Source organism: Triticum urartu, chromosome 7, assembly GCF_003073215.2.
Source record: "Triticum urartu cultivar G1812 chromosome 7, Tu2.1, whole genome shotgun sequence".
Lineage (NCBI taxonomy): Eukaryota > Viridiplantae > Streptophyta > Magnoliopsida > Poales > Poaceae > Triticum > Triticum urartu.
Window position 1 is genome coordinate 425,794,352 of NC_053028.1, and position 72,089 is coordinate 425,866,440.

At 45.9% G+C, this 72,089-nt stretch overlaps 1 protein-coding gene across 6 annotated transcripts; it reads right to left on the reverse strand.

Moving 5' to 3' along the window:
- Positions 1-9,690: 9,690 nt before the first annotated feature.
- Positions 9,691-39,796, reverse strand: LOC125521866 (ribonuclease E/G-like protein, chloroplastic). 6 transcript variants are annotated; one of them, XM_048686927.1, is made up of 16 exons: positions 39,503-39,796; positions 39,012-39,115; positions 37,882-38,066; positions 33,713-33,928; positions 28,935-29,244; positions 27,834-28,842; positions 27,638-27,749; positions 26,616-26,933; positions 26,458-26,499; positions 19,540-19,664; positions 16,808-16,955; positions 15,263-15,335; positions 14,151-14,263; positions 10,823-10,942; positions 10,343-10,498; positions 9,691-10,243 (listed from the first exon to the last, which is right to left on the reverse strand). In XM_048686927.1, the coding sequence occupies exons 1-16, from the start codon at positions 39,619-39,621 to the stop codon at positions 10,067-10,069; spliced, it is 3,327 nt and encodes a 1,108-aa protein (XP_048542884.1). In that variant the 5' UTR covers positions 39,622-39,796; the 3' UTR covers positions 9,691-10,066. The 6 variants fall into 6 exon arrangements, with proteins under 6 accessions (XP_048542884.1, XP_048542883.1, XP_048542886.1 ...); XM_048686926.1 differs by having other exon boundaries at positions 27,638-28,842; XM_048686929.1 differs by lacking the exon at positions 39,503-39,796 and adding an exon at positions 32,633-32,769 and having other exon boundaries at positions 27,638-28,842; positions 39,012-39,116.
- Between the last annotated feature and the right edge of the window lie 32,293 nt (positions 39,797-72,089).

The following is a 72,089-nucleotide window of genomic DNA, read 5'->3' on the forward strand; positions in this document are numbered from 1 at the left end:
TCTCTGACTCGCTTCTTGGAAGCATCACACCTCAACTGAGCGGCCTCTTGCTTCAGTGCCATGTTGTAGAACTCATCGTATCTCAAGGGCTCAAAGAGAACAAGAGCTAGCTGAATTTCTTCTCTGAGACCACCCCTGAACCGATATATCATGCTCTTCTCATCAGGGACGTCCTGCTTGGCAAAGCGGGCGAGCTTCTGAAACAACTTGTTGTATTCATAGACAGACAAAGAGCCTTGCTTCAGGTTGCGGAATTCCTCACGCTTGCTTTCAACCACGCTCTGGGGGATATGATGAGCTCGGAAATCTTGACGAAATTCATTCCAAGTAATAACACGTCCACCTCTGGAATCCTTGTACTGCTGGAACCATTCTGCAGCTTGATCTTTGAGTTGGAAGGAAGCGAACTTGACAAAGTCCTCAGGCCTGACGTTACTGCACTCGAAATGCTTGCACAGATCCACTAGCCAATCGTCAGCATCGGTTGCCTCAGCACAATTGCTGAAAGTCTTTGGCCCGTTAGCAAGGAACTGGTTGAGTGTAGCAAAGTGATTCTGATTGTTGCCTTGGTTCCCTTGGTTGCCTTGATTGCGCTCTTGAAGAATTTGCATGATCAACTGTGTGTTTGCATTGGTTGCGGCCATCATAGCTTGCCATGCCTCCGGAGGAGGTGGAGGTGGTGGCGGATTAGGATTCGGAGTCGTGCGCGTTGGAGGAGCCATCCTGAAGAGGTTGACATCCATTAGCGCGTTGATAGACAAATATTGAAGCTGAATCCAACGAAATGAAAATTGCAACATATAGTCTTCACATCCGAACAGAATGAACGAATGCATTCCTCTTGAAATGGTCACATATCCATAAATTGAGAAGCCACTTAGAATTTAGGTAGAGAAATAAATCAACAAGGTACGGCTCAAGAACGAATACTCGGTAAGAAATCCCAATCTCAAACCAAATATCCGTGGAAGAAGAACTAGAGCTACAAGAATTCCCACCTATGAAACTCCCGAACCTTTCCGGTTATGCAATCAGGTGTTGGGGATACAGGGGAAGCATAATATCTCACCCAAACTAGCAAATACTACATCCAGTTGTATCCATCCTTCAACACATAACAAAGAAATCTTCGGAAACCATCTACCTCAACCTTCGAAAAGCATCCGTTATACAAGTTATGGCGATACTCCCGAACTCCCACCCCAGTACTGGGTGGCGTCGAGGTTATCTCACCAACGAACTGCATAAAAGATATTTTCGATGTCAGCGTACTAAACTCAGGTATTCCAGAACTGCAACGATAAAATTATGACGACAACACCTCAGAGCTCAACTCCCCGGGACACTTCCACAAAACCCCTGACAGGAGGCACCAAGACAATAACATCATAAAACCATCGGAACGATTCCAAGATACCCGCGTGATCCTAAAAAAAATTTAGTGAAATTTGAGAAGAGAAAAGTCAAAACTCTACGTCAGGATGCCTTACCAGAGCGATGAGGAGACTGGGAAGTAAAAAGAATTCCTAACTCTCCGATATATAATTCCTAAATGACTCAAAACATTTTTTCTAGACACAACTCGGCCGCTAATAACGATCAAGCAATGGGGCTCCTAAGGTCGGGGAAGGCTCTGATACCAACTTGTAACACCCTCGATGCGACTATATCTCCCACGTGTCGAGGCACGACTTAGAGGCATAATCGCATTGAAGGCATATGTTGCAAGTTAGGCAATCTTCACAACATCCCATGTAATATAGATAATAAAAGGGGAGATAACATAGTTGGCTTACACACGCCACGTCAATCAAGTACATAAATAACATTACATCATCCAAACACTCAAGGCCCGACTACGGCGCCAAAATAAAAGATAACCCAACATGCGACACGGTCCCGATCACCCCCAACTGGGCACCACTACTGATCATCAGGAAAGGAAACATAGTAACGTTGAGAGTCTTCGTCGAACTCCCACTTGAGCTCGAGCGCGTCACCTGGAGCGGAATCATCAGGCCCTGCATCTGGTGTAATAGTAATCTGTGAGCCACAGGGACTCAGCAATCTCGCACCCTCGCGATCAAGACTATTTAAGCTTATAGCTATGGCAAGGTAAATATATGTGGAGCTGCAGCAAGCAACTAGCAATTATGGTGGCTAACTTATTCGCAAAAGAGAGTGAGAAGAGGAGGCAAAGCGCGATCAAGAAACTAGAGAACAACCTGCGCAAGCATTACTCCAACATCGTGTCCACTTCCCGGACTCCGCCGAGAAGAGGCCATCACGGTAACACACTCAGTTGATTCATTTTAATTAAGTTAAGGTTCAAGTTATCTACAACCGGACATTAACAAATTCCCATCTGCCCATAACCGCGGGCACGGCTTTCGAAAGTTCAAATCCCTGCAGGGGAGTCCCAACTTAGCCCATGACAAGCTCTCACGGTCAACGAAGGAATAGACCTCCTCCCGAGACGTTCCGATCAGACTCGGTATCTCGGTTCTTCAAGACACTTCGACAGGTTAAAACAGATCCAGCAACACCGCCCGAACGTGCCGACAAATCCCGATAGGAGCTGCACATATCTCTTTCTCAGGGCACACTCAGATTGTCTAAACTTCCGGTAGGCCAGCCCAGAGTTGCCCCTGGTAGCCACCGGCGGCTGACGAGTTGGACCAACACTCAGAGGAGCACTGGCCCAGGGGGGTTTAAAATAAGATGACCCTCGGGCTCCGGAAACCCAAGGGAAAAAGAGGCTAGGTGGAAAATGGTAAAACCAAGGTTGGGCATTGCTGGAAAAGCTTTAATCAAGGCGAACTATCAAGGGGTTCCCATTATAACCCAACCGCGTAAGGAACGCAAAATCCGGGAACATAACACCGATATGACGGAAAACTAGGGCGGCAAGAGTGGAACAAAACACTAGGCGAGAGGCCGAGCCTTCCACCCTTTACCAAGTATATAGATGCATTAAGAAAACAAGATAATATAATGATATCCCAACAAGTAAAATAATGTTCCAACAAAGGAACGACCTCCAGTCTTCACCTGCAACTAGCAACGCTATAAGAGGGGCTGGGCAAAGCGGTAACATAGCCAAACAACGGTTTGCTAGGACATGGTGGGTTAGAGGTTTGACATGGCAATTTGGGAAGCTTGAAAGCAAGTGGTAGGCATCGTAGCATTGGCATAGCAAAAGAGCGAGCAATCTAGCATAGCAAAGATAGTAGTGATTTCGAGGGTATGATCATCTTGCCTGCACAGTTGTTAGAGTTGACTGGATCTCCGAAAGAAACTCAATGGGCTCCTCGTTAGCAAACTCTTCTCCCGACTCTACCCAAACAAGACAAACAAGCAACAAGGACACAATCAACCACGTGCAAGGATCAACCAATATGGTGCAAGGATGGTATGCTATGCGAGATGCGATGCGGGAAGTATATGCAAGATGTGCCAGGGAATGCATGAACCTAGCCTCAACTTGGAAATCCAAGTGTGCCACTGGAAAGATGAAATGAAATCGCTTGAAAACGATATAAAGAACGCCGGAATCGGAGTTACGGTTTGGAAATGGCAAACGATACAAATATGACACCGGTCTGCGATTTACAGCAAGTAGCCTTCTAAATGCAATGAGAAGAACATGCTACAGCAACCAAATATGGCAACAAAATACATGGCAGGGATGCATTCAAGATGCTTAACAAAATTCTAGCACTGAGCTACGGCCAAATCATTCATTAACAGGTTCAAACAAGCATGGCAAAAATGCATATGGCAAATAGATCTCAGACTTAGTGAAATTAACACTTGTCTGGAATTTCATGGCAAAAATGGCAAAAAATCTGACAATAATCATGGATCAACAGATCTGACAATAATCTGACAATAATCATGGATCAACAGATCTGACAATAATCTGACAATAATCATGGCAAAAATGGCAAATATCATGCACACAATAATCATGGCAAAAATGACAAATAGCTAAATGGAGCAACAGATCTGACAATTATCCCAAGTAGCCCTCTTCTAACAGCATTTCGGGCATCAAGATGCACTCAAATGAAAATGATGCAATGGAATGAAATGATGTACTCTCTGAGGTGAACATTTTGATATGCTATATGCTAAAAACGGAGTTACGGATGCGGAGATACGACACGATGAACAGGAGCATATGGATCTGGGATTTTTGGGACTTAGCCGAAAATACTACCTCCAGATCTAGGGTTTGCCCGACGCGGAAAACGAGGCGGCCGGATCTTCGCCGGAATCACTTTAGACGACCGGATCCGGCGACGTGGGACTTGCCGGTGACCGGACTTGGCGAGGACGGCGATGGCGGCGGCACCGCCGGGCGGTGAGGGCGCGGTGGCCTCGGGGCGGCGCGGAAGCCGAGGCGAGGCGGGGCGGAGAGGCGGCGGCGGCGGCTCGTCGGCGTCCGGTGGTGCGGGCGCCAGCAAAAGGGGAGGCGGCGGCGTGAGGTAGGAGAAGGCGGCGGGGCGACGGTGCGGGCGGCGCGCGCGGATGGGCCCGCGGGGGCCCTGCCTGGGCTCGGCGGGCCGGCGGCGGAGAGGGGCGGCCGGGCGTATAGGGAGGCGCCACATGGCGGCGGTGGGGAGCAGCGGACACGTCCGGCCGGACGGAAATTTGTCCGCCGGCGCGGAGATGATTTTTAGGGTTTCAGACGAGGGGGATCCGGATTTTCGGGGAGAGGCCTTTATATAGGCATAGAGGGAGCTAGGAGTGTCCAAATGAGGTGCGGTTTTCGGCCACGCGATCGTGATCGAACGCTCTAGATGATGGAGAAGGTTTTGGTGGGTTTTGGGCCAAATTGGAAGGGTGTTGGGCTGCAACACACACGAGGCCTTTTCGGTCCCTCGGTTAACCGTTGGAGTATCAAACGAAGTCCAAATGGCACGAAACTTGACAGGCGGTCTACCGGTAGTAAACCAAGGCCGCTTGGCAAGTCTCGGTCCAATCCGGAAATGTTTAATCCCCACACACGAAAGAAAGGTAGAAATGACCACCGGAGGAGAACGAAGCGCCGGAATGCAAAACGGACAACGGGGAAAAAGCTCGAATGCATGAGATGAACACGTATGCAAATGTAATGCACATGATGACATGATATGAGATGCATGACAATGATAACAACACACGGAGACAAAGACCCGAACCCGAGAAAATAATATAACTTAACGCCGGAAACGGCAAGAGTTGGAGTACAAATTGGGAAAGTCACATCCGGGGTGTTAGAACATATTTCCCTTGAATTGGATTTGTAAACCGGAATTCTTTCTGATGACCCGGAATTTCTTCATTGAGCCGGGATTTTGTAACTGTCATATACATTCTAAGCCGGAAATTTTCTGACGGCCTTTAAATTTTCATCAATATAACAGTAGCCTCCGGAACCGGGTTATCTTTCCCTCCATCGTCCTGGGGTTTTTTAATTTGCTGAAACTGGCAAGATTTGCTGAGTCATGTCATCGTAGCCCCCGAGTCTCAAGGTGACTCGAGGAGTTTGGCTTAAGACTCTCCATATTTAACCGTGATATAAACCGGTATGAGTCAATCAACAGCTCAGTGATATAGCTTGTCCTGCATTGGAGAACTTCACAAGACAAAGTAATCGCTCTTTTTAAAGAAAGTAATATATAATATAAAAATATACTGGATGGATTTCACCTGATATGTTAGGCCAGTAATTTATCCATCGTGGAGTTGCCGATCACCACAGTGAAGCTGAAATCAATTATAGGCGAGCCGGCCGCAAGAACAGACAAATGAGTCGGCTGCGGCATTGTAAGCCGGCGTGGACGAGCAAGTTGTCCTCCTCGTTGTGAGCCGGCGTGGACGCGTGAACCGGCCACGAGAGTGGACGGGCGAATCGTCCGTGGCGTTGTAAACCTATGCGGACGAGCAAGTTGTCCTCCGCGTTGTAAACCGGTGCGGACGCATGAACCGCCACGAGGGCAAATGAGCGAGTCGTTTGTGGTGTTATAAGGCGGCGCGGACGGGTGAGTCGGCCACGGATTGTAAGCCGGTGCGGGAGTCTGTTGAGTAAGGACGAGCACCTGTGCCGAATAATGTTGGCATGCCTTCATCTCCGTGGTATAATTCCACTTTGCAATGAATAATTCTCCTGCATATAAGACACAACAGGGCAAACTAGTTTTGCTCGGACGAATTAATATGTGCTTAAAAATAAATAGGGTAAATAGCACCTGGTATTTTTGTCAAATAAACAAGGATGTTGGTGTTGGATGAATTTTCTGGAAGCCTGACATGGTACAGATGTTGCACGGCCCCCAGCGTCAACGTATGTTGTATTCTCTCCATTTCAAAATATAGTGCGTCCGCGCTTTCCGAGATCCGATTTTAACCATAAATTTAACCGACGAGAGCAACTACAGTGGGAGAAAAAAATTATATAATTGAAAACTTCTTTCGAATACGAATTTACTAATATAATTTTTGCTCCCGCCACAATCGGTCTTGGTAGTTAAATTTACGGTCAAAATTAAAGCATGAGGATAGAGAAAGCACTACATTATGGAATAAAGGGAGTATTGCAAACTGTCGAGCCCTTCACGCGTTCATCGGACACTGTCGTGTAGACGGATGCAGGAACGGCGTCTAACCACAAACAAGTTTAGCGTCGTCGTCGCTGTGGAGCAGTAATGGAGAAATTGATTCATCACTTTGACTAGTCTTTGTCTTTCACGTAATGGATGATGGTCCTCTTTGGAAATTGTGCCATTGTGCTTTTCAATTAGCACTAGTAATAAGTCCTTGGAGCCATGCAGTAAGTCTTTGGAGTCCTGAACGGCGTCCGGCCAGGCAGTTTCAACACTCCCCACTTCCCCTCTCCTTCAGGCAGCGTCAGGCGCTCGAGAGCAGAGGGCAGGATGGCTCAGCGGCAAAAGGCGAAGGGGAGTCAAGGCAAGCTGGCAGGATGGCCGGGCCACACGCGGGCCGAGCTGGAGACGACCAGAACGAGGCAGCGCTGGCGCGGCGGCACAGGCCAGAGCAGGACACAGCCGCAGCAGTAGGAGGGCAGTGCGACCGGCGGGCGAAAGTGGCGACTCGCGGGGGCGCCACAGTAGCTGTGGACGCGACGACGGTAACCCGGTGTCTTGAGAAGGAGCAACGGGGCGACCGCCGGCGGGGCACAGCGACAGGCGAGCTGGAGGTAGGAGCCGTGGTAGAGGAAGCGCCGGCGACTTGGCGAGGCGGTCCACGGCGACGGCTTGCTCGGCGTAGCTGCAGTTTAAGAGGCGGCCGGGCGGCTTCAACGGGCCGGAGGCGCGGTGAGTCAGCGACGAGGCGACTCAACCAGATCGGCCTCGTGGCAACGGCGGATCGCTTGGGCGGCGCCGTGACGCGATAGCAGCAGGAAGTTTTCGTCGGCGCGAGGGACGGCGGCGGCGCAGGTGAACTGGGCGGATGAGGAGGAGTCACGCCGGCGACTCGTGACAGGGGCAAGGCCGTGAGAACGGCGGCTTTTTGTGAGGTCGAGGTGACCCACAGACTTGAAGTAGGAGCAGCTCTCCTGTACGGTACTTGTGAAGGGTCACGATGGAGGAGGTGGCGGCTCCTAGGTGCATCCATGGCGGTGAGAGCCGACTGCTCGACAGGGGAGCACGGCGAGGCACCGGCGACTCTGACAGAAGATGCGGTGTCTTGCCAGAAGTGGAGCGCGCCGTGGCAGCAGAGACAGGGTAATGGGCGACTCGGACGGGCGCCCGGCGATGCACGGCCGCGGCCGCGGCAGAAGAACATCCGTAAGGCGGCAACGGCTGCTCAGGTGATTCGGCGCAAGGGCAAGAGGCGAACAGCGGATCGCTCGGGCGGCGCCGCGGTCCGTTTTCGGGTCGTGTTCAAGTCCACCTTCGCCTCACCCTCCGGGTTGTGGCCCTTCTTTCCATCTTTTTTTCTTAATGAATGTGGCAGCCTTTCAGGCGCGTGCTGTGCAAGTTGATGCCCTTGTGCGTTGGCGTGAAGCAAGGACTCACCGCTCGCTTCTCCCCGTCGCCTCCCTCTTCTCGCCCACCTCGCCGGCACCACCTTGCCCGCCTCGCCCACCTCGCCGTCCACCATCTCTCCCTGTCGCCGTCATATTTCTCCCGCCTCCACTCGCACCCCACTCCACTCACACCCCACTCCACCCACGCCCCACATCCGAGGTCAAAGCTGGGAATTTTGCTCCGGTGGCGAGCTTCTGGGCGACGGAGGAGCCGGATCTGCGTGCGCCATCGCTTGATCTGCGTGCACCTGCTCTGGATCTGGTGAGGGAGGTGGTGGATGCCGTGCGGAGGTGAGCTACTGGGCGACAGACGCTGTTGGTTGGTGAAGAAGAAGGGCAAAGGGGATGGCCGCCGACGCCACCTACGCGAAACGGGTGCTGCTCGCCTGCAACGGCGCTGGCGACGCCGTCTCGCGGGGGGTCGCCGTCGGCCTCGTCAGGCACGGCTGCAGGTACTCCCTCTCACCTCGCCGTCGCTTCCCTTCTCTTCCTATTGTCAGCATTGTCTGCTTTTTTTTCGCGTGGATGTCTGCTTTGTTTTCTAACGAAACGTGTTGCTGATCTTACTGGCTGCCATGGCAGATGAGCGTCTTGAGCAAGGAGGAGCTGATGCAGGTGCCAGGTGCTCCAGGAACTGAATAATTTGAAAATATTCAGCTCATGATACCTTTGATAACAAAGGTAAGACTATGTAGTTCATGAAAAACAACATAAAATTTTCTCGCTACTGTCAGCATTGATGCTTTCTTCGAATTTATGAGAAATTAAGATGCATCATTAAATTAACTGAAACATTTCTGTTAATTAAGATGCATCATTAAGCAGAGGAGTACTTATTTGTAATCTTGCATTTTCTTGATTTTTTTTGAGTAAAATCATCTTGATCTGTTTTTGCTTCATGTTCCAGCTGTAGATGGATTTTTTTTTACTGCGTGAGTAGATGGATTAGCTGTAGATGGATGCTCATTTGGAGTAGATGGAGTAGATGAATGTTCTCTTTCAGCTGCAAAGACCCTGCTGAACAAATCGCAGATCATTGCCATTGCCCTGAAGATGTAATTTCGCCTTTCTCATGCCTTTTGTGTTTTGCCAACTTCTACTCCTGTACTCAAAATTATTCAGCACATGGCAGTCAATGATAGAGCACTTGTAGCTTGTGTTTATACTGAACTCTGTTTATGTTTATATTGAACTCTGTTTCTGTTTATACTGGCAAATTAGATGCAGAGCATTAGAGTGTTGATTTGTGCTGATTTCCACACAAATTTCCAGGTCTTCAGCGGCAAAGGGAGAGGGGCATCAACAGAGGATTGTGAGGAGCGGAGCAGCAACAGAGGATCAATTCGAGATGGATGCACGGGCGGGGACGGACATGGGGCTCTCGATCGGAGCGGAGGAAGGCGGCCGGCGAGAGAGCTGTGGCCGACGGGACGGGACCTGGGGCTCTCGATTGGAGCGGAGGAAGGCGGGCGGCGAGGGAGCTGTGACCGGCAGGGACGGACGCCGGAGCTGCGGTGGAGGATGTGGGAGCTGGGGACGGCAGAGGGCGGAGCCTGGCGGAGGAGAGGAGCGGAGGAAGAGGACGATCCCAGCGACAATTTTTTTTTTCAAATTGAGGGTAGTTTGGTACTTTCCTCCCTTTTCACCTGGTCGGAAAGAATGCCCCAGCGACAAATATTACGGAACAGAGGGAGTATCATTTAATGTTTTAACAATGATTGAATAAATAAACAAAAAATCTGACTAGGGCGATACAACAACTACGTAACTATGCTCTGCCCCCACAGCTTTCACACAATCTAATTTCATTGCGTCCTACGATCTTCCCACATTTCACGTTAAACTTCACTGAGTGGCAACTACAAAATCAAGGACAGTAGTTGTCCAAACTTTAGCCAAGCAAACATGAATATCCGCTGTTGGGATCACCGTTGGAACACAGCAAAGCCCTCGGAAAATCACCCCTTGTCAATCTGGGATTCAGTTCAGCTCTTTGAAAAAAAAGTTCGTCTCATCTTTGCAAGATATTCACTTGGCTCGCTTTGCACGGCTCATCCATTTCTTTATAGGAAAAACAGACAGTCTCGGTCTTCCTGCTTCCCTTGGAGGTGGTGACTCTGGTGATAATTCCTTCTGCTCATCCGTGTCCTTCTGATCAGAATATGGTAGCAATTCAAATGCACCCCGTGTAAAACCTCGAGCAATCTGGATTGTTTTCATTAGCAAATGAGTTCGCTTACGTTTATCATTATTGAAGATTCATGGAGGGTGTAAATGGATAAAGAAACGCATGACATGTTATACCTTCAACAAAACCCAAACTTTGAGGGAGCTACTAAGGATCCCTAATTTAGTCCTTTTGCCTGACGTCAAGTACGTGCACATCTCATGGTCCACCCTAAGCAAAAATCTTGGCCACAATTTTGGTTTTTCTGGATCTGGATTATGACCAGAGACGGCCTGTTCATTGGAAAAGATTTAAGACAAACATTCCTTGTCAATAACTGTGACTAAAACACTGAGTACATCATGACCTGAAGTTCTATGTCTGGAATTTTGGCTATATAAGGAGATCATATGTGCATCCAGAAGAAAAAGGTTTATCATAATGCCAAATTATCTAAACAAACATGCGATTTCAATTCCATGGGTCATCAGTATTGTATCAAATTATCTCTAGAAAATTAGCTACATCCAGTGTGAGCATTCATTTCGATAGCGTAACACAAACTAAAGCCATAAACTGAGGACGGACAACAAACAAGCATTGTCTGTAGGACTTACCAGGCGTCGACAGATTTCACGTTCTATCTTAGAAAAGGACGTATCAAGAGCTTCAACACGACCAATACCATGGCAACATGGACAAGGCTCGCTGATCATGAAAGTAACACTTGGTCGAACCTGCATACCAACCAGGCATATCAACATTACTGGCAACATGATAATTTAAAGGAGGGGTGTCGGGATGACTCAAAAGTAATAAACAAATAACAGTAGTAAGTACTCCCTCCGTCCCAAAATTCTTGTCTTAGATTTGTCTAAATACAGATATTTAGACAAATCTAAGACAAGAATTTTGGGACGGAGGGAGTATGTTGCTACACGAACATAATTTCACCATTAAAATAAAAAACAAGAACATTCAGAAACTACTGATGACTAAGCAGTTACAACCTTATTTTCAAAGAGAAAAGACAGTTGATGTTAGCTGTAATCTTTATGTTGTATTTACTTGGCTATTATTAGTGTAGGTCCGCTCGAGCTTTCTTAGTATGTACTCCCTCTGTCCCAAAAAATATGCACGCAGGCAGCTAGTAGTCAATTTGCTTTCTGCATGTACTAGCAGCTGCTAGAGTTGCATGGTCGATTTAGCATTAGCAATCGACTTGCCCATTATCTATAGACCCCAGGGCAGCAATACAAGCAACAGCTTCAGAAAAACACTATCCTGTGTTCAGCCCCAGCTTCCCTCTGCCTCTCTATCTCAGCCTGAGTTCTAACATTCAATATGAAAGCAAGGTGCTGATCCAAGACCATGTTAGCTTCAGTGGGTGGCCGCATCGGTCGCAGCACACAGCAGCATGTCTATAGTCGTCGTTCGCCTTCCACGCAGCCAAGCCGCAGGGGGCGCCATGACAGACCAGAGGTTGCCATCCAGCGCGGGGTGAAGGAAGTCAACGGCGCGGTGTTCCTGCAGCTGACTCAGGAGGAACTATGAGGATTGGAGCCTCCTCATGAGGGTGAAGCTGGAGGGCCATGATCTGTGGGAAGCCATCGAATTCGGCGACACGACCACCAGGAAAATCGCATGGCGCTTGAGGCCATGGGTGTCTTCCGCACCGAGAACGGTGGCGAATTCACCTTGCTGGAGTTTGCACGCCATTGTTAGCTTCCGCGGGGACCGGACTATCCTGGTCAAGCTGGTAGTTGGTGACTTAGTTCTCAATGTTATCAGCGTGTATGCCCCGCAAGTAGGCCACAATGAGAACACCAAGAGGGAGTTCTTGGAAGGCCTGGAGGACATGGTGAGGAGTGTACCGATTGGCGAGAAGCTCTTCATAAGAGGAGACCTCAATGGCCTCGTGGGTACATCTAACACAGGTTTTGAAGGGGTGCATGGGGGCTTTGGCTATGGCATCAGGAATCAAGAAGGAGAAGATGTCTTAAGCTTTGCTCTAGCCTACGACATGATCGTAGCTAACACCCTCTTTAAAATGAGATAATCACATCTGGTGACTTTTAGTAGTGGCCAACACTCTAGCCAGATTAATTTCGTCCTCTCGAGAAGAGAAGATAGGCGTGCGTGCCTAGATTGTAAGGTGATACCTGGAGAGAGTGTTGTCCCTCAGCATAAGCTGGTGGCTGCTGACTTCCGCTTTCAGATTCGTGTCCAGTGGGATAAGTGTGCCAAAGTTGCTAGAACGAAGTGGTGGAAGCTCAAGGGGGAGGTAGCTCAGGCGTTCAAGGATAGGGTCATTAAGGAGGGCCCTGGGAGGAAGGAGGGGATGCAGACAATGTGTGGATGAAGATGGCGACTTGCATCCGTAAGGTGGCCTCGAAGGAGTTTGGAGTGTCCAGGGGAAGGAGAAGCGAAGCTAAGGATACCTGGTGGTGGAATGATGATGTCCAGAAGGCGATTAAAGAGAAGAAAGATTGTTTCAGACGCCTATACCTGGATAGCAGTGCAGACAACATAGAGAAGTACAAGATGATGAAGAAGGCTGCAAAGCGAGCTGTCAGTGAAGCAAGGGGTCGGGCGTATGAGGACCTCTACCAATGGTTAGGCACAAAGGAAGGCGAAAGGGACATCTATAAGATGGCCAAGATCCGAGAGAGGAAGACGAGGGATGTTGGCCAAGTCAAATGCATCAAAGACGGAGCAGACCAACTCCTGGTGAAGGACGAGGGGATTAAGCATAGATGGTGGGAGTACTTCGACAAGCTGTTCAATGGGGAGAATGAGAGTTCTACCATTGAACTGGACGACTCTTTTGATGAGACCAGCATGCGTTTTGTGCGGCGAATCCAAGAGTCTGAGGTCAAGGAGGCTTTAAAAAGGATGAAATGAGGCAAGGCGACGGGCCCTGATTGTATCCCCATTGAGGTGTGGGAAGGCCTCGGGGACACAGCGATAGTATGGCTAACCAAGCTTTTCAACCACATTTTTCGAGCAAACAAGATGCCAGAAGGATGGAGACGGAGTATATTAGTACCAATCTTCAAGAACAAGGGGATGTTCAGAGTTGTACTAATTACCATGGAATTAAGCTGATGAGCCATACAATGAAGCTATGGGAGAGTCATTGAGCACTGCTTAAGAATGACAAGCGTGACCAAAAATCAGTTTGGTTTCATGCCTGGGAGGTCGACCATGGAAGCCATTTTCTTGGTACGACAACTTATGGAGAGATACAGGGAGCAAAATAAGGCCTGAGTTCTAACAGTTGATGCAGTCAAACTTCTGATTTTGACAGTATTCAGATGCTGACATACAGTGTTTTCTGCCAGAATCCCCATATACTGGAAATTCAGTATAAACCATGACCGTGGGAGAGAACAGAGAAACCTTGAGATGAGAAGAAAACGTTTGTACGTACACTGACAACATGAACTTCTGAATCACACTTCCATCTTCACAAATTTCAATATAGAGAGTATTCTCATTAAAACGATGTCATTTTTAGTCAGAGTTTGCACCCTAGCAAGCATAGGTCAGGCAAATCGTGGATCAGAACGATGGGTGATTAATCAGTTCAGGATACCTCACCTAATTATGTCTTAAATTTTATAAGGAAAATGGACAATAAATGTGGCAATAGTGATTTCTCAATATTTTTGTTTATTTAGCCTTCTTTGGATACCCTTGGGTTTCATCAACTTACTATTGCTCAATACGTACTATATAATCAGATAAATATGTGTTCATGTTATTGTGAACCTCTTGGATAACTGTCAGCATGCTGGCAAAGTGATTCAAGCAATTACGAGTTTGCCACTGATAACTCCAAGTAACAACCAACAAGATTTATTGCGCTCTTATGAAAATTGAAGTTTCCAGTATACAAGAACATAGTGTCAGCATGCTGGCAAAGTGTCAGTAGCACATTACCCTTTTTCTAGTTATTTCCATCAAACCTAGCTTTGACAATTCTGAAACACCAACGGTTGAGCGGTCCTTTTCTACTGCTTTCTTCATTTCATCATAGATTAATCTTTTGTTTGCTGAGGGAAAATGCTAGATTAGATCAAGGATAAAAAAAAGGAGCAGCAAAATACGCATAATCTTATGGACATCATTAAGTGCAAGAAACATTGATTAAATAACCAGGAAGGAATTTGTCTCAACCATCAGAAGAAAAATGGGAATGCCATAACAGATTGGTCACGATGTCAACTAACAATTTAACCAACTCTGCAGGATGCCCAAATGGTAGTACAAGTAAAAGCGGTGTTCTCTATTACCTGTAGTGGCCTTAATTCAGAGCATAAGCAAAGCTCTTAAAATTCCATGAAGATTCAGTTTTGAACAGAATGCACTTTTTAAATTACAAATCGTGAATTTCCTGTCAGAAGAGAAATGATGGCACACACAAAAATCTAGCCAAACAATTCCTAACTTTTGCAAAGTATCCAGATCAGATGCCAAATATTCTTATAGAGATACTGAGCAAAATTTAATCATTTTTTTGTTGAAAATCCAACCAAATTTACCAGCATCCAGATACATATAACAACTTAACAGGTAAAGAAGAAGAATTTGTAGGACAAACACCACACTGAATCTTACTGGCAGGAGTAATGATATGCAAGTGTTTGACTACAAAATGTAATATACTGTTCACTAATAAAAGAATGCCATTAAATGAAATCTTATACTTGATTTTTTACAAAACAATCTAGCAGTTTAACATCAATAAGCAGCATCATTTGCTAGGTAATTTTACCCTAGCATGTGAAAACATGAGAAGGTACAGGTCACAGAATGATATTCAATGAGACTGCATTCTAGTAAATTCTAAAACATCAGGCTGCACAAATGATACTAGTATACGATATAAAATTGTACAAGATAGTCAAGTATCAACGGGTTGGCAGAAAAAATAAATAAATAAAGCAAAACATAAATGCAAGTTTAGTGAGAATATGTAAAACAAATGCACAATCCTGGATATGCATTTACATGACATTATTACTTCTACGAGAGTCGAAACTATATCTTACAATCGTCCGTCATGTCGATAAAATCAACAACAATGATGCCACCAATATCCCTCAAGCGCAGCTCACGAGCAATCTGTGTTGAAGAAATTTCAAGATTAGCAATCAAGTCCAGTACTTTAATAATCTTCCATACTTCAAATATACAATCAACCTATGCAAGCCAGATTTATTATCTTGCTCCATAGCGTGTGTATGGTTGCTGGTTACACAAAACACAAGTACCAGTTGCAGGTATGGTATCATTGTGCAAAGCAATTTTCTAATAGGGATATCAATGCATCAAGTATAATTTGAGTAATAAATGGTACTCCCGTTCCAAAATAGTGTTTACTAGATTTTTCAAAGGCATACTTTTAAACTTTGACCAAGTTTATAGGAAAAAATTATCAGCGTCTAGAATTCCAAATCAATACCATTATTTTAATCATGGTTATATTTCATATGGTATATATCCAGTATAGTAGATATAGATAATTTTCTCGGTGAACTTGGTCTAAGTTTCTGAAATTTAACTTCTGAGAAAACCAATGTGCACTATATTATGAACGCAGGAGTACAGAATATCCTGATGAAGGCTGATTGTCCCAGCTAAAAAAAAGAGAAATATGCACTATTTAATCTTAAAAAGCAGAAGGTTATGAAGTAAAATGTGTGCCATCAGACAGTGAATTTTTTATTTAGTACTTGAAATGAAATAAGTAACAATTCCTTTGTGAACCATACACAGATATCACTTCTCAAAATACAATCACCTAAATGACAGTAAGTCAACAACACTCATAAAATGATAAAATCCAAATATTATGCTATTATTTGATGTTACATTCTACCAGAAGGGATGCATTTATTTTTGAATGTGCAATAGCTACGTGTGTGTGAGCAGCCCACTCATTAGGTCATCCTGCCTTGGGATTAGATAACCAACATATAAAAGAACTAATGAAAATTTGTGATATGAGCATGTGATACACTGATGCTAATATATAGCTAACAATATGAAATTAATAGAATAGCCAAACAGAACCAACAGCCCGGACAAACTGACATACTACCGCTATTCAAAACATAAGGCACATAAGTATACATGTGATCAACTTTTTAAAACTTTGACCACTAATGTTGTTGTATTTGTCTTGCAAAATATTTGCATGTCATATATCATTTTACTAAAAAAATTAAGCATATTATAAAGTAAAAATCGTACTCAAGATCATGCATTGGAGACTGAAAAGTCAAACACCCCTTATATATAAACAGGGGAGTAGCAGCTCTAGCACATACACCAACTGCATCCCTTAAGTGCTACTGCAAAGTCGATAGTTTCATCATAAATATGTTCACTCATAACAAGAAGCAAGAGCAATATTTTCATAGCAAACCTGTGCCATGCAAGACAAAGTGCAATGAATTGCATCTGTAGCAATTAATAAAGCAATGAAAGTGAATCACGACAGAAGGATAAGTTCATGACACAGATAGATTCTGAGAGACAATTTGGAAGCAAATATACTGTTTTCCTGCAAAGCAAAAGCATAAAGCACATACTTGCTTTGCAGCTTCAAGATTGACATCTAAAATAGCCTTCTCCTGCGACGTCCCTTGACCAAACATACTGTGGCCACCATTCACATCAATGGAAACTAGAGCTTCAGTCTGTTCTATAATTAATGAACCCCCATTCTGTAGCACAACCCTGCAACAAAGGAAACACTATCATATAATAAGGCAGAAATTTATAAGCATCTCTAATATCAATCGGCGTGGCTCCTTCACCAGCTCAAGTTGCCGCGGGAGCTGCTAAAGCTTGACCTAACCAAAGCGTTTGACTCGATCTCCTGAACATTCGTCCTCAAGGTTCTTTGTCGCTATGGTTTTGGCAAGAAATTCTGCGGTTGGCTGTGCATATTGTGCTCCTACGCCAATACTAGGGTCCTGATCAACGGCATGCCCAGCGCACCGATTTGGCACCGGAAGGGCATGTGCAAGGGGACCCGCTTTCCCCGCAAATCTTCATACTGTCCGTCGACACCCTCTGCCGCTTGGTTCAGCCTACCCTGGACTTTGGCTTCTTTACCCTCATAGGCAAATCCTGGCTAAATCCCTGCACGCTGACGACGTCATTGTCCTCTGCCATCCTTTCAGGCAAGAGTTGTGGTACAGACATGCGAAAAGCTGGTGACTCAATAAGTGGTGGCTGTTGCAGGCGAACTGAATACTCGCTGGTCTCCAATCGCTTGGCGTCCAGCTGTGTACTAGTATGCGATTGTGGATGGCGTCGTGACGAGCGGTGGAGGCAACGGTAGGCCTCCTAAACTCCCTGCAGCGAGACGTGGTACACCAATCGATCAGATCTATCACATTGACCATTGGCACAGCCCGGGGCAAAACAAACACATGGGCAGGCCACAATGTTACATGGGCTGGGCTTCTTTACTTTGGTGCATTAGCTTGATGTGTTTATTACCTAACATCCCGTCATTATCAGAAGGACACTAGTGTTTGAACCCCTGAAAACCAGCCGCTGAATGAAGACATGGACGAAATATACAAGATGACACCTCATAATTCCGTCGATAATCATCCATAGATGTTGTGCCACCTAACTTCTGGGCAGTTTTTAGTCTGTATAAGTGGAGGAAGCCGACTTATGGTGGATTTCGTCGCCTCTGGCTCCCAAGGATGGCCGAATTTCCCCTTCGTCCCTCCATAAATACCGCCCTAGGACATTGCTGCAACTTCGTGTAAACTGATGTGTCCAACGACCGCCGGTGAACCGCTTTTCAGAACCCCAACTCATATTCGCAATACTCACATTGCTGTTCATAGCTTGGTCAATAACAACTCTGGAGTTGGTTTAGCGATTGCATGGCACAGCGTCAACACACATTGTAGTCGGATCGTCAAAGTCAACTCCTATAAAATCAAAGGAGTACCTCTAATCGGAAGATCAGGACACCCAAGTGCCTATCATTGGCAATGGGCAGTCTTCTTGCCAGTTTTGGTCTGACCGCAGGCTTGGCAGTAGCGCGGTGGCAAAATTATCAACTGACATCCTCGCCAAGATCCCTAACCGTCGAGGTGAAATTCGCACCGTGGCCCAGGGGCTTCTCAATGGTGCCTGGATTGACAACATCCTGATTGAGCTTTCCTTGTTGGGGCTCTGAGAGTTTGTGACGCTCTGGCGAGCCTACCAACCCTTCGATGAGCCTGAATGCCTCGTCTGGAGGTGGACTAAGTCTGGTGTCTACTCTGCCAGACCAGGCTATAGGGCAACCTTCCATGGGTCTGTCGCTGTTGTGCCTGGAAACATACTTTGAAGACATGGGCTCCTCGTAAAGTCAATTTTTGGCTGGCCGGTCTGATCGTTGTTGGAATGTGCAGCGCCCTTGCCCACAAAGCGCTGCCACATAATCCTGCTTGCCTGCTCTGCGTCCAAACTTTGGAGACCATGCAGCATCTCCTGGTCCACTACCTGTTCGCCAGGGATATTTGGCATGAGGTCATGCCTTGGTTCCGTACCTCCTCCAGGGGGCCTGATCCTGGCGAGACCCTCATCGACTAGTGGCTGGAAACCAAGCAGAGAACCTCCAAGGAGCGGCGAAAAGGCCTCGCTAGTACTGTACTCCTAACATCTTGGATGATCTGGAAGCACAGGGATGCCTGCACCTTCGGCAACGCACAACCGAACGATCGCACCCTTCTCAGTGATATCCTTCTTGAAGGTTGTGCCTGGGTCAGAGCCAGAGCCGCCGGGCTGGCTGCTTGCTGGCCAGAGGGTTGGGACAGTTCACTCATTCCCGAGGGAACCTCCTTTTTCTGCCATTTTTCCTTCTTTTTTTTCCTTGGCTCCCTTGGGTGCCAATGTCAATTCGGTCATGGGCCAATTGACTTGTTTGGCCCATGATGGATCAGCTATTACAAAACCAACTTCTAAGTTAACTTAACTCTTTGAGCTAGTTCTACGCAGAAATACCTACGACACCAAGCCACTGTAGTTGTTGCACTCTGCTCTTTGGATTGGCTTTTATTAAATTAATTTATTCTTAGTTAGGAAGTGATAAAAGCTATGGTAGCAGCAATGCAGAGATAACATCCACACTACTCCACAAAAGCAGCTCCTTGGTCCAGACGTACTGAAGCTACTTATCAAACTCAAATACACAATTACAGATGCAATTTTGCTCTCCAGTAGAATGGCTCGCAGATACTACACACAGGAAGCAAAAACATTAGCAGCTGTAAAACGAACATCAGTAATGCAGGAAGAGATATCATACCTTTTGCAGAGAATATTGTCGATCTCCTTTTCGATCTTATATTCATCGAATATGGGAGTTCTTTTCTCGTAGAGGTCGACTCGATTGCAGAGCTCAGGTGCAACCTCTTGGAGATAGCCCGTAACCTAGAAACGAAAGAAGAAAAGCTTTTTTTTACATCAAGAGGTCTGGAAAATGTGATTTTCTACTAAGAATGGACAATATCCCTCAATGTAAGGTAGGGCACACAATACATGTTTTGCTTTTATATCCATAAGAAACACTAATATGCTGACAGTAAAATGTAAATTGTACATTTTCACTTTAAGGTTGTTTTAAGGTACACTAATATGCTAACAGTACAACTATCCATATTTAATTATTATGCTTTGTAGGACAGTGGAGGCACACCTGTGGTCGAACCCATAGATTGTTCTGGCGACCCACTCCTTTGCTGCCTGGAGCTCTACCTCAACTAGGTCAGCCATAACTTGTATTCCCATGAGGCCATAGGCCAGTATATATACATGTACAGGTGTAGGATATGCAGAAAACCCCTTATACAATGGGGTAAATGCAAAAGGCTACATGGCTATATAAATAGTACTCTAACACCCACCCTCAAACTCATGGTGGATAAACAACACCGAGTTTGAAGAGATAGAAACCATGCTGCACCCTAGTCTGGGCCTTCGTAAAGAAATCCGCCAACTGTAACTCGGAAGGCACATACTAAAGAGCAATAACCTGATCCTGCACACCAACGCACACATAGAAAGCATCAACACCAATATGCTTGGTGAGCTCATGCTTCATAGGATCGTGCACGATGCTAATAGCGCATGTACTGTCAAACAATAGCAGGGTAGGTGTAGTGACAGAAACACCAAACTCCTAAAGTAACCACTGTAACCAAGTCACCTCTGCCTTCAAAAGAGCCATAGCTCGCAACTCAGCCTCTGCACTTGAATGGGAAACTGCAGTCTGTTTCTTCGTCTTCCAGGCAAATGAGAGAACCACCAAGAAAAACAAAGTAAGCAGAAAGTGAACCGCGGTCTGAGGGATCACTAGCCCACGTAGCATCCGAATAAGCCTGAAGCTGCAAGGAACTAGAGCAAGGAAAGAACAGACGGTGAGAGATCGTGCCCCGAAGATACCGGAGAACACGACGGAGATGACTATAGTGAACCGAAGTGGGAGCAGAGACAAACTGACTCAGAATATGGACTGGATAAGAGATATCTGGACAAGTGACAGCTAGATAGACAAGACTACCAACAAGATGATGATAACGTGTTGGATCAAACAAGGGGACACCGTCAATATCACGGAGGTGGACATTGAGCTCCATGGGAGTCAACAATGCGCTCATTTGTAAGAGCAACACAAGCAAGATCCTGGATATACTTTTCCTGGGAAATAAAAAGGCCATCGGTGGTAGAAGAGACTTCGATTCCAAGAAAGTAGCAAGGAGGGCCAAGATCAGACATAAGAAACTGCTCACTAAGACGGGCCTTCACAAAGGCAATATACTCGGGGTCGTCGCCAGTGATGATCATGTCATCAACATAGAGAAGAAGAAGAGTTCGACCATGAGCAGAAAGGTGGACAAACAGCGCTGGATCATGAGCACTCGCTGAAAAACCAGGGGCTGTCACCACAGAGGCAAAACACTCAAACCAGGCGTGAGGAGCTTGCTTAAGGCCAGAAAGAGAGAGCGATGAAGACGGCAGACCATGCCATCAGGAATAGAATACCCAGGTGGTGGCTGCATGTAAACCTCCTCACGCAGCTCACCATTAAGAAAGGCATTCTTAACATCAAGCTGAGACACAGACCAGTGCCGAACAAAGGCCACGGCAAGAAGTGTACAAATAGTGGTCATCTAGGCCACAGGAGCAAAAGTCTCATCATAATCACGACCGTGTTCCTGTTGAAAACCACGAGCCACAAGACTAGCTTTGTAGTGCTCAAGAGAACCATCGGAACGAGTCTCAACCTTGTAGACCCACTTACAAATGATGTGACAGACACGAGGAGGAAGAGAAACAAGATCCCACGTGTCGGTGCACTCAAGAGCAACAAGCTCCTCAGCCATCGTAAACTGCCATCCAGGATGAACAACAGCTTCACGATATGAAGTCGGCTCAAGAACAGCAGCGCTTGCGCTTGGAAAACCAAGTCGATCAACAGGCGGAAGCGAACAAGGACGCAAGCCATAAGTAGGTTGATGAGATGGGGAAGATGGCACATCAATAGACACATCCACATTACGCGGACGACGAGTATAATACCGAGGAAAAGATAGAAGAATACGAGGAAGAATCACTGAGATAGGTGAGGGTGACGAAGAAGACACCGGGGATGAAGGAGCAGAATCATGTGACGAGCGAGGTGAGGAAACCATGGGAGATGGCGTTGGATATGCATCAGTCGGAGAAGCAGGGGCAGTAGGACGGACGGACAAGGGCTGAACAAGAGTGATAGGTGTGTCAGGAAAAGTGAGGAAAAATATATCCTCCACTGAAAAGGTCGAGGAAGATGGACGCGGGTAGAAGGGACGAGACTCGTCAAAAGTCACATCCCGAGAAATACACATCTGGCGACTAATTGGATCCCAACAACGATAGCCCTTATGCTCATCATTATAACCTAAGAAGACACACTCAACTGAACGGACAATTTGGTGTGTTCATGAGGGGCAAGAACATAGCAAGCACAACCAAACAAATGAAGCACCGAATAATCAGGAGAACTATCAAAGAGATGCTCGGAAGGAACGCCACCCTGCAGAGCAGTGGATGGCCAAAGGTTGATGAGATAGGTGGAAGTGGAGACAGCCTCAGCCTAGAAGTGAGGTGAAAGAAGAGGCGGCAATCATCAATGCAAAGCCGTCTCAAGAAGGTGACGATGCTTGCGCTTAGCCACGCCATTCTGAGCATGAGCACCAGGACATGGCAACTGGGCAAGAGTACCCTGCTCAGCAAGGACTCCATGCAACATCTTGGAGATATACTCTCCAGCAGAGTCAGCACAGAACACACGAATAGGCATAGTGAACCGAGTGTGAACCATGGCAGCAAAATGCTTATAGATGGATAACACCTCACTACGAGAAGACACAAAATATATCCAGGTGTATCGAGAGAAATCATCTACAAAGATAATATAGTAGCGATGACCTCCTTTCAAGGCAAAGGGAGTTGGACCCCGGACATCAGAGTGAACAAGGTCAAAAGGACGCTGAGACAGTGTCGCTATGAGGATAAGGTAATTGGACCTGTTTACCAAGCCGACAACCCTGACAATCTAAAGACACACCGCCGGAAACGGATCCAAGAAGACCACGTCGAACTAAGGATGAAAGACGAGAGCCACACAAGTGACCAAGGCGAAGATGCCACTATTGAAAAGAGCTGGTAGACAAGGCAGCAGAGGGGGGAGACTTGCAACGGACGGCAGATGAAGCCAGTCAAACTCCCAGAGGCCCTGAGAGTCATGATGTCGAGGGCCAGCACCAAGGAGAGCGTCAGAATGACGGTCCAGAACGGAACAATAGTGAAAGTCGAGAATGACACGACAACCAAAATCAATAATCTGGCCACCAGAAATGAGCTGCATGGTAAGTCGGGGAACATGAGCAACATCAGGAACATGAAAAGATGAAGTACCAAGAATGCCTCGACCAATAACCGGGAGAGAGGTACCATCACCAGTAAGAACATGAGCAAAAGAATCAAGAGGTCGAGTAGAGGACAAAGTGGATGAATCATGAGTCATATGAAAAGATGCTTCGGTATCAAGAATCCACGAAGATGTACCTACTTGTATAGAAGGTGGTCTCACAATGCCAAAGAGTCAGTAGCAGAACCAGCAGAACCTGTCGATGGAGAACCGGAAGATGGAGCTAGCAGGCATCGAAGTAGCACCAATCTCCTGCTCGGTCAAGGACTCAACTGAAGAGGTCGACGTAGATGCACCCGACAATAGAAAGTCAGAGGCAATCAGCAGGGCATGAAGTTGCGCAATCTCCTCAATGAAGTACACAACTGAAGTAGTCGACATAGTAGCACCGGGAAAGGAGCGGCCACCACCACTTGTGGAACCCGCTAAATGTGACGGTGTAGCATGACCAGTAGCACCGGCAAAGGCCGATGGTGGAGGAGACGAGGCCGTATGCAGACAAGCACCAAGGGCCAAGGGAAGACATGTGTGTGAGGCACAGTCGATGGAGTCATACGCACTAGTACAGCCGGTGAAAGTCGCAGAGGTGTCGGGGAAGAGCAACATTCACAGGTGAAAGTCGCGAGAGGAGTCAGTGTAGAGCAACAATCACCATATGAGGTCACAGGAGGAGCCGCAGAAGAGCGACCAGCACAACCTGCGGAAGACGCCTAAGGGGACGACGTTACAGGTGAACAAGCATCAAGCCCCGAGAAACGGCCCATGTGCAAGACAGGGTAGTGAAGAAAACAACGTCAAGATTCATCGGGCGGCGAGGGACATACAACCCCGATGAAAACATCTCTCTCTTTTTTCTCCTTTTTTCACAACCGACCGACAGGCAGTAGCAGCCCTCACGGGCTACCACCAGAGGGTCCCGACGGGACCAAGGGGCAACAGATGAGCCGGAGATCAATTCCAGCCGGAGGTGGCCGGGTCCGGCGGCCAGCATAAGGAATCAGCGGCCGGTGGTGACAAGAATCGATGGCCAGCGGCAGAGATCGGCGAGGAACGACAGCTGGGGTCAGAATCGCGATCGAGAGCCCACATGACGAACCGGCGGGGCCATGAACTAACAAGGTGACGACCTGGGCGGCTCGACAGAATCAGGAGGCAATCCAGAGGAGGGAACCAGGGCAGGCGACGCGATCCAGAAAGCTGGACCTGGATGACTCAATCTAGAGGAGTCTCGCGGAAGTCTGTGGCTCGATCCAGAGGAGTCCCGCGGCGTCTCGATCTAGAGATCAGGACACGGGCGGCTTGATTCAAGACGAAGCAGGTGGCTCGGGGCAATGGCGTTGACCGGAGTATTGGGAGGGTGGGCAAGCAGTTGCCAGAGTAGAGAAACGAGGCGGCGACGAAACAGCGACATCTTGTCACAGCGGTAGTACACACCACCGTGTGACTGCCAGTTGGCATGGCCAAGTGTAGGCGTGTGTGGGTTCCACCTGTAAGCGTGTAAGAGGCAAGGGCCAATGGCGTAGCGTGTGTACTTAAACCCTGGAGAAGGGATGTATCGGCATGTTGGTTGAAAGTAATCTGAATTCCCCTCACCTACTCCCCCTTCGCTCATCCCCTTTCCAAGTCTTCGCACCTTTTCCCTCCCGATCCAATCCGTAGCCTACTCTGGTCGCCCCTCAACCAGATCGGGGCGTTACACATCCAACAAGGAGAACACGACGACGCCAGGAAAGGATCAAGCACGAGTTGTGCGTGCTAAAAAAACCTGAGATCTAATACCATGTTAGGAATATGCAACTTGTATTCCCATGACGTCGTAGGCCAATATATATATACATGTACAGGTGTAAGATATGCAGAAAACCCCTTATACAATGGGGTAAATACAAAAGGCTACATGGTTATATAAATAGTACTCTAAGAAGCCACTCTCTGGTATGGGCCTGGGCCTCCTAGGCCAGCAATACATGGGTCACTCATACAACACTCGCCCTCAAGTAGGGTGATAGATATCATTCATTCCCATCTTGATGCGGAGCATCCCACGGACATCACCATGTCAAGTGCCCCACCATCAGGAGACACACGCATCTCCCACATCATACATATGAAGGTGAATTTCTCTTCTTTACGTAGTGTTTACTTGCCCCTTCGAGGATGGTATACTACTTGACCCTCCTTCCTAATGCATGTATAGGTTTAAGCTGAGCTTCGCGCATGTTGAGGGAATGCAAGCACAAGAGTACGACTATGCCATCCAAGAGGGAAGCGTGGAAGCAATGACGGAAGAAGAGGTGCATCCGGACGGCTAGCCGGACAGTCCGTGTGGGTCTGCACAGCTTCAAAACCTTCTGTTGCCACCAGACTGTCCAAAAGACTCGCCACCGGACTGGCCGGTCCGACCGACCAGACTATCCAGTCCTGCGCCGAAGCCTCCGAAGATTTGCACTACCGGACTGTCCAGTCCTCCGCGACCAGACTGATCGGTAAGACTGACTGCGCAAAGTTTTGGGCCCACGAGCCATGTATCCCCTCCTCACTTACCCATTCGTGGGTGGACCTATATATACCTCCCCCCCCTTACCCAAAAAGGTCAACACCGCAAACACACACAAACACAGGTAGCACAACCAAACCTCTCCCCCACCTTAGATCCAGGGTTAGCTAAGATTAGAACTCATTCCTAGTGGGATTCCTCCATTGTGGAGATGACTCCTCATGGAGAACACGACCTCCCGAGGGAGAAGACTCACGCAATATCAAGGCCACGTGAAGATTCCTCTACGAATTCAAGCCCTCCTTGTGTTAGGACTTGGGGAAGAACCCTATCTTGTTTCATCTCTCTCTTGTGGATGATTTGGATCAAGGATCTATCTGTGTGTATCTTTATTGCAACTTGTGTGTTGATTTGTACTAGTTCCCATTGTGTTTCCCCTCGTGTTCTTCGTGTTCTTCCTCACATCCACCTCCACTTCGTGAAGATTGGACCACTCTAGTATGGGCCTAGCCATCCTGGGCCAGCAGTACGTGGGCCACATGGGCCACTCATTTAACAGGCTTATGTGACAACAAAAAATGTGCAGCAAATTTTCAGAGAATATATTTTCAAGTGTTGACTTCTTGGATTACAGAAAAAACAGGCATATAGAAGTCAACTTCTGTCTAGAGGTACACACCATAAAGCATGCATCGGTGTGAAGGAAAAATATTTTACAAAAAATATTTCTTCAAGAGTTTAAATGACTATAAACGTACCTCATGGTAGGTGCGAGGAGAATCCACAACCAACCTCTTGACCTATATTTAGAATACCAGTTAATCGGGATTCGAGTAAAGCGTTTGAAAAGAAATGTACTCGTGACATAATTTTATTGGTTCTGCTGTGTTTTGAACAGTATGCAAACTTAACTCACCTTCTCATTAAAATCATCTTGAACAATAGATAGAGCCTGGCCCTTTGATCTATACAACATAACAGGAATAGCACCTTCCACACCCTCCTCGGCAGCTAGGGCAGCAGATTGAGCATGTTCAGTTATTCCTTTCCAGGTAGATAACAACCGATCAAGGTCCTTGTTTAACTCCTCCCAAGAATGGCCAGCGGCAACTGTACGAGCTGTCAGAGTAAATCCAGGAGGTCGTAATAACTTTGTAATGCCCTTCAACCGGGTGCGTTCTATCCCAGTAATCTTTTTTGAAACTCCAACTTTGTTGCCACGAGAGACCAATATCTGCAATTCAAAATGGAAGGCTCATTCCAAAGTTAAAAAAGTTTCTACCTGAGCACCTATGCACCATACAATGCGGGGTCTGTCAGAACAAGGGCATTCTTTCAAAAGTTTTGGTACTTAGATCAGAATGTGCCTCGAATAGTTAGTCGTCGGTGATATCATTAACATGTTATCATGGCAAATGTCCGTAAGCGACATATTCCAGGTAAGTTAAGATCATTGCTTTGTTCAAGATCAGAACTCAAAAAGGTTTCTTACATAGTGAAGCATGAAACAGCTTGTTATGGCATATTTTGCAAATGCACGTGTTAAGGATGTTGTACATCCCAGATTTTTCTTCACATTTTTTTCATGTGCGTAACATGCGTTTTTGCAACAGGGTGCAGACACAAATAGTGGTGGTTCCGTGAACTAACCAAGCCGCATTTAGCGGTCAGAGATATTCCTTTTGTGCGACTGTTGTACCAATGGCAAACAAGACCAAACAAGTTGGGGTAGGCTAGAGTTGAAACCCATAAGATCTCGAAACCAACTCATGGTTCTGGCACGTGAATAGCTAACACGCATCCCTGTCCATTCCTAGTTCTTTGGTGATAAACAAGAGATTATGAAGCATTAATTTTTTTAAACAAGAGATTATAAAGCTCTAAAAATGTAATGCTCGAAGAGCATGAGAGCTAATGAACTATGTTAATCTTACGCACCCAAAATCGGCTTCTTAAGCATGGAAAGGGACTCAGTGTTGGACCTTTCGTGCCCAATCCCTCCTTGACAACTTGAACCATGATTTTTGTGCCCTTGCGAACTTGAGACCACCTACATCCATTTGTATCATCGTTAGATTCCCTCAAAGCATGCTGAATGGAAGATAATGTCTTAATATCATTGCAGATCTCTGACCGATCTCCTGGTGAGTGATCATCATTGTATTCATCTTCCACGTGATCATCAATTTCATCATCCCAACCAGAGACATTTTCAAATTCAGCACCATCAATCTTCTTCATATTAGAATGGGACACAATGTCCAAGCCTTCTTCATTTTCCTTAACATTCTGAGCCAGAAATGTTGATGAATCATCGTCATTTTCTTCATCTGCAAACTCATTGTCAGCCATATCATCATCAACATCATCATCATCATCATCGTATGTCAGAAGGCTCTCATGGTTATAACCAGAATCATTAGCAGAACCTCCTTTAATATCCTTGACAATTTGAGGATACACAAATGGATCACGGTTTTGCTTTATGCTCATAAGTGAAGGTCTCAAAATTCCAATGTCGACAAAAGCACCTCCCATGTGAGGCACAAGTTTTGTTATTATACCTAAATAAATACTGTCACAATGTACATTGTTCTTTATGGGCTCCAGCAAGAGTTCAACTAATTTCCCATCTTCCAATACTGCAATTCTCTGTGTACTGCAGATAGAGGAGTTAATTAATATGACTCTTGGTGGTTCACCACTGGCAGGCATATCCTTCTCAGAAGCTGCTGAGGGTTTATCAAATTCTTTTAACCTTTTCATAATGCCCTTTGCTTCTACTTTCCGTTTTGATATAACACCAGCTCTGTTTGCTGTCACCCAAGACTGAAATAACCATGGCTCCTCCACAGGCTGATCCTGTTCAGGCATGTTTTCAGTTATTTCACCTGAATCCTTTTCCGTATTCAAAAACTTCCTTCTGTCTTTCTTGCGTTTCACTTGTGCAACGGAGTTCTTTGCTGAGACGATAGGTCCAAGAACCCATGGCTCCTCAACAGGCTGATTTATCTCATGTTGGTTTACACTTACTTTAATTGCATTTGGTTTATCAGCTGCAGCAAAATCATCATGCACACTGATGGATGGACTGACTGAATCTAAAGGTGTGCCATTCCAAAGTCTCATTATAATATGCTCACCTGCCAATCAACTGAAAACATTTAAGTGTTCAGAAACTCTAAGGGCCTCAGTCAATACTAATTAAATGAAAATTGTGGTAGAGCAACATTACCTACAGATGAAGCTCCGTCCACCATATCTATAACAGAGTGGGCTTTCACAATGCTCTCACGCTTCCCTCTCTCAGCAATTTGATCTTCAACAGAATCAGCTTCCATCAGCCATGATCCCCAGGAAGGAGAGGAAATACCTGCCACACTGGTTTCCATCCACTGATCTTTTACAAGGATGACATGATTTTTCTGGCTAACAGAAGGTATCGATAAGGAGCACTCAGGTCCAGGCCTCCATATGATGTCATTAGAGGAATTTTTTTCCTCTCGAACAAAATAATTATACTTGAAATGCACACCATATGGTACCTGAAAGTGTGTAACATGTCAAAAGAATGATATCATTTTTCTAACAATCATAATAAGCAACTGTTGTGTTTCTGATAATAACCATGAATAGGCAGGCATGTCAATTAAATCAATTACCCATAGCATTTGACACGAAAACTGTTTGTAAAGTTGTGAATTTATAATGTTTCTCAGGTGTATAAAATACAGGAAGATGTGCCTCATCCTCCCAATATAGGTTCCATATAACAATGTTTCTTATCACAAATCCATAAACAAAGGAATTTGTGAAGTAAAACCTAAACCGAGCAACCCAAAAAGGAATGGAAATTCTACTTTGCATAAGTGTGCATGCGTGCACTTCAATGGGATTTTTTACTATACTGAGAGCACATGCAGGCATGCAAGAATCTTACACATCATGCTGACATCATCACATTAATTGCTTTTTGAATTTTTTAAATGATTTATCTCACAAACCATTAATCCAATAACGATCAGTCTTAACCGATGGGTTCACCTCGGCGAGGGCTATGAAACAAGATCCCATGTGACATGTTCCGGTGAAAAAAAACCGCTGCCACGAATTGCCAGATTATGTCACCATAGTTGCCATCACGGTTGCCACAAGAATTATGAGTAGTTACCAGACAATAATTTTGTATATTTTTTAACTTTGCAATGTTATATTTTTTAACTTTGCAATGTTATGCAAAGCTAGATAGTGATTATTCAAGTGTTAACGAGTAAGAAGCATCAGCCTACACTTCAGTTGAGCAATCTGGCAACTAAGTTAATTAAATCCGGTAACTATCTGACTAATAACATGGCAAGTAAGTGATAGTAATCTGCAAGTATCGACAACAAAAAGTTGTCGAAACATGCCGACATGTGATCTAGTTTTGAAGATCTCGCCACGAGAAAGCTAAGGTGAAAGTGGATCGTCAATCAGGTTAACAATTCAGGAGATAGAACTTTTTTTAAGTTCAAATCTGAAAGAATCTTTTGATGATGTCATGGTTGCATGTGTTATGATGCAACTTGTATTATTAGGAGGCCAAAGCCAGCATATATACATGTACAAGGGGATGCCAAAAGACCAGAATACATCATCAATATAACTCTAACCCCCCCCCCCCCAAACAATGAGTTTGGAGAGGTGAAATCTATGTTGCGCTCTAGTCTGGGCCTTCGTGAAGAAGTCCACTAGTTGTAACTCAAAGGCACATACTGAAGAGCAATAACATCATGTTGCACAGGCAGCGCACACATAAGAAGCATGAACACCAATATGCTTGGTAAGCTCATGCTTCACGGGGTCCCGCACAATACTAATAACACCTGTACTGTCTGACAAGAGGGTGGTAAGCGTAGTAACAGAAACACCAAAATCCTCCAGTAACCATCATAACCAAGTCACCTATGCCGTCAGAAGAGCCATAGCTCTCAACTCGGCCTCTGCACTCAAACGGAAAACTGCAGTCCGTTTCTTTGTCTTCCAAGCAATGAGAGAACCACCAAGAAAAACACAGTAGGCAGAAAGTGAACGGCGATCCGAAGGATCACTAGACCATGTAGCATCCAAATAGGCCTCAAGCTGTAACGAGTTGGAACGGGAAAAGAGAGACGATGAGAGATCGTGCCACGAAGATATCGTACAACATGAAGAAGAAGGTGACTAGTAAATTGAAGTGGGAGCGGAAACAAACTGACTCGGAATATTATAGGATAGGAGATATCCGGACGAGTGACAGTAAGATAGACAAGACTCCCAACAAGATGACGATAACGGGTCAGACCAGACAAGAGCTCGCTATCAGAAGCGCGAAGGTTAACATTAAGCTCCATAGGAGTCTTAACAGTGCGCTCATCACTAAGAGCCGCACGAGCAAGAAGATCTTGGATATACTTCTCTTGGGAAATAAAAAAACCATTAGAGATGGAGGAAACCTCAATCCCAAGAAAGTAACGAAGAGAACCAAGATCAGACATAAGAAACTGGTCACTGAGACGGGCCTTGACAAAGGCAATGTACTCAGAATCGTCGCTTGTGATGATCATGTCATGAACATATAGAAGAAGAGTGTGACCACGAGCAGAAAGGTGGACAAATAGCGCTAGATCATGAGCATTGGGCGAAAAACCAGCTGCAGTGACCACAGAGGCAAAACGCTCAAAACAAACATGGGAGGCTTGCTTAAGGCCATAGAGAGAGCGACGAAGACGGCAAACCATGCCATCAAGAACTGAATACCCAGGTGGTGGCTGCATATAAACTTCCTCACGCAACTCGCCATTAAGAAAAGCATTCTTAACATCTAGCTGAGACACAAACCAGTGGCGAACAGAGGCCACAACGAGAAGTGTGCGTACAGTGGTCATATGGGCCACAGGAGCAAAAGTCTCATCGTAATCACAACCATACTCCTGCTGACAACCACGAGCCACAAGACGAGCTTTATAGCGCTCAAGAGAACCATCAAAGCGAGTCTTAATCTTATAGACCCACTTACAAGTGATGGGACGAACACGGGGAGGAAGAGAAACCAGATCCCATGTGCCAGTGCGCTCAAGGGCGGCAATCTCCTCTACCATCGCAACTGCCATTCAGGATGAACAACTGCATCTCGATAAGAAGTCGGCTCAAGAACGGTCGAAAGACCATAGCGAGAAGGAGAATATCGGTCAAGTGGCCGACAAGGCCGAGAACGAAGACCATAAGTCGGCTGAGAGGAGGAAGACAACACAGGAAGTAGAGGGTACATCATTAAGACTTATCTACAACACGTGGATGACGAATATAATGGAAAGGAAAAGAGGGAAGAGGTGGAATCACTAGAGGTGGAGACGAGGAATGTATCGGTGATGAAGGTGGAGAAGCGGAAGGTATCGGTGATGAAGGTGGAGAGTCATGTGATGAGGGAGAAGAAACCATAGGAGAGGATGCCATCGGATCTGCAATAGCGGGACGAGTAGGAATACTGGGCACAGAGGGAGGTGTATTCAGAAACATAAGAAAAGAGATGTCCTCCGTGGAAAAGGCCGAGGAGGATGGGCGCAGGTAGAAGGATCGAGACTCATCAAAGGTCACATCCCGAGAAATACACATCCGGCGACCGACAGGATCCCAACACCGATAGCCCTTATGCTCATCACTATATCTGAGAAAGACACACTCAATAGACTGAACGGTCAGTTTGGTGCGTTTACAAGGGGCAAACAAAACATAGCAAACGCAACCAAACAAACGAAGCGTCGAATAATCAGGAGAACAGCCAAAAAGGCACAAGAGAGGAATACCACCCTGTAGAGCAGCAGATGGTTGAATGTTGATGAGATAGGTGGAAGTGGTAACAGCCTCAGCCCAGAAGTGAGGTGAAAGAGAAGCGGCGATCATCATCACACGCACCTTCTCAAGAAGGTGATGATGCTTGCGCTCAACCACACCATTCTGAGCATGAACACCAGAGCGAGAGAACCGAGTAAGAGTACCCTGCTCAGCAAGGAATCCTCGCAGCGCATGGGAGATATACTCACCAGCTGCATCTGCACGAAAAACACGAATAGGAGTGAAAAACTAGGTATGAACCATGGCAGCAATTTTTTTGTATACAGATAAGACCTCACTACGAGAAGACATGAAATAGATCCAAGTGAAACGAGAAAAGTCGTCTATAAAGATAATATAGTAGCGATTACCCCCTTTCGAAGCGAAGGGAGCCGGACCCCAAACATCAGAGTGAACGAGATGAAAAGGGCGCTCGGACATTGACTCATTGTGAGGGTAGAATAGTTGAATCTGCTTACCAAGCCTACAACCCAGACAATCTAACGAAGCGTTATCAGAGACAGACCCCAGAACACCACCATGAACCAAAGATGAGAGACGAGAACCACATAAATGGCCAAGACGATTATGCCACTACTGAAAAGAGCTGGTAGATGCAGCAAAGGGGCTGCGGGACTAGTGGCGGTGGCAGCGAAGGGAAGACGAAGCCAGTCAAGCTCCCAGAGACCATCAGAGTGTCGAGGGCCAGCACCAAGCAGGGCGGCCGTGCAACGATCCTGAACAGAACACAAATCAAAGTCAAGAATTACCCTACAACTAGAGTCAACAATCTAACCACCAGATATGAGCTGCATGGTAAGTCGGGGCACATGAGCGATAGAGAGAACATGAAATAAAGAAGTGCTAAGAGTGCCTCGACTAGCTACAGAGAGGAGTGCCATCAGCCGTAAGAACACGAACAGGAGACTCGACAGGTCGAACGGAGGTCAAAGTGGAAGAATCATAAGTCATATGAAAAGACGCTCCAGTATCAACAATCCATGGAGATGTACCTGAATGATGAGAAGGTGGTTTCTCAGTGCACGAAGAGTCAGTCACAGAACCTGCCGGTGAAGAATCCCAAGCAGCAAACAGGCATCGCAATTGCACAATCTCACACGCAGACAGGGACACATCGGAAGAGGGTCGAGGTAGAAATACCTGCCGACGATGAGCAGTCGCCACCACCCGTGGAAGCCGCGTGTAGAGTCGACCGAGAGTAGCGAGCAGACGTAGAGCTGCATGTGGAAGCCACTGGAGGAGTCGACGTAGAGCGATCACCTCCGCGCCCGGAAGCCACTGGAGGAGTCGACGTAGAGTGATCACCTCCGCGCCCGGAAGCCGCAAGAGGAGCTGACGTACAGCGACCATCACAGCCTGCCGAAGACGTCATAGGGGACAGCATCATAGACGGACGAGAACCAAGCATCGAGCGACGACGTATGTGCGAGACGGGGTCAACATAGGGAACACCAATGAATATCACCAGATAACCAGGATGCGAGGGCTTTTTTTTTGCTCACGGTTTAACCAAATACTAACTGAACCAATCTGCTGCTCACCCTCACGAAGGAAGCCCGGGCGATAAAACAACGAACGCTCAACCGTCACGCGCTATCCAGATCAGAGTCTGGCAGCAGCAGAACACGCGAGCTTGCAAGAGACGCAGCCGACACTGGAGAAGCACCACGCGAGGTCGGGCACGTCCAACTGGCGAGATAGAGCGAAGCCGCCGCCGGCCGAAGGAGCAGCATCACGCTGGCTCGAAAACAAGCACACGCACACGATGCAACGAGCGGATATTCAGCGCGGTCAGCGAAGCAGCCAGACGGGAGCAGGCACTGCCTGGATCTGATGGGCCAGGGCCGGTCAGCATGCGACAGCAGGGCCACGGCCTGGAGGAGGCAGCTGCCGGCGAGCAGTCATGGTGGGGCCATGGCCAGGAGGAGGCAGCTAGCAGGGCCTGGTGGGCCGAGGTGGGTGGCGCTTGGAGGAGGACGAGGGAGCCGCCGGATCGAGACGGGAGTGACAGCGACTGAGTCCTCCAACCGAAGACACCAGCGCCAGATAGCAGATCGGGTGAATTGGGCGTTTGGCCTTCAGATGCAGTTGTAGATTAAGGGTTGAGGAAGCCTGCGACCACCGGCAAAGAAGGCAACGGCGATGCGCGAGGTTGGATCAGAGGCGAGTTGTGGCGCCAAAAACAAATCTCTAAACCTAGGCTCATGATACCATGTTATGATGCAACATGTATCATTAGGAGGCCAAAGCCAACATATATACATGTACAAGGGGATGCCAAAAGACCAGAACCCCCCCCCCTCTCTCGGCCCTCCCTCCCGCCCTAAAGCCAAACCCATTGTGTTCAATCAAACTTTTTTTCATATACATTTTGCCTTTTGTGGAGACAGGTGCCTACTCTCTCTCTACCCCTCCCTCCCCCCTCCCTCTCTCCCGCCCCTCCCTCCCTCTCTCTTCTGGGGGGTGCGTGCTCGAGAAGAGCTCCGGTCAACTGATTTCCGGCCAACAAAGTTGTGCCCGCGGCGCAAAACACTGCTCCCTCTCTCTCTCCGCCCCTCCCTCCCTCCCTCTCTCTTTTGGGGGGTGCGTGCTCAGGAAGAGCTCCGGTCAGCTGATTTCCGGCCAACAAAGTTGTGCGCGCGACGCAAAACACTGCTATCTCTCTCCCTCTCTCCCTCCCCCTCTCTCTCGTGTGTGTGCGTGTGTGTGTGTGTCCATGCTCAGGAAGAGCTCCCATGAGCTGATTTTCGGCCAACAGTTCGCATCAGACTTGTTCCGAGGGAGGAGGCATGTGAGTGGCGGAGGACTGCCTCGTCAGGCTCCAAAACCCCACCGCCGTTTGCACTTACCAAACCACGGACGCGGCAAGATGCAACACAGTGGAGGAGATATTATGGTGCAGCAAGTGGTGCACAATCCCAGCGACGGCACCAACCTCTCCTTCCCGATGATCACCTGCTCGAACTACTCCGACTGGGCGCTGGTAATGGAGGTCAACATGCGGCCGCAAGCCTGTGGGATGCCATGGAGGACGACACCGTCTCCTGAAAGGACGATCGGCGGGCCATGGCGACGCAGATCCAGTCCACCCTGCCAGAGAAGCATAGCATGCTCGCAGCGAAGAACCAAGGAGGCATGGGACGTGACCAGGACGCAGCGCGGCGGTCCCATGCGGGAGGTGAATGCCCAACGCCTCCGTGCTGAGTTCGAAACGATCGCCTTCAAGGATGGCGAGCGGATCGACGACTTCACGATGTGTATCACTGGACTAGTCGAAATGATTGCCTCCACACTTTGTTGTCCTAGCTTAGCTATTAAGTATTGCTAGCATAGCCGGTTTGGCTAGTCTTATAAAAGGACATGTACTCCTGTTTGTAGAAGTAAGCGTGTGATATTGGTATAAACCTATAGAGCTTCATACTACTTCCTTGTGTGCATGTGTGTTGAGAAAACGGTGAGTGGATCCTGGTTTGAGAACCTAGCAGTTCTAACAGACATAAAGAGAAGGTGTTGGAGCGGCTCAAGCCAAGAAAGGGCTCTTGCCTATGTTGCATGGCATCTCATAGTCCCGTGAGTCATGATGAGCGAAGTTGCATGGATGACATTTTGTATGCTTCAGCTATCGGGTCCAGCATGTATGCAATGTTATGTACTCAACCAGATGTTTCCTATGCTCAAGTGTTACGAGCAGATACCAGGCTGAACGAGGTGAGAATCATTGAACAACAGTTAAAAATATACTTGAATACTTGAGAAGGACTAAGGATATGTTCTAGTTTATGGAGGTGAGGACGAGCTCGTTACAAAGGGTTACACTGATGCTAGTTTCCAAACTGATAAGGATGACTATCAATCGCAATCTCATTTTGTGTTCTTTCTAAATGGAGGTGCAGTGAGCTGGAAGAGCTCCAAGCAAGAAACGGTTGTTGATTCTATAACGGAGGCCCGGTACATCACGGCTTCTGAAGCTACGAAGGGAGATTTTCGGATTAAGAACTTCATTTATGCACTCCATGTGGTTCAGGGCGCGTCCAATTCTTTCGATTCCTATTGTGAGCTATCGCACAAGCCAAGGAACCAAGGCATCACTAGAAACACAAACACATACTCAGGCGATATCATCTCATATGAGAGATTGTTGAGAGAGGTGATGTAAAGATATGCAAAGTACACACGGATCTAAATATTGGTGATCCACCGAAGAAGCCTCTCCCGCAGCCAAAGCATCAGGCGCACACAAGGGCCATGGGCATATGATGCCTAAATGATCGACTCTGGTGCAAGTGGGGGACTGTTGGAAATATGGCCTAGAGGCAATCATGTGATGATGTTATTTCCCTATGTATTCATGACTTATTTGTATTGTCCTTGCACATCATCACTGGTATGTATCGATAATTATGTGACTTGTTTGTTAGACTATATATTGTATGATAATTATTCTAATGTTCCCTGGTTGATAAGGTTATACAAACACATATCCTTTGACTGGTATATGATTCGGTTAATGACTATGTTTCGCAAGCCATGGGCATAGACATGCTGCCCGATAGTATGAACTCGCGGATGGGGATCACCGAGTCAAACATATCCACTTCAAGACGCGTCAAGATATTGTAATTTGTTAGTCTCAAATACAACTTATATGTCGTGTCCTAGACTTGAGATCTTCGCATGTACTCAGGATGTCAATCGACTTGGGATCTATCAAACTCTCCTCCATAACTAGGTAGTTATAAAGCTAGTTTTGTTTTAGTCATAAAACATGCCACGAGACATGGTTGATTGGTTGGTCGATGTAATAGCCCAGGAGTAGCACATTTTATTAGCCACTGAAGAAAAGAATAATATGGTCTCGATGCCAAACCATAAAGGAAATGAAAGGAACTGGAACAAAATAAAACATTTGAGTGGGCAAAACACTTGAAATGAACAACAGGATATAATCTAATTGTTGTAATAGGCTGAAAAAGCGTAACTAAATGTTTTAGTTGTTCCCTTGGAAACCATCATATGTTTCAAGCATATGCATCACTTTTACACAGAAAAGGTAGAACACATCCATAAATAGGCATATTTTATTTACTAAGCAAGATCTCTTCCAGAATGCTAAAGTCACTTAGTTTGCGCCGGTCCAGTTTGTTTTCTAGTTTACCTTGACCAGACCAACCACAGCATGCCTTATTGAATATAACTTGCTCGTTATTAACTTGCTTAGATGATATTATAGCAAGTTTAGGAAACTGTCCAAGGATGTACCATCTCACTTGACTAGTTTGGCACAAAGTTATTTCGGTTGGAAGAGTTACCTTGATTACAGCCGTCCATTTATTGCTACTTTTAACAGAAGGATTCAACTGAACAGCCATATCAGGTTCCCAACAACCCAGGGTAACTGGATCACCTGTTATGAAGATAATGTAACCATCCATAACATCTGCTTTAACGCTCCATGATATCGTACAGAATCCTTTACATGTTATGGCTGAGTCATCTGTAAGAAACCAACTGGGGATGACATAAACTTCAAAATATCCACAATGTGATGAAGTATTTTAGGTGCACATGCTTTTAACCTTAATATTAACACTAAAACAAAAATGAACAGCTTTACTGAAACAGAAAAATCAACCAGTCTACTGGTGCTACACAAACATTCTCGATTGATGTTGGCTATTGCCTATTTGGCTTTGCTTGTACAGATTAGAACTTCTGGATAATTTTTCTTGTTGTTTTGGTGTTCTTAACCTTCCCCCACTGCTCGTACAGAGCCAGACAATGACATCACATGGTTTCAAAATTATCGATATCCAATATTTATGCATTGAAATATACAAAGAAAACTAAAAGGTTGTTACCTCATTTCTAAATTCACGTCAATTTTGGTTAGTTTGGTATGTACCAAAATAATATGGTATATAAAGAAACCGAACCATATTTTGATTTCATATTGTATTTACTTAAGTATTGACACAGTATATACCAGAAAACATACTCCCTCTGTTCCATAATTCTTGTCATGGTTTTAGTTCAGATTTGAACTAAACGAATATGAATGCAGAGTTAGCCTTTATGTGACAAAATATATCAAATTTTCTAATTTGAAGGCAAAGGAGAAATTCTGTATTGATATAGTAATGATTAAAAATGATGGTGAATTCACATTTGCATACACTCAATCACAGTCATAAAGGATACGGAATAAATGTGAACCTAGACTAATATTACCTAGAAATCATAATTAATGTACAACTTTGTATTAGCACAACAGATTGTAAATTCAGATAACCAAACAATAAAATACCAAAGTTACAGACTAACATACAAAAATTGACTGACTGTCCATAGAAGTGCCAAGTAACGTATCCATATTTTCTCATGTTTTATCACATGGTACCTAAAAGATATGAAGGCATTCAACCTAAGCTAAAGAAATTACCATGTCCTGTAGACATCAGTTGAGTTGGGGAATGAGACGAGTTTGCTTCCACCTGAAGATTGCCACTGGGGGATTCTGTCAATTGCACTGAACACAAAGTGTGCCTGAATAAATATGAGTTGCCAATCAACCACGGGATCAAGTGGCACAAGGGAAATTGAAGCTCCGTTCATCTAAGCAGGCAAAGATACTGTTCTACTGCCCACTAGAATCAGAAACAATCCAGGAACTCTTCTTACTGCCTTCCATATTATTATTATTATTATTATTATTATTATTATTATTATTATTATTATTATTATTATTATTATTAGCAAACATAAGACTAATCCAAGAATTCACTCACGATGATTTCACGATAAATACATGAACTCTGAACTGTTACTTTAATAATGTGCGAGAAGCAAGTCACTAAGCAAAACCACACAAAAAAGATTCGGTATCAGCAGGATATCCACACAACCAAATGAGGATGAAATCCAGGAAGGGACCTTCCCCGGTGGCCGGTCAGCGCTGAGCTGAGACCGGCGGCGACGCGCGGGGTTGCCCGCATGGTACCCAGAGGGGGAGTTGGAGGCAAAGGGGGTGCGACCAGCGCGCGGGCAGCCATGGCAGGGCATCACAGGGACGAGGTCTCTCCTCCGCGTGTACCCACCACCACCACCACCACCATTTGCTGTGAGGATAGGGGGATTGGAGGAGGGCGTTGGGGTTTTAGAGGGGAAAAAAGTGGAGATGGGAGGACACGCTGATGGACACTAGATTGAGAAAGCTGGAGGAGATAAGAAGAAGGGCTTTCTCGTTATTATAAGGTGCGTGGGGAAGCCGAATTTTGGAACCGGATACACGCTCTCTAATTTTTTCTAAAAAAAAAAACTTACAATCTACTACTACCTTCGTCTAGATTTATTGGCCTTCTTCTTATTTTGTGCCAAATTTTGACAGTAGATGAAAAAAACGTATATTGTTGGATTCATATTCAAAAGAGGTTTTCAATTATACTAATTTTGTACTGGTATTTATAAAAATGTCCTAGTATATAACTTATTTTTTGATAATTAAATCAAAGGTCAAAAATTGACTTAAAATACAACGGGACTAATAAAATCAAAACAAATAGTACCTGTGATGTGTATAAGTAGATGAACTAATAACGACTACAAACACTAAAGCAAGACGAAACCTTGTCGTGTCATCGCCCCTTCCTCGCTATAGCCGATAAAATCTTATTGTAGTAAACAGTCGAAAGCTGTCCGCTAAAAACCCAGAGGGCCAACGCACCAAAATAGCAACCATAGCAGATAAAGATAAGCTTAAATCGGAAGAATCCAACATGACACTACACAAACGGAAGACTATATCCAAACAGATTCACCAAAGATCAACCCCGTGAAAATCACCGAGCGTGCCTCCACATGGCCTCTAACGACGCTTAATGCACCGTCGAGATGGCGGCTAGGCGGAAAGGACCGTATTCCATTATCCGTAAGATGGTGCTGCCTCGCTTCCCTGGTAAGGGCACAAACCCTATAATCGAACTGAAAATTGTAACTAAAAACGGAGTTCGAGCCCTCCCGTCAGCAAAGGCAGGGTCCACTACACCTGCATGGCCCTAAAGCCACCAGGTGTGGCAAACCGAAGACAGGGAAACCCTAATCGCATTGCCACCCAGAGATGCAAGACCAAGTGGTACAATATTTGATACGTCTAATTCTCATCACACGCGCATCCTTTATGAATATTAAATCAAAGAAAATGGTAGAATATCAAATAGTTCTGGATATTTTTATATACATAGTCAAGTGTTCTACTCACGTGTAAAGTTTCATGGAGAAATAATATCAATGATATTTTGGGTAAAAAAGGACAAAAATGATGCTATAAAAACCTAATGTTCAAAGCAATTTGGAGATATGATTTGTTTTCTTCGACAAACTTCACATGTGGGTACAACAATCGACCAGGTTTGTTGACCTAAAATTTTAGAATTGTTTGATTTTTCTATCGTTTAGATTTTCTATTCATGAAGTTTGTCCATGTACCCATACCCTGAGAGCTAACGGTCCGAAGTCGAGTTCGCCAGCTTGGTTGTCCTACATGCATATGCAAACCCCATTGCTCTGTTAACCATTCATAACAAAGCAGCTAAGGTTCCGTAACCTGGGATCTAATGCCAACTTGTAGGCCTCGGGGCTGACACTATGCGGATCTAGCAACTTCACTAGCCTCCGCATAATACTGATCCTAAGATACCACCTTCACAAAGTGTAAGTGTTGGAAATGTGCACACTCTGTGACAGGATGGTCGGTATCACACATATTACAAATATTCTTCAAAAACAACAACAACTTCAAAAAGTCAAATAATGAATAGATACAACAAGGGTCTCTCAACCAAGAAAGAGCTCATGCAACCTAAGCCAATAAAACTATAGACAGTTAAGGAACAACAATTACCTTAATAAGACTTAAAGTAAAGCAAATGATGTCCATATCTCTGCCTAAACCATTGTCTGAAGGCAACCAAGCTAATGTCATCCATCACCATACTTGTTCTAAATAAGTTGCAAGGATGGTTTAAGCAAGGTGAGTGCATGACATACTCCGCAGGTCTTATTACACAGGGTGACTAGACAAACTAAGCAATAGGTATGAAAGGGATAAGTGGTGAAGCAGGTGCAAGCTCGCACATGTGGCGACACACTACAACTATGTTGATCATAGGCTAGGAAAGAGAGAACATCTAAAGAGGTAACCCATCGTCGGTGTCAAAACTGGCAGACCTCAGGTAGGGGGGCCGAGCTAATAGATCGGATCGATGGGTAACAAGAGACAGGGTACAAGGTGTTTTTACCCAGGTTCGGGCCCTCTTTGAGGAGGTAAAACCCTACGTCTTTCTCTTGCTTATATTGTGGGTGTATCAAAGTATAGAGTTGATCTACCTCGAGATCGTAAGTTGTGGACTAACCCTAAGGGTAATGGTGATGATGATCAATGTGTCTCTATGGACTAAATCTTCCGGTTTATATAGGCACCAGGGGTATCTAAGGTTACAAATGGTCGGTTGCCATGTAGGGGTTACATGTCGATCCTAATAGATATACTTGGAGTACACGCCAAGTCCTCGGTGAAGCCTGATACGCTTACACCACAAGTTAGAAGCCTTCGGAGTCCTTCCTCATCAACAGAGGTTCAATCCGTCCCATGGACTAGACCGGCTAGGCTGGGACCCCCTAGTCCAGGACACATCAGTAGCCCCAGAATTGGCCTTTGATGCCGAGGACGACAGTCTTCTATGGACGCACAACTTCGGCTAGGAGCCTTCGGCTCGACAGGCGAGTTCCTATTCATGATTTGAATTCGACTTTGAAGTCTTTGCTTTGAACATATGAGTTCTCTTTGGCCCTGGTCCCATCGCATGTTGTCTTGAGTGTTGTGTAGTTTGGGGAATCGAGACGCTTTTACAGCCAGACGTTGAAGCATCGCTTTTTCTCGCCTTATTTAACAGGTACCTGGCCCAAAGCACGACCAAGCGCATATTGGCCTTCCCCTCTCACGGTTCAGCGCCAACCTCCAAAGTCTAGCTTCAAGAGCTCCAGTAATGGCGAATGACACGGGCTCTTCTAGGAGCCCCCATGGTCCCCTCAAGGGAAACTGGGGAAGCTGCTCCTTCTTGTGTCTTCAACTAAATTGGCTTTCCACCCAGGGCTACCTGTTGGATCCAGATTCGGCCTCCACCCACCCGGGCTTAATATCCGTAGACGAGTAGATGCATGCCGACAGCCATCCCATCCCTCACGGGGATGAGCGGGTATGCTTTGTTTCTTTCCTCCTTCGTGTCATGTGATTTGATATGCATACGTTCCTCCCGGGCTTGCTTGAGTTCTATGGGATCCAACTCCACCACCTGACCCCCAGTTGGATCCTACACATCGCAGGGTTCATCGCCCTTTGCAAAATGTACCTCGGATGCGCGCCACACTTCGGGTTGTGGAGGAATTACTTTTGTGTGATGCCCTGTTACCGAGATGGGAAACTGACTGAAGTGGTAGCCGCCAAGGTATCCTGAATAGTCAGGATTGGCTACCCCGCTGGAACAAGAGGTGGCCCACACGGCCTAACTACACTTTTTGATGTGAGATATGACTTATGAACAATGTCTGCTGCTCATCAACAGTGCTCCGCTGTAGAGCATGGTCGTCTCATCCCCGCAGGTCCGATGATATGCCTGAGGTTGACTTTGCCGGGCTGCAGCCGGACGGGTTCCAGCCGGACGGGTTCCAACCGGACGGGCACCAGCCGGCCAGGCTGCAGCATGACAGGGGTTGCTCCCCTGGAAACTTTTTGAAATGGTTTCTTGTCTCCTTGAGCCTACCCGAGGTTCATCTCCCCATCAGTAGCCTCCGAGCCTCCGGGCGACTCGAAGAGTTGAGCGGAGGGTCTCCATTGCTTCGTCTTTGAGGTTGCTGATGGCAGCCAATTGCAGACCTTGGTCAGCGCAGCTGACATATCTTTTTTGTTGACCCAGAAATGGAACTAAAAAGAGTATCCCGCACATATTTCCCTAGAGGTGACCATGGGCTATCAAACCCACGAGAGAAAGATTCCCTTGAAGCGATGGTCTCTAGCAAGCTTTTGCTAAAGTGTCAAATCCAGCTTTTTACCGGATCAGCAAGCAAATAGTGATTCAAACATTTACAATAAAAAGAAGGTACGGGATGAGGTCTTAATGCTTACAACCATGTATTGTTGTTGGGATAAAAAACGATATTAGTTTGTGCTCGGGAAGCCATCCATCAAGAGATCCTTGCTTCGTTTGGAATGGGGGATGTGTCCAAATAACATCCTGATCGGCACGAGTCTTGTATCAAGAATTAGTTGTTCTACTGAAGGCCATATTCAACTCGCGGGGTTTCCCGATAATTAAGATAATAATATCATACAAAAGCTTTGGGTGTTCAATGACTAGACCTCATGAATCCCCAAGGATATTATCCATGTTACCCTACTGCACCTTACTGTCACCGGTGTTCGGTATAACACTTCATGGTCCCCTTGCTACTAGCCTCTCTGGTGCTCGATCTCCATGATCCTAGGTACCTACAGGGATGAAGATCGCGGACGAGACAATAGAAACTCCGCAATGCAATTTTATTTTACACATACAAAACGTTGTGTCAAAGGCTTCTGTTGATCCCTTCACCAAATACTTGGGGCTGCAAGGCTCATGCCTCACCCCATACCTTACCGGACCACTCACACAAGGAGATCAGATCGCGAGAAGAAATCATCGAAGAACGCATCTTGAGATTGATTGACTGCAATATGTCTTACAATACATGCCTTGTGCGATGCACATATAGCAAATCCTTCACCAAGAAGGTAGTCCTTGGATCTTCTCCTTCAGCCAATAGCTTCATCAACACTTGCATCAAATGATGTGGCAGCTCAGGTTCTTCATAGATCTTTTTAGCTTCTTCAAGGGGTGGATCTACTGGAAGAGCATGAAGAAGTTCATTCCAATAGCAAACGTCAGAGCAGAAGCTAAACAACCTGGCATCATGAAGAACAGACAACACTGGGCGAAAACATGGAATGGATTCCATGTCCACATGAGGAATATGGCGATGTGGGAAGATCTTGTTCTTATCAAACAACAATGAAGCATGGTAGTTCATTTGTGTCTTTGTCCAGAAGCGCAGACGCATGATCTTGGCTGAGTCATATGGTGACTCGCCGATAAATAAGTTCTTTTCTTCACAGAATTTGGCTCTATCAAATTGTGGTCGTCTGAGGCTTATGTCAATCTTTGGCATGACCGGAAATGGTTGAAGATTTCTTTTCTTCGGCCTGACATCAAATACTAGTCTAGGAGATCTAGTTGAGTCTTGTGGGTTAGTAACTACAAGTGACTTTGCAACTTCCTTGGCAGTGGCAGTTGGAATAGTACATGTATCTGCTGAAGGAATTGATTCATCGTGCGTGAGGGGATGCATTGACGACATCCACCATCAGGTCATCTTATGCAGTCTCATCAGCTATTGCAACCGGAATTTCTTCATTAATGGTTTGAAGAGAAGGTTGCCTTTCTTCAGAGCCAATATGAATTTCTTCAGAGCACGCAGGCGACTGAGGTACTTGCGTCAGAGGTGTGGTGACAGGGGAATTGGGATGATCTGCGTCCAAATAGTCATCATGGAGCATGGGCATTATAGCTCCGTCAATATCCACATCCTTGTAACATCCCAAATTTTCAATTTGGAATGTTATACGTAGGTCATTCATGCATATCATATTTTATTGCATATTTCGTTTTTGTGATCCTTGAAATTCTAAGCAACTCAAGGACCCATGAAGAGAGTTGGGGATTTCACGATTTTCATATTTGAATTTTGTCAAATATTGAAAGAAGGATCACTTTTGTTTTAATTAATTTTTCTCTCCGAAAATATTTCATATTAAAATATATGAGAGGAGATAATATGACTTCTCCAAAATAAATGAAATATTGTAGGAAAAATATTAAAATCAAATAAATAATTTTTATTTCGATTTTATTGCAATTTTATTTGAATTAAGAAAAAAAATGTGTTTTTCAAAATTGCATTAGAGGCCCAAATAAATGTTCGCTTTGTCCGCTATATTTTTAGAGGACGGGGAAGATTTATTTCAGGATTTTTGAAGACCGTTTAGTATATCTTTTAATCGTTTTTCTGCGTGTCGGATTTTTGTTAAAAAAACGAGCCGCCTTACCGGGTCGTGTCCGCCTGGGACACTGACCCGGCCGGCCCTTTAAGAGCCGCAGCCCCGAGCAGCCACCCCACCCCACCGAACCCCAAACCCTAGCCCGATCCGCGCCGCCGCCGCCGGATCCGCCGCCGCCTCATGTCACCCATCGCCGCACCACCCCGCCGCCGTCGCCGGAGCCGCCCCGCCGGAGTTCCTGCCGCCGCCGCCGACGTGTTTGCCGAGGTTGCCACCGGTTTTATTTAAAAACCGTTCGGTTTTATTTCGAAAATCTAGATTCGTTGTTTTTTTATTAGATCGGTTCGGTTTTCTTGGTTTAGTTAAATAGCGGACGTTCGTCCGTACGTTCGTTTTAACGAACGGTGTTCATCCGTTAGCCACAGAGAGCGAACGTTCGTTCGTTAGCCTGTTCGTCAATTTTTCTTTTTGCAGGGTTTTTCCGCGATTATGTTCGATCACGATTTCTGCCCTGATTTTCGTTTTAGTTTATCTTTTCTCTCATTTATCGGAAGCAGGCGATTCAAACACCTAGATCTTGGTCTCGAAACCCTCTTTCTGTTTAACCAACTTGAACAAGATTTGGGTACTGTAAAATTTGACTTTAGTCCAGATTAGTAATCGAACCTTGTTTCTTTCACAGTTTGAGTTTCGTTGCTCCGTTTGATTTGATTCTTTTTGCAAACCGGAGTTCTTAAGTTGAACTTTCTGGTTAGATCCTCTTATTTGAGTTTTACCCGTGCATCTTTGCTTGATTGCTTATGTATGCTATTGTTTGTTTGCGATAGAACACCCGGAGTGTGAAGCGTGCTACTACGAGTCCCTAGGTTTTGCGGATCGTCAGCAAGGCAAGTAACACATTGATCATAACCCTTTCATACCCAGTTTCATGCATTAGTTACAATCCTTAAAACACTGCATGATTAGGATATGATTAACTTGTGGGTATTGGGAAGTAGATGATGAGGTAGAACCTATTACCTGTTTTATTATCAAACCCTTGGGAGTTACTTCTACGTTATGCTTTTATCGCTATGCTATGCTTGTAGACGTGGATTGGGTTTGAGTGTATCCATGATAGATGTGAGTTGTTAATTAATGGTTTAAGTTAAGGTGGCAACTTTAATACACATCTGGGTGGATTGTTGGTTTTGGGCACCTGGGGTTATACCAGTGTTGTCCTAGGAGATCCCGGGGTTATACCGTGTGATCCTCCTATAGTCCGCCACCCATGCTCAAAGGGATCATAAGATTATTCATGCTAGAAACTTCCGTGTGCAGCCACAAGCCATTACGGGCTCTGGCGTAGTTGAGTATGTTGCATGACCTCTTCAAGTGGTAGGCTAGCAGATGTAGGGGATGTAGGTTGGTACTGTTTACCTGGGGTTAGAGTTAATGCTTCTGAAAGACTGTGTCTCGGTCATCCGTTTCTCAAACACCATGTAGTGCGAGAAATCCAACGGAGGAGATTGACTCTTGTGGGGAAAAGTGCGCAAACCTCTGCAGAGTGTACAAACTAATCATGGTTAGCCGTGTCCCCGGTTATGGACAATTTGAGTATCTGGTACCTGAATTATTGATTTGATCTCATCACTCTAAATTAATTTGCTGGGTTGTTAATGATTACCTTTTTAATTGGGATTGAGATGAGGATACCATTCTCATTGTTTCAACTACCATGATAGTTAAATAAAATATATTCCTTCGCGGTAGGGAAAATTGGCTTTTCGCAAAACAATGTAACCGTAGACCCTCCACCAGCCAAATATGCATGTAGTGATAGCATTTACCTGTTCATTGCTCTACTGTGTTATATTGCCAGCATATTCCATGTGCTGACCCGTTTTCGGGCTGCAACTATCATGTTGCAGACTTTTCAGACGAGGAGTAAGGTGCGCTAGGTCGTTTGTCGTGCACTCAGCTATGCCTTTAGAGTTGATGGACTCACTTTATCTTCCAAGCCTTCCGCTGTTATCCTGCTTAGATGGCCTTAAGCCATATTTATTATAGTAAGTTCTCTTTTGAGACATTCGATGTAATAAGTGTGTGATTGCTACTCTGTTATAACTCCTTTGAAGTACTGTGTGTGTCAGCGTTACCGATCCAGGGATGACACTGAACACAGAGATTTGACCGTCTGAGGTCGGATCACTACAAAATGGTATCAGAGCACATGCTGAATGTAGGACACGGCCACTAAGATAAGCCATAGGTCACTCTTTTCTACTCATTTCTGACTGCTCTCCATTATCTACTCCTTAGGATGGCGGATTCAAGGAACAAGTTTGCACAACCGGATGATGACACACCCTTTCGACGACACTTGAAGGAAGTCACTAGGTACCTGAACATTGGAATACCAAGCTTCACCGGGACCTACACCGCCACTTTACCAGAAGAGGAGCATTGGTTGATTCAAGTTCAAATACCAGGAAGGACGTTCACACCAGTCACTAAACCCATAGAGTTTTCCTTTGACGCACCCACCTGGAGTCTAGGAAAGAGCATCACAGCCTACATTGCTATGGGACGAATTGGAGAAGTCTACAAACAGGAGCTAAAGGACACCATCTACCAGATATGTGGGCGCCGAGATGAGCAATGGGAGATGATCAGCACCAGGAAGGACAGGTCCATTGCAGCATTCATCCAGGAGTTAAACCATCATATCCATCGCCAGGAGAACCAGATGTGTGCAAGCATGATAGATTTGAAGAAGGCGATGACCAGCATCACGGAGCTAGAAGAGGAGCTTAAATCTACACGCGATGGATATGAGGAGGAAATGATGATACTTGTGGAGAAGAATGACGACATGACAAGGAGGCTAGGAGTTTTCATGGGAGACCCCGCGCCAGGAGGAGAAGACGACGAACCCAAGGAGATTCATTCTGAAGACTATATCATCATCGACGACACCGACTCCGAACCTGATGATAGTGATGATGATTATGAAGACGAAGCCGGAGCGGATATCATGGAGTCTTCCACCGATCAAAACTTCTAGTAGACCACCATATGATTAGTAGTGTTTTCCCATGTATATAGTATAGTCTAAGCACTGTAACGATAGTTAGATCGATTGTATGCCCTTGCTTGATTGATTGAGTGATATGGTATGATTGTGTTTGTCTCATGTGCATATGGGTAGTGATTTCTCCTTAGATCTCATTCTATTCTAATCTCTCCCCTCTGAAACCCATCAGATGCCTCTGAGACGTGACCCCGGTTTTGTTTTCCCACCGGAGCTCACCCAGTTGATCCAGCAGCAGAATACACTGATGCAGTTACTAGTTCCGAATCAGGGCAACAACAACAACAATAACAACAACCCACCACCACCACCACCAGTTGACAACTTAGCCCGTTTTCTTAGGCTACAACCACCGGTGTTTTCTAGTAGCACCGAGCCAATAGTTGCGGATGACTGGCTATGCAAGATTGGAAGGGAGTTGACCACCACAGGTTGCACAGATGTTGAGAAGGTGCGTTTTGCCGCACACCAATTGGATGGACAAGCAGCTTCCTGGTGGGAGAATTACACAGCCACTTTCCCTGTAGCCAATATCACTTGGGATCAATTTCAGCAAGCTTTCCGCACCGCCCATGTCTCAACTAGAGCTATGAACATGAAGAAGCATGAGTTTCGCAACTTGCGCCAGGGAAATCATACTGTGGCTCAGTACGTAGATGAGTTTAGTAAGCTGTCTTGTTATGCCCCTGATGATGTGGCCACAGATGCCGCGAAGCAGGAGAAGTTTATGGAAGGGCTGAATGATGAGATAAGCAAGCAGTTGATGGTGGCAACATTTAACAACTACCAGGAGCTGGTAGACAAGGCTCTTATGATTGAAGGGAAACATCATCACATTGAGAGCCGCAAAAGGAAGTATGGACAAGGGAAGTACAATTCAGGAGCTCAACAGAAGCCTCGTTTCACCCCGAACTCGGGAGGATTGACCCATAACCATGGAGGCCACACCCACAATGGAGGGAGTTTGCATAACCACAGTGGCCCCAAGAATGGAAACGGGAATGGAGCAGGCAGCAATCAGAACCGTTCTAACCCAGCCACACCCGCCAAGAAGGATCAAAGTCACACTACCTGTTTCAAGTGCGGGAAGACTGGGCACTACGCCAATGACTGCCCGGAATTGAAGAAGGAAATGGAAGCGCTGGGAAGAAGCCCAACCCTTTCAACAGGGGACAAGTGAACCACGTGAACATGGAGGAGGTTGAAGAGCAGTCCGATGCAGTTATCGGTAAGTTTTTGGTTAAGTCATTTACCGCCCTTGTTTTATTTGATACTGGTGCATCACATTCATACATTTGAAGGGGATTTGTGGACAAGTTTAAGTTACCCACCTTAGCCCTTAGGACACCCTTGCTAGTAAGCTCACCCGGTGCAGAGTACATGGCCAATCAATGGTGCGATCGGTTACCCTTAACCATTGGTAGCCATGTTTTTGTTGGGGAACGTAGTAATTTCAAAATTTTCCTACGCACACGCAAGATCATGGTGATGCATAGCAACGAGGGGAGAGTATGATCTACGTACCCTTGTAGATCGCAACGGAAGCGTTGACACAACGTTGAGGAAGTAGTCGTACGTCTTCTTCCCGATCCGACCGATCCAAGCACCGTTACTCCGGCACCTCCGAGTTCTTAGCACACGTTCAGCTCGATGACGATCCTCGGGCTCCGATCCAGCAAAGCGTCGAGGAAGAGTTCCGTCAGCACGACGGCGTGGTGACGATCTTGATGTACTACCGACGCAGGGCTTCGCCTAAGCACTGCAACAATATGATCGAGGTGAATATGGTGGCAGGGGGCACCGCACACGGCTAAGGAACGATCTCAATGATCAATTGTGTGTCTAGAGGTGCCCCCTGCCCCCGTATATAAAGGGGCAAAGGGGGAGGGGTGCGGCAGCCATAGGAGGAGTCCTACTCCCGCCGGGAGTAGGACTCCCCTCCAATCCTATTCCAAATAGGACTCCCCAAGTGGGGAAAGAGAGAGGGGTTGGCCGGCCACCTTCCCTAGGCCTAATAGGACTAGGAGAAGGGGGGGAGGCGTGCAGCCCATGGGGCAGCCCTTTCACCTTTCCACCAAGGCCCATGTTGGCCCATTTGGCTCCCGGGGGGTTCCGGTAACCCTCCCGGTATTCCGGTAAAATCTCGATTTCACCCGGAACACTTCCGATGTCCAAACATAGGCTTCCAATATATCAATCTTTACGTCTCGACCATTTCGAGACTCCTCGTCATGTCCGTGATCACATCCGGGACTCCGAACAACCTTCGGTACATCAAAATGCATAAACTCATAATAACTGTCATCGTAACGTTAAGCGTGCGGACCCTACGGTTCGAGAACAATGTAGACATGACCGAGACACGTCTCCAGTCAATAACCAATAGCGGGACCTGGATGCCCATATTGGTTCCTACATATTCTATGAAGATCTTTATCGGTCAGACCACATAACAACATACGTTGTTCCCTTTGTCATCGGTATGTTACTTGCCCGAGATTCGATCGTCAATATCCAATACTTAGTTCAATCTCGTTACCGGCAAGTCTCTTTACTCGTTCCGTAATACATCATCCCGCAACTAACTCATTAGTTGCCATGCTTGCAAGGCTTAAGTGATGTGCATTACCGAGAGGGCCCAGAGATACCTCTCCGACGATCGGAGTGACAAATCCTAATCTCGAAATACGCCAACCCAACATCTACCATTGGAGACACCTGTAGTACTCCTTTATAATCACCCAGTTACGTTGTGACGTTTGGTAGTACCCAAAGTTTTCCTCCGGCAAACGGGAGTTGCATAATCTCATAGTCATAGGAACATGTATAAGTCATGGATAAAGCAATAGCAACATACTAAACGATCGGGTGCTAAGATAATAGAATGGGTCATGTCAATCAGATCATTCAACTAATGATGTGACCTCGTTAATCAAATAACAACTCTTTGTTCATGGTTAGGAAACATAACCATCTTTGATTAACGAGCTAGTCTAGTAGAGGCATACTAGTGACACTCTGTTTGTCTATGTATTCACACATGTATTATGTTTCCGGTTAATACAATTCTAGCATGAATAATAAACCTTTATCATGATATAAGGAAATAAATAATAACTTTATTATTGCCTCTAGGGCATATTTCCTTCAGTCTCCCACTTGCACTAGAGTCAATAATCTAGATTACACTGTAATGATCCTAACACCCATGGAGTCTTGGTGCTGATCATGTTTTGCTCGTGGAAGAGGCTTAGTCAACGGGTCTGCAACATTCAGATCCGTATGTATCTTGCAAATCTCTATGTCTCCCACCTGGACTAGATCCCGGATGGAGTTGAAGCGTCTCTTGATGTGTTTGGTCCTTTTGTGAAATCTGGATTCCTTTGCCAAGGCAATTGCACCAGTATTGTCACAAAAGATTTTCATTGGACCCGATGCACTAGGTATGACACCTAGATCGGATATGAACTCCTTCATCCAGACTCCTTCGTTCGCTGCTTCCAAAGCAGCTATATACTCCGCTTCACATGTAGATCCCGCTACGACGCTTTGTTTAGAACTGCACCAACTGACAGCTCCACCGTTTAATGTAAAAACGTATCCGGTTTGCGATTTAGAATCGTCCGGATCAGTGTCAAAGCTTGCATCAACGTAACCTCTTACGGTGAGCTCTTTGTCACCCCCATATATGAGAAACATATCCTTAGTCCTTTTCAGGTATTTCAGGATGTTCTTGACCGCTGTCCAGTGATCCACTCCTGGATTACTTTGGTACCTCCCTGCTAAACTTATAGCAAGGCACACATCAGGTCTGGTACACAGCATTGCGTACATGATAGAGCCTATGGCTGAAGCATAGGGAACATCTTTCATTTTCTCTCTATCTTCTGCAGTGGTCGGGCTTTGAGTCTTACTCAATCTCACACCTTGTAACACAGGCAAGAACCCTTTCTTTGCTTGATCCATTTTGAACTTCTTCAAAATTTTGTCAAGGTATGTGCTTTGTGAAAGTCCAATTAAGCGTCTTGATCTATCTCTATAGATCTTTATGCCTAATATGTAAGCAGCTTCACCGAGGTCTTTCATTGAAAAACTTTTATTCAAGTATCCCTTTATGCTATCCGGAAATTCTATATCATTTCCAATCAGTAATATGTCATCCACATATAATATTAGAAATGCTACAGAGCTCCCACTCACTTTCTTGTAAATACAGGCTTCTCCGAAAGTCTGTATAAAACCAAATGCTTTGTTCACACTATCAAAGCGTTTATTCCAACTCCGAGAGGCTTGCACCAGTCCATAAATGGATCGCTGGAGCTTGCACACTTTGTTAGCTCCCTTTGGATCGACAAAACCTTCCGGTTGCATCATATACAACTCTTCTTCCAGAAATCCATTCAGGAATGCAGTTTTGACATCCATCTGCCAAATTTCATAATCATAAAATGCGGCAATTGCTAACATGATTCGGACAGACTTAAGCATCGCTACGGGTGAGAAAGTCTCATCGTAGTCAATCCCTTGAACTTGTCGAAAACCTTTTGCGACAAGTCGAGCTTTGTAGACAGTAACATTACCATCAGCGTCAGTCTTCTTCTTAAAGATCCATTTATTCTCAATTGCTTGCCGATCATCGGGCAAGTCAACCAAAGTCCATACTTTGTTCTCATACATGGATCCCATCTCAGATTTCATGGCTTCAAGCCACTTTGCGGAATCTGGGCTCACCATCGCTTCTTCATAGTTCGTAGGTTCATCATGATCTAGTAGCATGACTTCCAGAACAGGATTTTCGTACCACTCTGGTGCGGATCTCACTCTGGTTGATCTACGAGGTTCAATAGTATCTTGATCTAAAGTTTCATGATCATCATCATTAGCTTCCTCACTTATTGGTGTAGGTGTCGCAGAAACAGTTTTCTGTGATGTTCTACTTTCTAATAAGGGAGTAGGTACAGTTACCTCGTCAAGTTCTACTTTCCTCCCACTCACTTCTTTCGAGAGAAACTCCTTCTCTAGAAAGTTTCCGAATTTAGCAACAAAAATCTTGCCTTCGGATCTGTGATAGAAGGTGTATCCAATAGTTTCCTTTGGATATCCTATGAAGACACATTTCTCCGATTTGGGTTCGAGCTTATCAGGTTGAAGCTTTTTCACATAAGCATCGCAGCCCCAAACTTTAAGAAACGACAACTTTGGTTTCTTGCCAAACCATAGTTCATAAGGCGTCGTCTCAACGGATTTTGATGGTGCCCTATTTAACGTGAATGCGGCCGTCTCTAAAGCATAACCCCAAAATGATAGCGGTAACTCAGTAAGAGACATCATAGATCGTACCATATCTAGTAAAGTACGATTACGACGTTCGGACACACCATTACGCTGTGGTGTTCCGGGTGGCGTGAGTTGCGAAACTATTCCACAATTTTTCAAATGTACACCAAACTCGTAACTCAAATATTCTCCTCCACGATCAGATCGTAGAAATTTTATTTTCTTGTTACGATGATTTTCAACTTCACTCTGAAATTCTTTGAACTTTTCAAATGTTTCAGACTTGTGTTTCATTAAGTAGATATACCCATATCTGCTTAAGTCATCTGTGAAGGTGAGAAAATAACAATATCCGCCACGAGCCTCAATATTCATCGGTCCACATACATCGGTATGTATGATTTCCAACAAATCTGTTGCTCTCTCCATAGTACCGGAGAATGGTGTTTTAGTCATCTTGCCCATGAGGCACGGTTCGCAAGTAGCAAGTGCCTGTTGTGAAGGATTACCCAGATGTATTTTCATAGGAGTTACCAGGCATGCCGCTAGATCGAGACATTGAGTTTTTGATAGAGCTCTTGCCAGGCACCGGACCGATATCGAAGAGACCATACTAGATGCCTGCAAATGATCTGGAGGAGATTAAGAAGCAGATTAAGTGTAACATCCCAAAATTCTAAATTTTGGAATGTTATAATAAATAGATAGATTTGATTGATTGTTTGATTGATTGTGTGAGATTGAGTGAAATTCGAAACCTTTTTGAAAGTTAAATGAGAGGGAATAAAAAGACTTTCCCAAACTTTCATTTTTCATTCGTGATCTCCGAGAATTCAAATTCTTTTCACCACGAAACCCTGGAGAGAAGATGACATGACTTCTTCCATTTATTTAAATGACAAGGGGTGTTGAAAATATTTGAATTTCATTTGGAAAATATTTCCAATTCTGAAACTTTATGCAACTCAATGATTTTCATGAGAGGAGATAAAATGACTTCTTCAAATTATATGAAATATGAGTTGGGAGTTTCAAAGGATCAAATTCAAAGTCTTTTTGGAATTATTTTTCAATTTGGAGTTATTTGGATTTTTTTTCAAATCATTTTTCTCCAAAAATAAAATACATGGAAAATAGGGTAGCATGATTCCCTACAACAGAAAATTGGAGAGAAATAAATTTGATTTCATTTTGGTATTTTTAAAATGATTTTTGTTGGATCTTATTAGAGTAGAAGCACTGTTAGAATTATTAGAATTTGTGTGTATTTTATTTAATGCCAGAAAAATGTTCATGTCGTAGAAAATCTTTTTCTGAAAATTTTGATATATAATATGCCTATATAAAATTTTTATTTTATTTTGTTATTCGGTTTTCCTTCTGTTTCTATTTAAAAAAAAACTGTACGTGCGTCCCATATTTATTTATCGCCTACATGCGCAGCATAATAGCTTCTGGCGCCCCATTGTTTTTCTCTTAAATAGGCCAGGCCCAGCCAGCCTTTTCTTTTTTTCTCTTAGGCCGAATTTTGTAAAAGAAAAAACTGCACCGCAGCGTGTGCGCCGAAGGCCTTTAGGCCCATCCGCCTCTTTTCTTCTCTATTTCGTATATTTTCATCTACGTTTAGTCCTACATTGCCTAGCCTTTGACCCCTAAGCCTCTTTTCCACCAATAAATATAGACCCATAGAGCCTCCGAAAATCATCCGATTCGGGTTAAATCAATATTTTGGTTTGACTAAATTCATTTAAGAAAAATATATTTCTCCTCTCCGGCGCGACTTCTGGAAGTATCCTCTCTCCAAAGTTGTCTTTTCTCTGCCTTATAAAGATATCTCTCTTTGTTTTTTTTCTTCTTCTTATACTTTCGTAGTTTATTATTTTTTTAGACTAATACGATAAAATAATTAGATTATCAATTAGTCTACGTATTTATACATTAGACCGTAGCCCGTATCTATTTTTTTTCCGTAAAATAGCTTGGCCCTGATTTTTCAAATAGTCATAACTTTTTACTCGTTTGTCCAAATCCAACGAAACCAACGCCCACTTCTTCGTTATGATCCCCTCTATCCAGTAATCCAACCCAAACATGTTTTTGAAATTTTCAAATTTTGAATTTTGTTCAGATTTATATTCAAACTTCTTTTGAACATAACTTGAGTTTCGTAACTCCGATTTAGTTGATTCTTTTTGCAAATCGAAGCTCTTGACCTAAACATTCTGATGAGGCCAAATTCATATAATTTTGGTACTGTTAGAAATTGTTTTATGTTGCCAGAGTTATTTGCTTGGTTTTGACGTTTTCTGAATTGTCTTCTTCGTTCTTCCCGATCTTTTGAGTGATTGCTTATGTGTGGTTACTATTGCTTGCTTACGATAGATTGACCGGAGTGTGACGAGTAGAACTATCAAGAGTTATGAGTGCGAATCATCTTCATCAACATTGCAGGCAAGTTCACACTTTGATCATATCCCCTTTAAGAGCCGCCAGCCCACCCCACCGAACCCCAAACCCTAGCCCGATCCGTGCCGCCGCCGCACCAACCCCCCCGCCGCCGTCGCCGGAGTAGCCCGCCGCCCCGCCAGAGTTCCTGCCGCCGCCATTGACGCGTTTGCCGAGGTAGCCGTCGGTTTTATTTAAAAATTGTTCGGTTTTATTTCGAAAACCTAGATTCGTTGTTTTTTTGATTAGATCGATTCGGTTTTCTTGGTTTAGTTATATAGCGAACGTTCGTCCGTACGTTCGTTTTAATGAACGGTGTTCATCCGTTAGCCGCAGACAGCGAACGTTCGTTCATTAGCCTGTTCGCCAGTTTTTCTTTTTCCAGGGGTTTTCCGTGATTATTTTCGATCGAGATTTGTGCCCTGATTTTCGTTTTAGTTTATCTTTTCGCTCATTTATCGGAATCAGACGATTCAAACGCCTAGGTCTTTGTATTGAAACCCTCTTTCTGTTTAACCAACTTGAACAAGATTTGGGTACTGTAAAATTTGACTTTAGTCCAGATTAGTTATCAAACCTTGCTTCTTTCGCAGTTTGAGTTTCGTTGCTCCGTTTGATTTGATTCTTTTTGCAAACCGGTGTTCTTAAGTTGAACTTTCTGGTTAGATCATCTTATTTGAGTTTTACTCGTGCATCTTTGCTTGATTGCTTATGTATGCTATTGTTTGTTTGCAATAGAACACCGGGAGTGCGAAGCGTGCTACTACGAGTCCCTAGGTTTTGCGGATCGTCATCAAGTCAAGTAACACATTGATCATACCCCTTTCATACCCAGTTTTATGCATTAGTTATAATCCTCAAAACACTGCATGATTAGGATGTGATTAACTTGTGGGTATTGGGAAGTAGATGATGAGGTAGAACCTATTACCTGTTTTATTATCAAACCCTTGGGAGTTACTTCTACGTTATGCTTTTATCGCTATGCTATGCTCGTAGACGTGGATTGGGTTTGAGTGTATCCATGACAGATGTGAGTTTTTAATTAATGGTTTAAGTTAAGGTGGCGACTTTAATACACATCTGGGTGGATTGTTGGTTTTGGGCACCTGGGGTTATACCAGTGTTGTCCTAGGAGATCCTGTGGTTATATCATGTGATCCTCCTATGGTCCGCCACCCAGGCTCAAAGGGATAATAAGATTATTCATGATAGAAACTTCCGTGTGCAGCCACAAGCCATTATGGGCTCTGGCATAGTTGAGTATGTTGCATGACCTCTTCAAGTGGTAGGCTAGCAGATGTAGGGGATGTAGGTTGGTACTGTCTACCCGGGGTTAGAGTTAATGCTTTTGAAAGACTGTGTCTCGGTCATCCGTTTCTCAAACACCATGTAGTGCAAGAAATCCAACGGAGGAGATCGACTCTTGTGGGGAAAAGTGCGCAAACCTCTGCAGAGTGTACAAACTAATCATGGTTAGCCGTGTCCCCGGTTATGGACAATTTGAGTATCTGGTACCTGAATTATTGATTTGATCTCATCACTCTAAATTAATTTGTTGGGTTGTTAATGATTACCTTTTTAATTGGGATTGAGATGGGGGTACCATTCTCAATGTTTCAACTACCATGATAGTTAAATAAAATATATTCCTTTGTAGTAGGGAAAAAATGTCTTTTCGCAAAACAATGTAACCGTAGAGCCTCCACCAGCCAAATATGCATGTAGTGATAGCATTTACCTGTTCATTGCTCTACTGTGTTATATTGCCAGCATATTCCATGTCCTGACCCGTTTTCGGGCTGCAACGTATCATGCTGCAGACTTTTCAGACGAGGAGTAAGGTGCGCTAGGTCATTTGTTGTGCACTCAGCTATGCCTTTGGAGTTGATGGACTCACTTTATCTTCCAAGCCTTCCACTGTTATCCTGCTTAGATGGCCTTAAGCCATATTTATTATAATAAGTTCTCTTTTGAGACATTCGATGTAATAAGTGTGTGATTTCTACTTTGTTATAAATCCTTCGAAGTACTGTGTGTGTCAGCATTACAGATCCAGGGATGACAGTGAACACGGAGATTTGACCATCTGAGGTCGGATTGCTACAATCCTCTTGAGTTTCTTCACTACTTACAAATGAAGCAACGGTATTTTCTTCAATCACGGGAGCTTGAGAAGGCTTCCGTGATGATACTTGATGAAGTGAAGCATCAACTTCCACTTCAATTTCTTCATCCATCTGCTTTGTGGTAGCAGCAGAATGTGTATGATATTCAGCAAGTATCTCAAGGGTAAGCCGGACTACAGCATTTGTTGGATTCGGTACAAGACATTTACGAAATTCAAAGTACCGGTTCATTTATGGTTAAATGAACTGGCCCTTGGGGACTATAGATGAAGCTTTGTTCAAATTTTATTGGATTTCAGGAAAATCTAAAGGTACAGTCTTAGCCTATATCATAAAGTCTACAGATCATTCCGTTTTTCTCATAATTTGAAGACTTGGGGGCTGGCAGAATATAAGTAAGCCGGAAGAACATACCTCATACTTTAGCTGCAACTGCTTGACCATTTCGATCTCTGAGTCGCGGATGGAGTGCACATGGCTGAGATAGCCGGATAATATATCGTTGGCATTCAGATGGCCATAATGCGAAATATCAAAACACACTTTCTGTCTCTCCAATGCCCTTGTTTCGCCATGTGACGAGCCAGCACAGTGGGATTCCCCGGCTCAATGAAGCGGCTCCCAGTGATCAGAACGTCTTGAGCAGACAGTGATGGCGGGTTAGCCGAGCTGGATGGTCCAGTGGCAGAAGGGTTAACGGTGGCATTGTCGGCTGACGGCTCAGGAGGATTTAATTCAACATTGGCGGCCGGGTCCTCTGGAGTTTCAGTAGGAGGGGTAGAAAGTGGCATGGCCGGTTCAGGCGCCAGGACTGGCGGGTCTTCCACTGGTTTAGCCACCTTGGCCTTCTTGGACTTAGCTTGACCACTAAAAGAAATGTTATGACACTATCAATATAAAGATACAATTTGAAAAACACAGAGAAAAAAGGGTTCTTTCTTACCCAGGGGTGGTCTTGAAAGCCGGAAATTGGGTCTGAGATGAGTCGCTAGAAGAGCGAGACACCTCCTGCAAAGATAAAACAAAGTAAGTAATGCAAGGGAGATGATCCATTAACAGAAAGTCAAAGACAAGAAATAAACCTCATTCTGGCGTTTTTGAGGAGTCTGTTGAAGAACAGCAGGCGGTTCATCGTCATTCCAGGTCTGACGGCATCTCTCATGTTGCTGCTTTTTCAAAAGAAAATGAGGATCCAGATAAGCCAAAGGGTGTGAAAACCTTACTTTCCGGGTTACGACTCGAAGTTTCTGTCTTGGCAAATGGGCTGAGTCGAAGGAAATAGTTACCTCTTCTTCCACGGCCTGACTGGCCCATATGTCGTCCTGGCAATGATCAGTGTTAATAAGATTATTAAAAAGTTGGCCAAGGGAGTCAAGGGCTACCTCCGACTCAGAAGTATAATCAAGCTTCATCATATCCTCAGTGGTACTTTTCTTCTTCTTGGACCGCCGAGTCGTTTTCTTGGTGTTGGTAGCAGCGGCTCTAGCCTTCTTGGCGGCTTCGTGGTCGTACTTGGCTTTCCAGAAATCAGATCTGGCCTGCAGATGAATAAACGAAGATAAAAGATCAAGCAAGTACTTAAGACGGCTGGGAAAATACAAAGGAATCAAAGGTTCTTTACCTCTGGCGTCGGGTTAAGTTTGCAGAAGGGGTTTAACCCGACCTTACTGCAGTCTTCGCATTTGCCATTTACCAGAAGGGTTGACATTGCAACAATATCTTCTTCAGGTAATTGGACGGAGCTGTGATGAAGAGAATCATTTGGGCCTCCACCATATTCACACATCAGTTTTGATCGGCGGCTTAGAGGGATAACCCGCCATGAGATCCAGCAGCGGGTCAAGTCAACTCCAGTTAAACCGTTCCCTAATAAGGCGTTAATCCTTTTGATTGATGGGATCAGCTTCTTGCGTTCAGCAGTAGTAAGCTTGTCAGGGAGCACGAATTTGGAGTCAAGATGCTCGGCGTGATAACCCGACAGTGGCTTCTCGTTTGCTAGTGAAGTGTCTTGACAATATAACCAAGTCTGATTCCAGTCTTTTGGATGACTCGGCAAGACTATGAGGGGGAAGACAGCGCCCTGTCGACGCTGAATTGAGATGCCTCCAAGCTCCAAGCTAAGGCCGGTGGTGCACTTGTTTTGCCGGTTCAGATAAAAATACTCTCTAAACAGTTCCACGATCGGCTCTTCCTGAAGGTACACCTCACAGAGCACTTGGAAGTTGTAGATATTGGATATGGAATTGGGCCCGATATATTGAGGGTGGAGTTTGAAAAAATGGAGGACATCTCTGAAGAACTTTGTGCCGGTGTAACACCCTCGATGCGACTATATCTCCCACGTGTCGAGGCACGACTTAGAGGCATAATCGCATTGAAGGCATATGTCGCAAGTTAGGCAATCTTCACAACATCCCATGTAATATGAATAATAAAGGGGAGATAACATAGTTGGCTTACACTCGCCACGTCAATCAAGTACATAAATAACATTACATCATCCAAACACTCATGGCCCGACTACGGCGCCCAAATAAAAGATAACCCAACATGCGACACGGTCCCAATCACCCCCAACTGGGCACCACTACTGATCATCAGGAAAGGAAACATAGTAACGTTGAGAGTCTTCGTCGAACTCCCACTTGAGCTCAAACGCGTCTCCTGGAGCGGAATCATCGGGCCCTGCATCTGGTGTAATAGTAATCTGTGAGCCACAGGGACTCAGCAATCTCGCACCCTCGCGATCAAGACTATTTAAGCTTATAGGTAAGGCAAGGTAAAATATGTGGAGCTGCAGCAAGCGACTAGCAAAGTATGGTGGCTATCCTGTTCGCAAAAGAGAGCGAGAAGAAGGGGCAAAGCGCGAGCGAGAAACTAGAGAACAACCTGCGCAAACATTACTCCAACACTGTGTCCACTTCCCGGACTCCGCCGAGAAGAGGCCATCACGGTAACACACTCAGTTGATTCATTTTAATTAAGTTAAGGTTCAAGTTATCTACAACCGGACATTAACAAATTCCCATCTGCCCATAACCGCGGGCACGACTTTCGAAAGTTCAAATCCCTGCAGGGGAGTCCCAACTTAGCCCATGACAAGCTCTCACGGTCAACGAAGGAATAGACCTCCTCCCAAGACGTTCCGATCAGACTCGGTATCTCGGTTCTTCAAGACACTTCGACAGGTTAAAACAAGACCAGCAACACCGCCCGAATGTGCCGACAAATCCCGATAGGAGCTGCACATATCTCGTTCTCAGGGCACACTTAGATGAGCGCTCCATACAACTAAAACCAAACCTCGAGTTTCCCCGAGGGGGCGCTGCACAGGACTCTAGTTTGGACCAACACACAGAGGAGCACTGGCCCGGGGGGGGGGGGGTTAAAATAAGATGACCATTGGGCTCCGGAAACCCAAGGGAAAAAGAGGCTAGGTGGAAAATGGTAAAACCAAGGTTGGGCATTGCTGGAAAAGTTTTAATCAAGGCGAACTATCAAGGGGTTCCCATTATAACCCAACCGCGTAAGGAACGCAAAATCCGGGAACATAACACCGATATGACGGAAACTAGGGCGGCTAGAGTGGAACAAAACACTAGGCGAGAGGCCGAGCCTTCCACCCTTTACCTAGTATATAGATGCATTAAGATAACATGGCAATATAATGATATCCCAACAAGTAAAAAAATGTTCCAACAAGGAACAGCCTTCAATCTTCACCTGCAACTAGCAACGCTATAAGAGGGGCTGAGCAAAGCGGTAACATAGCCAATCAACGGTTTGCTAGGACAAGGTGGGTTAGAGGTTTGACATGGCAATTTGGGAGGCTTGAAAGAAAGTGGTAGGCATCGTATCATTGGCATAGCAAAAGAGCGAGCAAAACTAGCATAGCAAAGATAGTAGTGATTTCGAGGGTATGATCATCTTGCCTGCACAGTTGTCAGAGTTGACTGGATCCTCGAAAGCAAACTCAACGGGCTCCTCGTTAGCGAACTCGTCTCCCGGCTCTACCCAAACAAGACAAACAAGAAACAGGGACACAATCAACCACGTGCAAGATCTCAAACAATATGATGCAATGATGATATGCTATGCGGGATGCGATGCGGGATGCATATGCAAGATTATGACAGGAAATACAAGATTCTGGCCTCAACTTGGGAATCCAAGTGTGCCACTAGAAAGATGAGATGAAATCGCTTGAAAACTATATAAAGAACGCCGAAATCGGAGTTACGGTTTGGAAATGGCAAGCGATTCAAATATGACACCGGTCTGCGATTTACAGCAAGTAGCCATCTAAATGCAATGAGATGAACATGCTACACCACCCAAACATGGCAACAAAATACATGGCAGGGATGCATTCAAGAATCTTAACAAAAGTCTAGCACTGAGCTACGGCCAATTCATCCATTAATAGGTTCAAACAAGCATGGCAAAAATGCATATGACAAACAGATTTCAGACTTAGTGAAATTAACACTTGTCTGGAATTTCAGATCAGATAGCACTCTTCGGAGCAACAAAACTACATGCTACATGACTTGAACATGCCAAAGTAAAGCATGACATGGAGCTACTCAAAGAGCTTAACAAAATTCCCTTAGTGACCTTGAGCCAAAAGGGATCAGAAAATACAATTGCAAGCATGTGAACATAGCAAAAACATAATCAGATCACAGAGTTAGTGAAAACTGGAGCATGCTGAAAACAGATATCAAGTAGGCATGTTTACGAGCTCGATGCACTCACTACGGAGCAAGTCATGATAAGCTAAGCATACACCCATCAAGAATACACAATATGCAAGCTAGACATGGCAAGAATAATAGCATGGCATGCACGGAACAACTACAACATCATCGGCAAAATTGCAAACAAGTTGACAATCTGCCCAGATTCACAAAGTAGCAAAAGTAGAGCTTGATTGACTTAAGCTAGGGTGCTCCATAATTGCAAACAAAGACATGGATGGATAGAGAACTACAAGATTAACAAAACATCCTTACTGATCATCCTCAAAAGAGGCACGGATCACTAGGAAACAACATGAACATATGGCAATATGAGATAACAGATCAAGGACTTAGTGGAAATGCTAAGTCCCTGAAAACAAAATTACCAAGTGCACCACTTTGCAAGCTTGTGCTAGTCACCACACACATCGCAAAAATACATGGGTTGCACCTCTGGAAAGATGACAAAACCCTTAACAAAACATATGTAGAACTCATGGGCATAACATGCACACAATAATCATGGCAAAAATGACAAAAAGCTAAATGGAGCAGCAGATCTGACAATTATCTCAAGTATCCCTCTTCTAACAGCATTTCGGGCATCAAGATGAACTCAAATGAAAATGATGCAATGGAATGAAATGATGTACTCTCTGAGATGAACATTTTGATATGCTATATGCCAAAAACGGAGCTACGGATGCAAAGTTACGGCACGATGAACATGGGCACTTGAAACGGAAAATATCAGGGACTTCGTAGAATTTTCGACCTCCGGATCTAGGGTTCGTCCGGTGCGCGAACCGAGGTGGCGGCGCGGCTCGCCGGAGAGGACCCGGAGCTCGCCGGAGAGGGGTGCCGGCGCCGGATCCGGGCGTGGGGATGCCGGATCTGGCCGGCGGCGGGGCGACGACGGTGGAGCGCGGCGTCGGCGGGGGCGGCGCGGTCGAGGCGGCGGCGCGGGGCGGCGCGGCGATGCGGCGACGGAGCTCGGGCGTGGCGGCGGAGCGGCGAAGGAGGCGGGCAGCGGCTCGCGGGCTCGCGGGGGCCGGCGCTGGGCCTGGCTGGCCGCGGCGGTGGAGGTGGTGGCGGCGCCACTTGGCGCGATGGGAGTGGGTTGCGGCGATGTGTCCGGCCAGGGCGGACGTGTCCGGCCGGCGCGGAGATGATTTTTAGGGTTTCAGACGAGGGGGATCCGGATTTTCGGGAGGGGGTGTATATATAGGCATAGAGGGTGCTAGGAGAGTCCAAATGAGGTGCGGTTTTCGGCCACGCGATCGTGATCGAACGCTCTAGATGATGGAGAAGGCTTAGGTGGGTTTTGGGCCAAATTGGAGGTGTGTTGGGCTGCAACACACACGAGGCCTTTTCGGTCCCTCGGTTAACCGTTGGAGTATCAAACGAAGTCCAAATGATATGAAACTTGATAGGCGGTCTACCGGTAGTAAACCAAGGCCGCTTGGCAAGTCTCGGTCCAATCCGGAAATGTTTAATCCCCACACACGAAAGAAAGGTAGAAAAGACCACCGGAGGAGAACGAAGCGCCAGAATGCAAAACGGACAACGGGGAAAAGCTCGAATGCATGAGACCCAGGGACAACTGGGCCAGCCAGGCCCGCGGGGCCACCAGGCAGTGACCCAGGGGTGGCCCCAGGTGTGCCAGCTCAGCGGAGCCGCCGGAGTAGCTCCGGCGAGCTCACGCGCAGCGGCCGAACACCGCCGAGCTTCGGGTTTCGCCTACGGGGCACCAAAACGAGCATGGCCGGGCGCGTTAGAGCGACAAGACGACGACGCGTCGATTGGAGGTGGTCTGGCGAGTTGCGGTGGACGGAGAAGGGCGCATCGAGCTCATCGGCGGCGAGGGGTTTCGGGCGAGCAACGGCAACGGCGATGCGGCATGCTACTGGGCAAACAGAAGAGCGTGGCGAAGCCTACGCGCGCGCGCGAGCACAACGGCACGAGCCCGTGACCATTTGGTCATCGGAGACTCGTCGGCGACGAGCTCCGCGGCGGCATGTTCGGGCGCTCGTCGAGCTAGGGGCTAGCGGCCACGGATAAGCGTGTGAGCGGGCGCGTTGCATTCCTGGAAGCACCAGGAACATGATGCCGTGCTCAGGCGAGGACGACGGAGAGCATGGCATGGCGGCGAGGCAATCTGCGGCGACGGGCTCATGGCAATGGCAACGACGTAGCTACGGTGCGCGAGGGGCTTAACGAGGAGGAGCAGGAGGCGGGAGAGCTCACCGAGCGGCACACACGAAAGGCCCTTGGGGGGTTTAGGAGCTGTAGAGTCGACGGCGCTCGTCGGAGACGTGCCGGGGATCCGAGGAAGAAGACGAGGCTGGGGCAGCGTTCGAGGGTGCCCGGCGTCCTGCATCTTGACGGGGAGGCGTAGTCGAGGGAGGCGGAGCGAGCGGACACGTCGGAGGGGCTTGGAGCTTGCGGTGGTCGCGAGTTCTACGGCGGCAAGGCCATGGCGGCGCTCGGTTGCGGTGGGGAACGAGGGGGAGTGGCGCGGTGGATCTGAGGGGGAAGGGAGAGGCGCAGGAACCGAGGGTGAGAGTGGGGGCGAGTGGGAGGCGGGGGGCACGGCGGCCTTATCCTCTCCCGTCGCCGGCGAGGGGGTGCGGCGGGGACGCGCCCTATTCTGACCCTGGTCGGGGGAACAGGGAAGGGGAGGGAGCGACCGAGCGAGGTGGCTCAGGCCGGCCGGATGGCCAGGTGGGCCGGCCTGGCTGAGAGCTAGGCCGTCTGGTCCAGGGGGCTTCTCGTTTCCTTTTGTTTTATTTTCACTTGTTATTTTTATTTATTTTCTTTTCTGTTTTATTTCATTTTAAAGTATTTAGGCATTTTCTAAAAATGTGTTTACTTCACCATAATTACCAGTGCAATATTTGGCACTGACCGAACATTTTTGTTTCAACTTTTAGTAACTTTTGTTGTTTGCCATTTTTGTGAATTGATTTTTGAATCGGTTTGAACTAAGAAAGTTTAGCAACAGTAATCACAGATGACATGGCATCATTAGGAGAGTTTTACTGTAGCCTAATTATCCGGGCGTTACAAATCTCCTCCATTACAAGAAATCTCGTCCTGAGATTTTAGGAGGTAGAAGGAAATAGTGCGGGGTATTCATCACGCAGGCGGTCCTCGCGTTCCCAAGTGGCTTCGTCTTCAGAGTGATTCGACCACTGGACTTTGAGGAACTTGATCGCCTTCTGATGTGTGCGGCGTTCAGCTTGGTCAAGAATGCAGACCGGATGCTCTTTATAGGAGAGGTCCTGTTGCAATTCGAGCACTTCATGATCCACTGCTCGGATTGGATCCTTGAAGCAATGACGGAGTTGTGACACGTGGAACACATCGTGAACCTGGGAAAGGTTCGGCGGAAGCTCCAGTTGATATGCCAGTTTTCCACGCCTTTCGAGTATAGTGAATGGGCCAATATAGCGAGGAGCTAGCTTGCCCTTGATCCCGAAGCGGTGAGCACCCTTCATTGGTGTAACTCGAAGATAAGCCTTTTTGCCAGGTTGATAGACCATGTCTTTATGATGACGGTCATAATTACTCTTTTGACGTGACTGAGCAGTCTTGAGATTCTCGTGAATAATGCGGACTTGCTCTTCGGCCTGTTGGATAATATCCAGACCGAAGAGTGGACGTTCCCCAGTTTCTGACCAGTTCAGAGGGGTTCGACACTTTCGTCCATATAGCACTTCGAAGGGGGACATCTTCAGACTAGCTTGATAGCTATTATTATAAGAGAACTCGTCATATGGAAGAGATTCCTCCCATTTCTTGCTGAATGAAATTACACAAGCTCGAAGCATGTCTTCGAGAACTTGGTTGACATGTTCAACCTGTCCTTGCGATTGAGGATGGAACGCCGTACTGAACGACAGATGAGTTCCCATAGCTTCTTGGAAACTTGCCCAAAATCTTGAAGTGAATAAACTGCCACGGTCTGAACTGATAACCAGTGGAATACCGTGAAGTGAAACAATTCTGGCCATGTAGAGAGTAGCAAGCTGACTAGCAGTGATTGTCTCTTTGACCGCCAGAAAATGTGCAACTTTAGAAAGCCAGTCAATGACAACAAGAATAACATCATTACCTTTCTGCGATTTGGGAAATCCAGTGACGAAGTCCATTTCAACATGGTCCCATTTCCATTCAGGAATAAAGATAGGTTGCAGAGTTCCAGCAGGCCTTTGATGCTCTGCTTTGATACGGCGACAAACGTCACACTCAGCAACATAACGAGCAATATCCTGCTTCATATTAGACCACCAAAATCTTTGACGGATGTCTTGGTACATCTTTGTACTACCAGGATGAATAGACAAAGGCGTATCATGAGCTTCTTTCATAACCTCTTTAGTCTGATCCAGGTTTTTCCTCGAACGTGGTACCACTAGGCGGCCTTTGAAGTACAAGGCACCATCATCGGCGATAGAGAAGAAGGAGGGCTTTCCTTCTGCTAGATGACGTTTAATCTTATGGACTTCAAAGTCATAACCTTGAATAGTCTTTATACCAGCTACGAGATCTGGTACGACATCCAGGGTATTTAGAGAACCCTTAGTAACAACACGAAGATTCATCTTCTGAAACTCTGGGGGAGGGGGGGCGAGTGCTCCAGGAGGAACAATATGAAGGTTCAGCTTTCTAAATTCTTCGACAAGCGAGGGCTGAAATTTGTGAACCTGGAGGTGATTGCAGTAAGACTTGCGACTCAAGGCACCAGCCATTACATTAGCCTTGCCGGGGGTATATGATATACCCACGTCAAAGTCTGCAATAGTCTCCATCCATCTTTGCTGACGGAGGTTCAGATATGGCTGAGTAAACAGATACTTTAGACTTTGGTGGTCGGTGAATATTTCGCAACGATTACCGAGAAGGTAATGTCGCCACTGCTTCAGTGCATGAATGAAAGCATCAAGCTCGAGGTCGTGAACTAGGTAGTTTTCTTCATGAGGGCGTAGTTGACGAGAGGCATAAGCAATCACTCTGCGCTCTTGCATTAGGACACAGCCTAATCCTTGACGGGAAGCGTCGCAGTAAATGATGAAGTCCTTCTTAGTATCAGGTGGAGCAAGCACTGGGGCAGAAGTCAACTTGTCTTTGAGTGCCTGGAAACTTTCCTGACACTTGTCTGTCCAGTCGAACTTGAAACCCTTATGCAACAGATTAGTCAGAGGCCTGGCAATCTTGGAGAAGTTCTCGACGAATCGACGGCAATAGCTGGTGAGACCGAGAAAACTTCAGACTTCCTTGACGTTCTTCGGAGGAGTCCAATCGAGAATAGCCTAAACTCGTTCAGGGTTGACGGCAATACCATCCTTGGAGATGACATGCCCAATATAGGTTACTTCGGGGAGCCAGAATCCACACTTGGAATACTTAGCATACAGTTGATGCTCTCGTAGCTTTTCCAGCACAAGACGAAGATGTTCAGCATGTTCTTCTTTGTTCTTGGAAAATACAAGGATATCATCCAGATAAACCATGACGAACTTGTCGAGGTAATCCATGAATATATAGTTCATCAGACGAGAGAAGGTGGCGGGAGCATTTGTTAAGCCGAATGACATGGCGGTGTACTCATATGATCCATACCGGGTCACAAAGGCGGTTTTTGGGATGTCCTCTTCTCGAACACGGATCTGGTGGTAACCCAACCTCAAGTCGAGTTTGTGAACCTGGAGGTGATTGCAGTAAGACTTGCGGCTCAAGGCATCAACCATTACATTAGCCTTGCTGGGGGTATATGATATACCCACGTCAAAGTCTGCAACAGTCTCCATCCATCTTTGCTGACGGAGGTTCAGATCTGGCTGAGTAAACAGATACTTCAGACTTTGGTGGTCGGTGAAGATTTCACAATGATTACCGAGAAGGTAATGTCGCCACTGCTTCAGTGCATGAATGACAGCAGCAAGCTCGAGGTCGTGAACTGGGTAGTTTTCTTTGTGAGGGCGCAGTTGACGAGAGGCATAAGCAATCACTCTGCGCTCTTGCATTAGGACACAACCTAATCCTTGACGGGAAGCGTCGCAGTAAATGACGAAGTCCTTCTTAGTATCAGGTGGAGCAAGCACTGGGGCAGAAGTCAACTTGTCTTTGAGTGCCTAGAAACTTTCCTGACACTTGTCTGTCCAGTCGAACTTGACACCCTTATGCAACAGATTAGTCAGAGGCCTGGCAATCTTGGAGAAGTTCTCGACGAATCGACGGCAATAGCTGGCAAGACCGAGAAAACTTCAGACTTGCTTGACGTTCTTCGGAGGAGTCCAATCGAGAATAGCCTGAACTCGTTCAGGGTTGACGGCAATACGATCCTTGGAGATGACATGCCCAATATAGGTTACTTCGGGGAGCCAAAATTCACACTTGGAATACTTAGCATATAGTTGATGCTCTCGTAGCTTTTCCAGCACAAGACGAAGATGTTCAGCATGTTCTTCTTTGTTCTTGGAAAATACAAGGATATCATCCAGATAAACCACGACGAACTTGTCGAGGTAATCCATGCATATATAGTCCATCAGACGACAGAAGGTGGCGGGAGCATTTGTTAAGCCGAATGACATGACGGTGTACTCGTATGATCCATACCGGGTCACGACGGCTGTTTTTGGGATGTCCTCTTCTCGAACACGGATCTGGTGGTAACCCAACCTCAAGTCGAGTTTGTGATCCTGGAGGTGATTGCAGTAAGACTTGCGACTCAAGGCACCAGCCATTACATTAGCCTTGCCGGGGGTATATGATATACCCACGTCAAAGTCTGCAATAGTCTCCATCCATCTTTGCTGACGGGGGTTCAGATATGGCTGAGTAAACAGATACTTCAGACTTTGGTGGTCGGTGAATATTTCGCAACGATTACCGAGAAGGTAATGTCGCCACTGCTTCAGTGCATGAATGAAAGCATCAAGCTCGAGGTCGTGAACTAGGTAGTTTTCTTCATGAGGGCGCAGTTGACGAGAGGCATAAGCAATCACTCTGCGCTCTTGCATTAGGACACAGCCTAATCCTTGACGGGAAGCGTCGCAGTAAATGATGAAGTCCTTCTTAGTATCAGGTGGAGCAAGCACTGGGGCAGAAGTCAACTTGTCTTTGAGTGCCTGGAAACTTTCCTGACACTTGTCTGTCCAGTCGAACTTGAAACCCTTATGCAACAGATTAGTCAGAGGCCTGGCAATCTTGGAGAAGTTCTTGACGAATCGACGGCAATAGCTGGCGAGACCGAGAAAACTTCGGACTTGCTTGACGTTCTTCGGAGGAGTCCAATCGAGAATAGCCTGAACTCGTTCAGGGTTGACGGCAATACGATCCTTGGAGATGACATGCCCAATATAGGTGACTTCGGGGAGCCAGAATTCACACTTGGAATACTTAGCATACAGTTGATGCTCTCGTAGCTTTTCAAGCACAAGACGAAGATGTTCAGCATGTTCTTCTTTGTTCTTGGAAAATACAAGGATATCATCCAGATAAACCACGACGAACTTGTCGAGGTAATCCATGAATATATAGTTCATCAGATGAGAGAAGGTGGCGGGAGCATTCATTAAGCCGAATGACATGACGGTGTACTCGTATGATCCATACCGGGTCACGAAGGCGGTTTTTGGGATGTCCTCGTCTCGAACACAGATCTGGTGGTAACCCAACCTCAAGTCGAGTTTGGAGAACACTGATGAACCAGCCAATTGATCATAAAGATCATTGATCCGAGGAAGAGGGTATTTATTCTGAATGGTAGCTTGGTTTATAGGACGGTAGTCTTGGACTAATCGGTTTGTCCCATCCTTCTTTTTAACAAAGAGAGAAGGTGCTCCCCAAGGAGTGCAACTTGGGCGAATGAAACCTTTGACAAGAGATTTGTCGATTTCCTCCTTAAGCTCAATGAGTTCATGTGGCGGCATCTTGTAGGGTCGTTTGGCTATAGGGGTGGTGCCGGGTTTCAAGTCGATGTTGAATTCGACAGCTCTAGCAGGGGGAATCCCTGGAAGTTCTTCTGGGAAGACGTCTTGGAATTCACGAACAACGGGAATGTTTTCAATGCCCTCGAGTGGTGCAGCGTTCAACGCATTCAAGGCATAAAGCCGTGCCTCGGTGTTCTGAACTAGATGAGCTTGGTAAGCAATTATTTCATCAGAAGGGTGTAGCAGATGGACGACCTTAGTGGCGCAAACTATAGAAGCAGTATGCGCTTTCAACCAATCCATCCACAGAATGAGGTCGATGTTAGACGACTTCAGGATAATGGGAGAGGCATAGAATTCCAGCCCTTCGATTTCCACGGGGACGTCGATGCCAACCAGCGAGGTTTGACATTGTCCCACGGGTTTTTTTACCAATACTGAAGTGTTCATCTCCTCACATTTAACATCATGCTTGTATGCAAAATCTTCTGACATGAATGAATGCGATGCTCCTAAATCGAATAAAACAGATGCAGGTACTGAATTTACGAGGAGTGTACCCATCACGGTAGCAGGCTGGTCTTGAGCTTCATTAAGATCAACGTGGTTGGCATGAACACGACCATAAGACCTGGCATTGTTGTTGCGAGGCTGGTTGTTTCCACGGCTAGCTGCAGGGAGGGCCAGTTGATTCTGGTTCTGGTTGCATTCCCTAGCACGGTGTCCTGGTTGACCACACCTGAAGCACATACCATTATTGGGAGTGG

What these genes read in the sequence shown, in the direction of transcription:
- LOC125521866 (XM_048686926.1), bottom strand. Translation starts at nt 39,621, where the DNA reads ATGGCTGCCCGCGCGCTGGTCGCACCCCCTTTGCCTCCAACTCCCCCT. An exon ending in AATGGACGGCTGTAATCAAG is followed by an intron (nt 33,929 to 37,881) that starts GTAACTCTTCCA and finishes CGTCTTCGGCAG; the next exon opens with GCTGTGATGGTCGCTGTACG. An exon ending in GACAATATTCTCTGCAAAAG is followed by an intron (nt 16,956 to 19,539) that starts GTATGATATCTC and finishes CCTTTGTTGCAG; the next exon opens with GGTTGTGCTACAGAATGGGG.